Genomic DNA, 72089 nt, shown 5'->3' with positions numbered 1-72089 from the left:
ATGCATGTGTGCATGCATGCATATTGTTTTCACTTCAATAAAAAATAATAACAAAGGAAAGAAAAGACACAGAGAGGAGATTTGAGGTGGCTGGCTCCCATTTTAGCTTTGTTTGCTTTAAATTCTCTAGCCTTTTTTTTCCCCTCAGTTGTAAAAATGCCAGTGATAATAATATTTACCTTATAAGGCTGATAATAGTGCTTAACACATAGGGCAGTTCTTCAGGTTCAATGAGTTAGTACATATAAAGCATTTGTAGCAATGTCTGGCTCATAGGAAGGCTTTATGAGTATTTGTTGTTACCACTATTGATATATTTGAAGGGGTTGACACATAGTAGGTGTTCATAAATAATATTTTTCCTTCTATTAAAAGATTGGAATGAATACACAGAATTTTTATTTACCTCTGCTCCCAAGGATTGGTATAGCTATTAGTGAGCAGAGATGCATCCCCCTGCACTGCTGCAGAAGATTGGAAGCTATAGTGGGCATTTATTTGCCTTTCAGTTTGGGATGTTGCCAATGGTGATGTAAGGTGCTGTTGATATACTGGTGAGCTGATCTTGCAAGCTATGTTTGACACATGGATTGCTTTCATCTTGTTATACTGTTTCTGTACAAACAATATTTATCCCTCGGGATAAGAAATCATCCATGTGGAATAAATAACGCCTTCTCTATGTAGGTGTACAATGATCTGAAATGTAAGGATTGACAAATGTTTGCTTGATTGAAAGTTTTGCAGTAATCTGGGAGTTTGAAACATTTTTGAGATGGTTTTTTGACATTCTTTCATTTTTGGTTACCAAGATCCCCTCGTATTAATGTTGGGCATCTTTTATGGAAGAGTGATTTGAAGTCATGATTAATCATAGCATCATTACATTTTGGCTCTATGAGACACATTAGTTATCTTCTAATCCAGGGATCGGCAAACAATGACCAGCAGGCCAAAACCAGCCTGCCTGACACCTCTTTTTTTGTGTGGTCTATGAGCTAACAATAATTTTTTACATTTTTGGTGGGGGGAGCAAAGAAGAATATGTGATAAAAATCATATGTAACTTCAAAGCCTAAAATATTTACTGTATGGCTTTTTCAGAAAAAATGTTTGCTAATATCTAATCTAACCTAACTCTCTCATTAAAAAAAGAAAGAAAGAAAATTGAGGCCAAAGGAAGTTATGTAGCTTTCTTCAGTGTAATCCAGCTCACTGGAGACAGATCTGAAGCTTGAGCCAGCTCTCCTGACTCCCAGCCTCAAACTCCAGCAGTGACCCTGATCCTCAGTTAGCTCTGCTCTTCTCCAGGGTCGTTCCAAACTAATTAGAATAATTGCATTTAAATAGATAACACTAATATTTTAAACTTTTGTGACATTTCCGTGAAACGCTTAAAGCATCCTTACCTGGGTTGAACCAATTCTGCCAGTGAAGGAATTGCTTCTGGGTGATAAACTGGGTCCTTGGCAGCAACAGCAATTACATATTACATGTTATGTTATTACATATTACTGGGATTAATAAAGTCCTCAAAAGGTAAGAAATAAATGTATATAACCTGTTTATAAGAAGCAATAAGGTAGTTAATAAAAGAATCATGCTATATCTTTAAGCTCCCAATTGAATCACTGGTACCCGAGACTGAAAGATTTAGGGCTTTCGTGCTAACTGCAGGCTTGAGCTTTGTTAGCTAATGGGAAGGTGGTGGTGGTGCTCTTTCAAAGGCTTTGGGGATATACTCAAAATTTCTGGCAAGTTTTCATGAAATTATCATTTTGAATTTAGACAATGGATGTTTGGAAATCACTGGAAGCATGACGTATAGGGGTATTGCCTAGTTCTGATGGGTTGTCCATGGATTGTCTTTTTAATTTCAACTTGCTCTAATTCTGTACTGAAATATAAAAGATCAATTTAATATGTGAATCATTTCTATGAATTTACAAGAGAATTGCTAACTTATTCAGTTTATATTACCTAATGTGTTTCTTATCCAATATGTTTACTCAAAGTCCACTTTTTCTCCTAATGGCAGTTTTATTAATTTAAAAAGTAAGTCAGGAACTTTTCTTTAAATTAAAACTCCACACTAGATTTACTATCAGCATTGCAACTGCTTTGATCAGTACTTGATCTTTGGAAATGTGGGAGTAGGAATGGGGGTGTAATTGGCTGGTTTGCATTTGATTCTAAGGGAATGAAGATGCCCCTCGAACTTGAAGGTAGATGGATTTCTTGGAGTGCCTTTTAGATGCTTCTAGTGTAAACATTTTTTTCAGATCAGCTAATAGTTGATAAGGAGCTCTTTACATGGGTTATAAAATATTGCTCAAAAAGCTGAGAAACATATGCAAATTTGAGCACATAAAAAACACTTTAGATTTGATCCATTTCTCAAAAGAGTGACTTGAATTGACACTTATATATATTCTATATATGCTTATATATGAATATCCTTCTGTATTATAAAATACAGCATTAAAAATATGGTTTTTCTTGTGATTTCAGAATATCTACGGCTGAATACATTAAAGTTATATCTTATAGATATCCAATATATGGTGTGTTTTTTCCTGATTTTTAAAATGTAATGGAGAAAAAAAGCAATAGGCATGGCTTTTCAACTTATTATAAAAATTCAGTGAGATGCATTATACCCGACACAATATGCTCCAACCTCTAGTGAATAAAAATTGCAGTCAACATTTAGACATCCACGTTCTGAAACTGCAAAGGACATGATGAGTATGTGAGAAAATGACTAGATAGGTAATTGAGCAAATTTTTGAATATATCCCATGTCTTGGTCAAACCTAGGTTAGAAAGCTAGTTAGAGCCTCCTGCTTCGGCCACAAACTGTTTATCCCTCACATGATGCTAATTATAGTGATCGTGCCTGTCTTCGTTATGTCTGGCAAAGCAAGTGGTAAGAAGTCAGCTCTGGCCAGGACAGCCAGTCAAATACACACGGTAGACAAACAATCCATTTAGCTAGATGCCTAAATTAAAAGTCAATGCATGGGTATTGTTTTGATAGTTGCCAATTTTAATTTGATACTTGGAAAAATATAAAAACAAGTGATTATTGTTTAAACACATTTTATTTTTTATTGTATTTTCTCCTTGACATCACATTTTTGGTGAATTATGCTCCCAAGAGAGATGGAATACATATCAAAGAGCTGCAGGGTCCATGTTCTCGGTAGACACACTTGGCATAATAAATGTGACTCCTGCCAAGGCCCACCTCACAGGCTTTGCCCAGAGAGGAAAGTGTGGATCTTCAGGGAACCACATGTCTAACTGGTGTTCTAGTTTCCGGTACTGGTTTCAAAACACTCTCTCTTCCATCTCTCTCTCTTTGACCACTGTCCCATTTAGGAATGATCTCTTGGGAGTTCAGGACAAGTTTATACTGAGATGTAAGTTTCTTTAGATCAAAGTCCATTTTATAGCTGGGAAAGCCAAGGCAAAAACATTTCATTTCTGTGAAGTCATAAAATGAGCCATTTTGTGGAGAAAACTACTATTCAGCATCAACAACAAATGCATAGAACAAATGCCTATAATACTCCTTTAGGTGTTGCTGTTTTCTGAAGTTGTTGCACTCTGAAGATGCATCAGAGTGAGGGGCACACTCACTTAGAACCGAATGAGTGATATTGCTTATTTAAGAATGCATTTTGTAACCAGATGAGTATTTTAGAAATTAATAACAACCTACTGTGTCAAAGTTGGTCTTAACCCTTTAGGAATAATTTTCCCTTGATTGACAGGACTTGCATGTATTGCCTTAACATTCAAGATCAGTACAGTTGTGGTGTCACTTGATGCACTTACAGTCTACAGCATGCCATATTTGGAAGATTTTAAAATTACTGTCTCTAATCCCAGCCATCTGATAGGGGTTTTTTGTTTGTTTGTTTTGTTTTTGTAATGAGTGACTAAAACATTTATTTATTTATTTTTAAATATATCTTTATTGATTTCAGAGAGAGGAAAGGAGAGGGAGAGAGAGAGATAGAAACATCAATGATGAGAGAGTCATTGATCGAGCCCGCAACCCGGGCATGTGCCCTGACCGGGAATCGAACCCTGATCGCCTGGATCCAAGGTCGATGCTCAACCTCTGAGCCACGCCCGGCCGGGCTAACATTTAAATCCTAATGTCTCCATACATTTCACAGCTCCGTGCACCGCTGCCACAATGTAAACAGGCTCCTGCAGAATGGTTACCTAGTTCTCCCATTGATTTTCTATTCAGTATGATACTGTGATTATATATTACTTGGTGTTTCCCTTTATTATTCCCCCGGATATTAACCGTGTTATTTTAAAGCATTTAATTCTATGGTGTGAGCCTTAATCTCATCACAGAGCACTTGCCAATGTGTCACGTTGTCACGACTCACTTCCTAGTGTAAGTCTAGGGGAGGTAGTTGCTTTTATTTAGGAAAATAACTATGTGCTGAATTCATCGTAAGTTGGGAAAAACAGGTCCTCTTTCATTCACTGAACAGACCATGCATATTTCCATAAAACGTGGTGCCATGTTGGCCAGGGCTCCGTGTGAACAGCTATCTGCTGTAAAGTGGTAGGATAATAACCGTGAACTTCTTTTTGAACCCAATAAAATTCAGGAGTGGCACATTGTAACTTGGTTTGCAATATTTTTTCCCAATATTTTCTTAAAGCTTCATGTATGAAAAGTGTCTTTGTTTTCACTCCCTTTTGCATTTTGCCAAGAAAAAGTGACAAAACAGTACTTATCATCTTCCTTCAAAACATATGGCATGTGCCCACAGAATATTAAATGATCTTTTTTACAATGACAACAAATGTTGTGATATTTCATCTGAAACTCCGGGAATGGAAGGTTCCCTGAAGCAGGCAGGAAAAGCAAAAAGATGGTTCAGGGGGATTGGTTTGCTGGTAGAGATGGTAATGAAAACATCTGCTACTTCAGATCCGAAGGAGTTCTGTGTATTATGCATGTGTCAGTGTGGGTGGTAGAAAACATTATTTGGACTTGGAGGTCCTAAATAAGATTTTGTAGCCCATTTGGTGTTCTCTGGTTTAAAATAGATAAGAAATACAGTATACACAATTTAGCTGTCTTTATTATTATTTTTTTCTATTACCTCTCACTGTAGCAGGACAATTTTCCAGTGATTTCAGGTTACGGAGAAGAGGGCTTCCCACCTTCCTCTTTTTCTCACAAATTCCTATCCAAGGATGGAGGAGTCCTTTATTTGAGGTTGGGAGGGGGACCGGGGCATGTGTGACTTGGGCTTGCCTTCCTGTCTTTGGAATCCACTGCCCCGTGTGAGTGTGTTCTGCTCTGCTCCTGCTCCCGTGTGATAAGCACACCTTGCTCAGGCCCACACCTGCCTTCAGGGTCAGCCCTCTCTTTTTTTACTGTTGTGGCTCAACAGCGTTCTCCATTACAGTTAGCCTGGCAAAAAAATCTACTTTGCAGGCCCAAGTTCTTTGCTTAGTAAATGGTCCCAAGGTCTAGTCTTGGCTGGGTGGGGGGTACGCCAGGGGAAGGACACCTGATTTTAGCCACAGGTTAAACTATATTCTCCCTACATTTTTTTTTTTTTTTTTACCAACAATGAAACTGACATTTTGATGTCTATCTGTCCATATTCTGGGTCTGTCTCTTAGTTGTCTTAGAACTTAGAAGGAAAATGGACATTACTATTTACCACTCCTCAATAGCCCAGCATTCGCCACAGGGATGGAATGTTACTTAATACTCATAATCATATTGAGCTCCTCGAGAACAGTGACTATTAATAACAGACTCATGTTTTTGTTTTTCTAACACCACAATGCTCCTTCCGTTTTAATATTTGTTTAGATAGTAAAGAAATTCCAAGCAGTATTTTACTTTTTAGAGAATTCTACCTATAAGTATACATTAAAATTGTAAATAGATCTGCTAACTCTTACTTCCCTACTCCTACATTAAAATATATCAGTTAGGAGGTTTATAATGAAAGATAGGAGAAATAATTTTTAATGTTATATTAATAATAGTAGTAATATATTCATATTAGTTAATTTATGTGAAAATTAATATTCCACAAAGAAATCAAGCATCTGTGGTACACACATGATTACTACTCATGACTGACTATTTTTGACTTTTTGGGGTTAGCAGACTCAATATTTTCATTGCTAAGCCAATTATTTCAAACAAAAAAGACATTCTTTTGTTTGGCATATAAGGAGCATGTGCTAGGTATTGTTCTAGATTACATAAGTGAAATATAGACCAAAATCTAAGGATTTTTGTTTCCAAGTTAACTCACATTCTCGTGGTGAGGACGAGACAGTAAATAGTAAATATAATAAATAAGCATTTATAGTATTTTGGAAGGTGATAAATATTAAGAAAAATCAGCACAGCAGAGTAAGGTTAATGGGGAGGGGCAGTGAGGGGTGGGGGCAGCAGTTTAGACAGGGCAGTCAGGGTGGGCCTCATTGAGGAGGTGATATTTGAGCAAGCACATGGACACCAGTGAAGAAGAGTATTCCAGGTAGAGAGAACAGCATTGCAAGGGCTCTGAGGAGGGCCTGTGTGTGGGGAGAAGAGGGAAGAATGAAGACAGGGAGGGGGGATGGGGAGGGAAGAGTGGCAGGGAACGTGACCAGAAAGAAGTTGGGCAGCGAGATGTTGCGCTTTGTGTGCAAGGCGAGAAATTTGAATGTTTCTTTGAAAGAAGTTGAAAGCAGTTGGAAAGTGTGATAGAGGAATGACACATGACTTAAGGTTTCCTGGGATCTTTCTGGCTGCTATGTTGAGAATAAACTTTTGGGGGACAAGAGTGTGAAGAGGGAGAGTAGTTAGGAGGTTCTCGTCATTTTTAACTTGAGAAATAAGGTGGCTCGACCAGACCACACCGGTGGTGGTGGAGAAGTGGCTGGGTACTTGATTAATATTGCTAGTTGAGTCCACAGGATCTGCTGATGAGTAGGATGCAGTGTGAGAGGAAGGGTGAGTCAAGGATGACCCCAGGGAAGGACGGATTTTCCATTTACTGAGATGGGGAAGGTGGTGGGCAAAACAGATTGGGAAGGGGTAAGAGTAGGAATTTGATTTTTAGCATCTTAAATTTGGAATGTTCTTGGAAATCAAAGAAAAGATGTTGAACACTGTTGGGTATATGAAGTAGAGCTCAGGAGATAAATCTAGGCTGGAGATTGGAATTCAGAAGTCGTCAACATAGAGGCGATATTTAAAACCTGAGTGTATTCTCCGATGGAACACTAAAGGCCTATAAAAGGAGACTTTTCAAAGTCCCGTGGAAGTTAGCTCTTCTTTTAAGCTAAGTTTGAGATCCTATAAAGGTTAACATTTTAAAAAGGACCATTGAATGATGAACATTTTCCTGCTGAAAAGTGACATTAAAATGAAAAAAAAAAATTGCCCTTCAATAGCATATGCATCTCACCTCTGCAATTAAAATGGGAAGGATTCAAAGAATCCAGTTAATTTAGAGAATTAGAGTCTAGCAGGAACCAGCTTTCACCACCAGAAGCTCTCTTCAATGTTTTAACTCTTTCATACTTTTGTGTCTTTGTTGCTTGTGATATGCCCTAGACTGACTTGCAGCCAAGGTAAGAAGTCGCACAGGTCCAGTGGTCAGAGGAAAGAATGACTTTTCTGCTTGCTAGTCAAGCCTAGTCAATGTTTATAATGCATTTACATATTGTACAAAAGTAGTGTAGATAGAACACCACAGGCCTGAAAGAGTTAGTTCATTCCTCCAAGAGCCTAACGCACTCTCAAGGAGTTTCCACATTGGGAGACTCTGGCTCAAAATAACAATCTATACAAGACTTTCTGAGTCAGAAAACTATTTAAAGAAGAGAGTGCTAAACAGTAATTCCAATAAATCCTGGTAACTCTTTTGCATTTGAGCACATCACAATAGAAAGGGTGAAATAACTATCTTTAGATCGCACAGCAAGACGGGTACAGAGAGGGGTAAAACTGCCGAATTTCTACCTCTCAGCGATGTGGTCACGCCCTTGGTGACAAGCCTCAAACGTCAACTGAATGACACTGGTTCTAACACTGTCAAGCTGACGTCCCTGTGATTTACCTTTTTGGCACAGAGTCATATAATATTGTTGCTGAGAGTGGCTGCCATCAGGAGCCTTAGAAATAGTGCCTGAGTCTTCAGTGCCCATCAAAAGGGGATGCCAATTTTAAAAAATGCACAGAACAAGATTTTGCCAAGCCTAAACTTAACATAATTTTTCTTGGAGAAATTGTCCTTAATCTTTCCTGTTATAGTGACTGCCCTCTTTCATGGAGATTTGAAAATGACAGAGAGGTGAATATAAAACTTGGGTTTTAGCACCTGGCCTGGGTCGAAGGCCAAAGGTCAACAGTTGGAAAGGTGATGAGTGGCACTGCTCACTGTGAGAGGTGTAGAGAGAAACCTAGTCCAAGCTTTCAGGGATGTTCCTGGCTTTCCTCCCATTATAATGCAAAATGTAACCTACTTGTCTTCCCCTGTTCTGTTGAGCATCTCCTCCATATGGGGTTTGATCGGAACTTGGTGGGAGAAATAAGGTCTTGGGATATAGGAACCAAGAGAGCACTGGGCATGAATCCTGGCAACAGATTGCTCCTTCCTACTCCGTTTTTAGCCATGCACATGTGCACTATTTGAGTGCATATCACTGGTGAGCTGGGGATCTGTTCCTTCAGAGAGCACAATATGGGAACAACTTTTCTCATTTACATAGAGTAGAAGGAATACTAATTAAATCTATAAATCTGCTACATATCCATCTATCTTAATAGTCTATGCTTTCACCAGAAAGGGAGGTGGAGGGAGGAGGAGAGGGTGCTGAGTCAAGAGACTTCCTACCAGCTGATGTAACTGGTTTTAAGAGGATAGAGGCAGTGACTTTAGTTGGCTCACTTTATCATTGTTTAAAATGGCTCAGTCTGGAAGTGGGCACCTTTGTGTATTGGGTCCCCTGTTAAAGTTAAGGAAACTGTTTCTAACATTCATGGAACTCTGTTTTCCCAACCAACAGCCTGCTGAGGAGTCCTATTTCTTGAACACTGTGTTGGGCTGGGATTAAATGTGCCTTGATGGGCCTGCAGGTGCCCCTCAGGTTGTCTGGGGTAGCACTAGGAATAGAACAGCCTTTGGAAACTGCCTCTAAGTGAAAAGGCTTGATGTGATATCCAAAAAGCGCTCATTTGCTCTTTCCAGACCTCACATGAGTTTGTTAAATTGGGAAAGCTCAGCAGGTGGTGTGTCTGAAATCTTTTTTTTTTTTGCACTTGATTCTTGCTGCTCTTGCCAAGGCGTGATGCTTTGAAACTGACACAAAGACAACCGAAGCTGCCTGGTCAAATCTCCCGTCTCAAAACAGAGGGCTGCTGCTCTTCAAGAGAGTGAAATCTTAGCCCTGGCTGTGCAATAATTGCTTCCTAAGTAGTCCCGCCCCTTCTCCTTGGAGGGGATTTTAGTTAAAGGGCCCTGAGGTCTTTGCCTTCCAGCTACTGAAGAACTCTTACCTACTTGCAGTATAACTGTGACCCGCCCTGAAGAAAAACATGAAGTATTCTTCTAATTAAAGATTGAATGCACATTATTCCCATTCGCCTCCTTGTAGAAAGAAAATACACACTAGCCTTCCCCACAGTGAGCATTTACTCATGTCTTCCCTCTGTGGAGCCCAGCCCAAGGTCACCTGCACTGCCTACCACCTGGGTCAGCTGGCCGTTCTGTGCCATAACCAGTTTTTTAATAGCTTGGGGCTCCTACACTCCTAGTTTGGGCAATGAATGCTTGGGGCTCTTCATACTGTGGTCTTTGGTTTCGGCTTCTGTGCAACCTTTTCAGCTGTGTTCACCCGCCTCCTCTTCCCCAGGCTGTCCCCAGGCTAAGCCATCTATGGCTCCTCGTGCACTTCACCACCTTCCTCTGTGCTTTGGTCCATGTTTTTTCCAACATTCAAATGAAAATTAAGACCATCCTTTTTCACTGAGTCTTTAAAAAGAACAAAGGCTCTTCTGACTAATTAATTCTGTCACACCTGCAAGATCTTCATATCTGAAGAACATTGCAGCACAGCATGCTGTCTGTCTCTGGTTCTCTACCTGAACCCCGGAGGCTTCATCAGCATACTTCTTGAACTGCTGCTCTGGGAGACTAAGAGGGACTTAAAGCTGTTGACTTCACCCCTTGTCTTTCTCTCCAGGATGCTGGCAATAAAGTTTTCTTGACTAGATGAAAACATAGGCTATCCATATTTGTGCCTTAGGTATTTCATCAGAGGATCTGGGCAGTGGGTTTTGGGGGAGGAGATGGGATTGAGACAAGGGGTTCTTCAACAAAGCTACAAACAACTGAGCACTGACAGATGAGAGAAGTGGCCTGCCACCTTGATTTACTATTTCCCTAGTCTTCTCTTGTCCACTTTTGTTCTGTCACTACACACGCCACCATAGATGGTCACTGGAACTAGAGCTAGGAATTAGGAAGGAAGAGGGAGGAAGGCAGGGAAGTCTTGAGGGGAGATAAGAAGGGACGGGGTTTTTCTGAGGCAGCTACTCAGGGTGTATGGAAGATGTGTTTGTGTCAATCAGGAGCTACTTGCTGATACAGCATTCACAGGCGGGAGGCCCTAATTCCACGCAATGCAAGCCATAGACCATTGCTGGGGGGCCTCCCTCCTTCCCCACAAAGCTCTGCTCTCTGTGAGATTATCCCCACCTTTCTGGTCCTGTGTTCCCTTCAAACAAAGAGCCATAATTACCCTAAGCTAGGACAGCTCTGGGATATATATATAAAACCTCTGAAGATTGTCTTCTTTGGGGAGATTGCAGTATTTTCCAAGTATTAACATTCTTAGGCTTTCTGAGCCTGGGAAATGTCCTAATCCAATGCTTGCCAATGGGTGATCCTTAATAGCCCCTCCCATTGGAGGCCACTGGTTTTCAGCAAATTCTAAAGGTGGGGCTAGAAGAAAGACCAATGTGATTCCACTATTACCTCCTTTTGTTTGAATTTTTCATAGGAAAGAGGTAGAACTCACTGATTACTAAACATTGAAGTCATTTGTGCCTTGTTTTTTGAATTCTTTCAGTGGAAGTATTTACTTAAAAAATGCAAAAACAACTTACTACATGATACAGCATCACAAGAACTCATTTCATGTTTATAATTGTTAAATTTGAAAAAATTGAATGAACCTTTCAAAGTGAGTAATTTTTTATTTGAATTCTACATCCTTATGTATTATGTAACAATTAGTAATGATGTGATGGATAATTTTCTTTGGAACAGTTCCTGATTCCATTACTCAACTACTCGATCGACCAGTAATTATGAATCATATCTTTAATTAGCTGCTGCTCTTCAGAAACATATGAAAGCCAAGGGCATAAAGTAATTGGCATAAAAGTTTTCCTAATTAATTTATCTGTCCGTGTAAGTAACCAGGGCTAGAGTCTGGGGATCATTTATAACTCCGGGAAGGCCAGCCCTAAAATTCACTGTCGGAGGAGATTTATATTCGTGAGTTATAAAAAGACAACAAGCCACAAAATTGCATTATCCCCCCACCCTAACAATACAGCCCATAATGTGCCGTTCGGAGATGAGCAAAAAGTTCCTATTGATCCAATTCATTTTCATCATATCCTCCAGTGGATCTTTCAAATCTCTCTTGCCTTTTCCTCATTCAACATTGTAACAGTAATCAAGCACATTAAGCAATTCATTAAACAACAGCCCCGCTGACCACAGGGAGTACTGCAGCTAACATTCATTAGGCAGCCAATAACTTTATTTAAGTAGCAGAGGGCTTGGGAGTAAAAACCAGCTCCTTTGTCTCTCTGTTCGGAAACCCACATCTCAGCAGCGGTCAAGGCCCATGCGCTTTGGCCCACAACGTGCTTTCAAATGAGGATCTGTCTCTGCACAGAGCCATCGAGGGTAGGGTGGGGGTGTCCTGATTATGTTCCCTCCTTGCCAAGCGGCAGTCTAAGGCTCAGCTCACTGCTGAGCGCGGCTACGGAAGATTTATGTCTCGTCTGGAAACGGAATGTTCAAATATTGATATTTGGGTGCCAGATTTTCAGATGCGACTTTAAAAATGCTAAATGGAGGCTCCGTGGCTTCAGAGAACCCTGGCTGGCTTTGTGTGGTAATAAAAGTGATGGATGCATTTTCTTTCCTGACAACAGAAAGGGAATTGGAATCACAAAAGCAAATGGCACAAATTGTTTCTTCAAACCATAATTAGAGAGACATCCTGGAGAAGTCCTATCCGCCCCTTTGGGACTTGGGGGGAGTCCTGGGGACATATTAGAGGAGGAAGTGACTGAAAACGTGGAACTGAGGGTGCACTTTCCAGAGGAAGGGCACCTTGTCAGTACCCCTTGGGGCTTGAGCTTCTTGCACTGCTGTCCTTGAGCATTTTTCTTCAACTGGTGAGCTTTTTCTTTATGGAAAAACTTGAAAATGTTGTTATATAGGTTAAGTCTTCATAAATCACACCATCCATGGTTAGATGAAACTATTTTCAGAAAGGATTATTTTTTTTTCCCTTGAGAAGACCAAAAGGAATCCCTTTCACAAGGTATTATTTTATTGCCTGAAGAGTCTCCAGGGGAAACACATAAGAGAGTTGCATTTCTAAGACTTGCCTCCTACCTCTAAATAGAGGGCGCTGTGTCAGGATTAAACTCCATTTGATAAGAAAGTTCTCTTAATTCACGAAATGCAATCTCTTCTAAACCTTTATTCTCATGGGTACAGTGTGGGCATCATTTTTTCTAGCCTGTATCTATTGATTAAGCTGCTGATGTTGTACCATCAGTAAATAAAATAAAATTGTCCCAGTTTTAGACTCTACTCTGCAGTACAGCTAATAAAAGCAGGTGGTTGGCTAGCTGGATGTGCAATTCCTTCCCCTGCCTGCCCTGTTGGAGATCTGGGCTCAGAATGGAGCGCATCCACGCGCTTGGGTCATTTCTGAGGTCGTTCTCTGAGTTTCTGAGACGGGGGATGATATGTAAGACTTGAAGCAGAGCAGGACCCTGGGCTAGAGCAGAGGGAAGACCAGGATTCAGAACTGGGAGAGAATAAACCACCAGGTGCTTCCAGTAACCAGCAAGGATTTTAGGTTGTTATCTTTAGAGAAAAGTGTCTTAAAATAAAATGAACAAATGCCCATTTTATTTCCTCAAGGATTTAAAAGGAAGTCAATTTTGAATTTTTAAAACATGCACTTCATGTATATTTTGGAACCACTGGAATTGTACTTTTTGGTCGTAACAATCATATACAGAATTTTAGGTTTCAAATGGAACACAGTGTTGAGCTTCCTCATTGTATCCCCAGAGCACTGCATCAGGCCATGGCTGAGAGCAGGGGGAAGAAGTGACTGTGATGCGTCCAAAGCAGTACTGCTGAGGACATAGAAGAGTGAAACGTGGCTTTGCTCTCAGATTTAAATCCCCTTTAACCATGAAGAGCTGGGGTTGAATTCATTTTTAATGCCAATGTGCTGAATATAGTCATATTCTCTCTGGGTAATTTGATGGTGTTATGTTACTTATTGCCTTAATGTTTAGAAATATTGCAGATAACCATTCAGGAATACTACTTAATAAAAATATATAAGGATAGTCAAAAATTCTTTTAAAAGAACTATTTATTTTAAATAAATCTTTGGTGCCCAGCTGAGCGTGGCCCAGCGGTTGAGCATTGGCCTAGAATCCAGGAGATTGTGGTTCGATTCCCGGTCAGGGCACATGCCCGGGTTGCGGGCTTGATTCCCAGTCGGAGGCCTGCAGGAGGGAGCTGATCAATGACTCTCTCATCATTGATGTTTCTATCTCTCTCTCCCTCTCCTTTCGTTTCTCTGAATCAATAAAGGTATATTTTTTAAAAATTACTGTTTAAAAAATAAAAAAATAAAACTTTGGTGTCATTAGGCCTTAATGCTGCTTAATAATAGAAAAAGCTAACATTGTTTCAATGCATAATAAGCATTACAAGTTCCAGGCACTGTAATAACAGCTTTGCATACAGTATTTCATTTAATCCTTTCAATAACACAATAAAGCAAGTACTATTATTTTTCCTATTTTAAAATTTATGGATCTGGGGATTAGAGAATTTGTATGATTTACCCAAGAGCCAGTAGTGGCTGGAGCTGGCAAATATGAGCTTGGGGGAGCCAATCGTGCTTATCTTTTCCCACCTCCCATATTCAGTGACTTCATGATAGTAACTTGAAATTCAACTTGATGGGAGTATTTACACCAGGGAAATGGGCAAATACTACAAATCAGGTCCCTCACATCCTCAAATCCTGTTATTAAACATTTATAAGAACACACTTCCAAAGATCAAGCAGGGAGATAATGGTAGGACCAGAATTTGAAACCAAGTTTGTGTATATTTTTTAGTGTACTGTTAAACCACTACACTAAATTATCAGTTTATGACATTCACTAAGCATTTTTCATGTCCTACAAAGTACTGCATTTGATGCCTTGGATTAAATATTTATTTATTTTTCAAAGTCTGTATCTATTTGGGAGACCAATCCCCAAACTGGAACACATTTAAGGACATCCAGCTGGCTGTCCACTCCTGCAGCCTGGCCAGATCAGCTGGAAGAGGAGACTGTTTTAACAATCCTCAGTTCTCAGCCATAGGTTCAGAGGCACAGATGAGATGGTTATTTTCCCAGAATTCTCCATCTGAATGTTGACAGGCTAGAAACATTATAGAGTGCTAGATTTATTGCAGTGGGAAGTAATAAAATCAAAATATGGTATAGACGTAGATTGGGCATCTCCTATATGCAATGATCAGTACTAGTCTCTGCAAGGGTTAGAAAAAGGGTAAGGAGAAACAGTGAAACTTTTGTTTTGTAGGTTTGTTATAGGTATTGTAGTATGTTTAAAATATCCCCTTTCATTTGGATTCCTTGGTACTGAAATGTTTACAGATGGAAGGATATGATGTCTGCAATTTGTTCAAAATAATCTGAGGGTGGGGAAGTTGGAGATAGGTGAGAATATAGATGAAACAAAACTAGCCATAAATAAATAATTCCTGCAGCTGAGTAATGGATATATGAAAGTTCATTTTACTATTCTTTTTGTTTTTGTATTTGTTTGAAATATTTATAATAATATGTAAAACAAAGCAACAAATGATTAGACCACAGAGATTCAATTTGCTACCATGAAACCAAAATCTATGCCAAACCTATGTTTATAAATATTAAAATAAGGTAACAGAATCTTAATGGGGGCCTAAATATGAAATGGTTAATCTTGACAGACCCTATTGTGTAGCAAACAAGACTGAACAAAACAGTAATATAGGACCAAATGGGAAAATACAAGATGTTAAATAGATATTTATGTCCAATGGTTGAATTTTAAATAGAAGCAGTTTAACAGACATTCTTTTTGTTGTTGTTTCAAGCTATGAATCAGGACTGTTATATCTGCTTTTATTTTATCAATTTAACTTTTAAATTCAACTTCCTTATAAAAAAGGAAGAGAGCGAATTAGATATACTAATAACTTTTTCTAAACATTGTTTATTCAATATCTTATGTAGCTTTCTAATAGAGCACACTGCATTACAACATGATTGCATTCTCCATCATCCAAATACGGTATACATCTTTTAAAATGGTGAGATTTTTAACAGTATTAACCAGTCCCTATATTTAATACTAAAACTTCATTGTCAACTTTTCAAGTAAACTCTTAGAGAAGTTTGAAATCTTTCTCCCTAATATTATCTTTTCATTATTGATGAAGTTTAACTCTCCTCTCATGCCCAGTCCTTGATAGAATTTTTCTTTTAAACTCACCAACCTCATCTTAATTTGGAGCACTAATGTTCCTCAGACTTTGACAGCCCCATATTTGAGGTGAGCTAGGGGCTAAGGGCCCAATCATTTTTTTCTGAACTTTGACACAGACTTGTCTTGGTTTCAGCCATACAATCACCTCACTTAGATTACTAAAATTAATTAAAAGAAGGTCTTAATTTTCAGCCCAACACCGTCAATTAGCTGAAGAGGTTTGTGCTGCTTCTCCAGTTCCTTTGCTTTGTGCTTCTCCAATGAGGTGGACAATGTTGTTCCCCTTCAGAGTGTGGAACTGGCAACAGCATTGCCACAATTTCAAATAAATATTTCCTTTCTCTTTCCCTTCCCCCTCTCCTTCCTCTCCCCTCCCCCTCCCCCTTCCCCAACTTATCTCACTCACAAACTCTCAGAGAAATAAAAAAGGCGTTTATCTTTAATTTGCAAACATTGTTTTCCTTTAAGAGCCATCAATAATTTCCAATTATTTGGTGTCTTCTCTGGGTCAGCTTTCTGCTGGTTGCTTTAAATACATTAGCATTTAGCGTTCAGGTATTACTTACCTTCTTAATATAAAGAACTGGGGATTAGGGAGACAAAGATGAAGCAACTTGTCCAGCCAAGATTACAGAATACTGGGGGCAGAATTCAAACTCAGTTTCCCCTGACTAGCCTGGGCTGGCTCCTGTTGTCACTTAGATTAATTAAATGTTTCTCAGTTGGTTCCCTTTAGCAACAGCTTTCCGCTCCGTCTTTGCTTAGTCAATATGAATTACATCAGAATAGCAAAGTTTATTTGCAATGAATCAGAAAAAACTGCTTTCTGGATGGGGATCATTATTTCGTAGTAGTCTTCAAACAGCAACTTTCACTGTAGCACTCAGCTAATTATCAGCATGGTAGTTTACTATCTGTTGATCTGTCATGTTCCAACCGAAGTAATAAAACAGGAACCGGCAGCACAGTTTCTTTCTCCCGGCTGTGCCGAGGAGCAAGCATGGTACACACCTTCTCCTGCTCCCACAATGTTAGCTTCCTGAGATTAGCGCTCAGTTTTCGTTTCTGCTTTGTATTTTAAAAAGGATCATTTAAAGACAAAGTGAAGGTCACTGGAGAATAATAACTGTTCAATGAAGACGTATCAGGCAAATGACAACCTTCATTCCTGCTACCTGGGCGGCTGAGGCTGCTGCACTGAGAAGAGGAGGAGCATTGGCCTCTGTCTTTGGTGGGGGTTGAACGAAGGGGCAGAGAACAAATGTGTTTCTATACGGCTGTGGCCTGGGGAGTGGGGGGAGCAGACGAACTGGTGGGAGAGCTTTGGAAACGAAACTGAACAAGTCAGATGGCTCTGGAGTAGAATCAAGCAGTCAAAAAAAAAAAAAAAAAATTTTAAACCAGGAGCTTGTCACAGATAGTAAATTTTTATAGTCATTTAAAACTGTTCTAGGTAAAAGAATAAGTTTCAAAGTCACTAAGAATAGAGATAGAGGGATAGATAGAAACCCAGCTATGGGGAGACACTCATTTGGGAGTAAAATCTTAGTAGACATTGTGACTTTTGGAGATACTTGTAGAAGAAATAGCAGAATTTGGGGATCGCATGCTGCTGTAAAAGAGGGTCATGTGTGTGCAGTCACTGGGTATGTGTGATGGTGATGATTCTAAGAACAAGTGGAAAGAAACAGTAGAAAAGAGTTAAGAGAAGGACCAGAATTCAGTCCGCGTGCTTCTAAATTGGACAGGACAAGGAGACTTTCAGCCTTTATATATGAAAAATAAGCGAGATATAGCATTGAAAAGCTAGGCAGAGGTGAGTATTGGGAAGTAAATCTAAAAGATAGGACTACAAATCACCAAAAATAAAGCCTCTCAAATTGGTTTATAGCTCGCTTTGAGTTCAGGTGGACTTTCTTTCTACAATGCCTCGCAAGTGGCTGATAAGCCAACATTTTTGTCACATCCTAGAGAACATAAAATGCTTTGTGTCCCTTCTTTCAATGACATGTGGGACTAAAGACCAGTGAAACTGTCCAAGTAGAACACGTATGGTAATTTTTTATTAGTGATAATGAAAAAATATGATGAAAAAACATCTGGAATAAAACAAGTTCTACTGATTAGATATATTCCCCTGGCTGCCATATGCGCAGAAGTACATGAATTACATGTGTATATAAAGCTGTGAATATATCTTGGCATATCTCCTGGAAGAGATGCCAAGTTTTATGTATCTATCTATACATACACACATATAGACACACATATGTACATACTGCATAGAGTTGTGTGATATGGTGCTGAGATGTTTGTTTAGTCCATTAGATACCAACAAGCTATTGAGTAAAGAAAATCAGAAGACAGTGCCAATCGAACCTTATGTGCCTGCCATGGTGGATGTGCAGAGCCTCCTCAAGGCAGGGAGAGAGGCTCCTGCTTAGCGCCAAGCTGTGGACCCTGTGGCACTCGATATATATTTGTTAACTGGCTGTCTGGCTGACTAACTGTCTAGATGACATCTCGCCATTCCTTCCAGCCCATCTGATACCTGGCCAGGGTGGATTTTAATGTTAGACAATGCCCAAAGAGAGAGCAGAGCAGGACTATAGACATCTATGTTTCTAACTGGAGATACAAAGGGGCAAATGTTATCTGCATATCTTCTCCCTCACATTGCTAATACTGAATTAGGTAAGGCCCAGGGCCCTGTCAGTTTAATTACTGCAAATACCTAAAACATTTTGTTGTAAAACAGTGGTCCCCGTAATAGCTTTGTGGCTGAGGAACTGAGAATGATATTAGCACACTCAAGTACACAGTTTCTGTTTATCCGATGAGCCTAAGAGCCAGGTCTGAGGCAAAGGCAAAGAGCATTCAAAACAAGAGGAGATAGGAATTCAGTCTTATGTGGTTATTTCAAAATGAAATAAGACTTTTTGTTGAAATCCAAGATAATATATTGAGGTATTTTTTTCTTTTTTTTCTTTTTTGAGGCTCTTTATTGGTTCTAAGATTATTCAGGGATATCTAATATTTTCCACATCCAGTCTTTTTATTTCCTTTTGCTACCATATTTGCCCATTTTTAATTAGTCCATTGATTTTTAAGAGCTGCAAATGTCTTATAGGAAAACTTTCAATAACATCCTTCTTAGAAGCAATTCATTTTTGTGTCATTTATGGTCTACATTTCCATGTATTTTACTTCTAAAATAATTTACATAAGGTAAAATAATTTACATATAAAGTAAAGCTAACAGCATGTAGATTTCTGATTGCTTATTTCATCTTTGATAAGGGTTACTCCCAGCCAAAGTTCTGTGTTTCTTTTCCAGATATAATAAGTAAATTCTCTACTTTTAACTAGGGTTTATTTTGGTCTTTACTGTTTTAAAATATTGAATAATTATATTTAGTATGAGATTGAGGAGCAAAAACCTAGAAAATATTATTGAACATTTCTTTGTAGATGCTTTCAAAAACTCTCATGTGAGTAAGAGAGGCACCGAGGGTCAAGGTTTTCAACTTGTCAGTCTCCATTCCAAAGAATCAGGTGATACATGTATTTTAATTGTTTAAAATTGAGTCAGGAGAGCAATCTTCTGCATAAATTTTCCAATATTTTTCTCAGTGCAAAATTGCTTTATAATTGAACTTTTTCATGTCTTTATTTCAAAATCATGTCAAGTTTAGCCCTAGTTGGCTACCTGAGCTTAGAGCTGTTTGAAGTTTGAATCCTGCCACCCTAAACTGAGGATGAAATTAGCTTGGGCTCCATGACTTTTTCATGATCCAGAGACTGGTTTAAAGCATGAAAGGCACAAGAAAACTTGATAATTGACCCCTATAGGAGTTATCATGTCTCTATGGAGAAATGTTTAGGGAAGAGATATTTCATACCTATTTATGGGAACATTCCATGCATTTCTGAGTTATGCTTGTCTGAAACTTACGTGAAGGGATTTTGATGGTGGCTATAAAACTAGTTGGACAGTCTGGTCATAGTTGTATAGACTGAAGGAAAAAGTCAGTAATTAAATTTTAGCACTGCCTTCAAAATGATAGTTTAAGCTATCAGATAAGTAGCAATCTTTTTATATGCTGATCAGTAAAAACAGGAAGGAATGTTTTGTCAATAAGATCAGAAGGAAAAAAATCATGAAGAAATGCTTGGATGTTGATATTATAATTCAGTGACCTTTCTGGATTTAAATTCCCTTTTCTTCACTTTCTGACAGCATGGTAGATTCATAGAAAAGGTATGCTTATTTATACAAAGATTTTTGTTTCTTTCAGTCGGTTCTAGGTAAACAAACCCCCAGTTCTTTTTCCCCCAAACTTTATACATACTCCAGTTCCTACATCAAAACACCGCTGGCTGAAACTATGTAGAATCCTTGGCCTCCAACCAGGGAAGGCCTAAACACAGGAAAGTAAGGATAAATTACAGTGACAGGGTCTCAGCAGTGGAAATTAGTGCAACTCTTCTAATTGCATGTCTAGCCTGAATGATGGGATACTTAATTCTTACACATCCCAGACAATTGCTTTATACTAACATGAGCTCTGGGAAAAAGGCAGATTCCACAGACATATGGAGCAGTAGATGGAGTGGAAAAATAAATCAGAGGCCCTAGCCACTTCAGAAAAAAAAAATGTTTTATCTACATTGTTAATAAAGGTGTTGCCACAGTCAAGCAGCGTCGGTGCTGTCCTCTCGGTCTATTCTTTCCATAAAACTGAACATTAAATAATTAAATGGCAGGGCTCCAACCTGCCTGCATTAACTCTTGCGCCACAAAACAACAACAAAATCACGAAGGGAAAGGCATCGCTCCTTCAGTAAAAAGCAAGCCCACAGCCTAAATGTGAATCCCAAGGGACAAGGGGATCAGGAACAACAGCATCCCCTTCTCCCACTACTGTAAGGACTGCTAATAAAAGCCTTCAAAACTAGCATGGCTTCTTATATCTATTTAACCTTTTGCCCCAAGAAGCAAAGAGCATCTGGTTAAGTGGAGAGTAAAAGCGCAGCAACTTTTCATTATCAGAGCTCCCAGGCAGAGTGTGGGGAAGCTGGAGCTGCCAAGCCTGGGTTAAATGCTTGTTGCCTTCACTGCCTGAGGCCATCTAGCGTGTTTAGAAATGATTAAGTACTGCAGCCTAGAAAGGACCTGTCCTGAGCGTTCATCTCTGACTTCCAGCAGAAAGGAGAGGCTGGCAATGACAGAGGCAGATGGATGAGTCTCATTAGTATGGCGAGGCAGCGAACCAGACTGCCTTCACAGAGCTGTCCAAAAAGAGGGAGCAAATTAAAATGGGATCTGGGAAAACCAATGAGCGAGTGTTTTAACTCTCTGCTACCTGGTTTCCTCAGCTGGGTGGTTATCCAGCTAGCGTGGCTTCCTCGGAAACGCCGCTGCACCATGAAATGAGGGAACGGCTTTGCAGACTCACACAGTTCCAGTCCGCTGTCTTTTTGCGTCCTTTAGAAAATGACTCTTGCATTTCCTACAGCAGAACAACACGGATGATTTTATTCTTAAGCATGTGTTACAGCTGCAGAGCAGAGCAGGATGGAAGGGATGAGGGGGAGGAACCTCCCTTTACAGAGGAGGGAAGAGGCCTTGCGCTTGGACAACTTGGAGGTGCTAAGGAAGGATCAAAGACCTGCTCCGGGAGCCAGAGTTCATGTGCACCTGCTGAAGCCCCTGCTGGAGAAGTGGCAGCTCTATCTCAAGTTCTCAAGTGCATTCCTTTCAAAAGGAAGGAACTTCTGTTGGGTAGAGGGCGGCCTGTGCATGGAATTTCAGGACAGAAAGCAGACACAGACCCAAGAGGACTGTTCTAGGGAGGGAGTGGGTCATAAGATTCTGTGATACTGTCTTGGTGTGGGTCTTACATCAAGGTGTTTTAGGGACCTACAGCACCCCTAAAGATTTTGGGAACATTAGCAGAAATCGTATAGCTGTTCACTCATTCATTCAGCAAACAGTTACTCTGTCCTTGGGGTGATATAAAAAGGTGAGTCAGGTAAGCTATATTCTCTGCCTTTCCTCAAAGATCTAAATCTAATAGGAGAAGGCAGAGAAACAATAACCATGTGCGAAGTCTCTAGAAGAGGATAGTGTTGCTCCAGGAGCTGAGTGGAGGGTAAACACTAACACACAGACACCTAGAATTGGCCACCAAGGAGCTTGTGGTTCAGGGTAGGAGCCAGACATGTGAACAAGCAATTCTAGGTGAAGGAGGAATGAGGAAAGTGGCAACCAGAGGCACAAGGACTCCGTGGTGAGAATCCTGATGCATAAGCAATTGATTCTGCTGGGTTGGAGAGCAAAAGGCTCTCCAGTGTGGTTGGCATTGATGTTGTGCTTTGCAGGGTACACCAAAGGCATGCCCTTTAAAGAAAAGAAATTTAGAAATAGAGAAGGGTTTTGTTCAGAAAAGAGACATATATTCCTTTCCAGATATATTTTTGCTTGGTCAAGTTTGTGTCCACGTCAGGCCTTACCTCATCCCGACTTGTTCCAGTTGACTGTGAGCCAGAAAAGGAAACAGTCTGAAGCTCTGGGAGGTGTCGTGAAGAGTGAACATGGCCAAGGAGCAGAGACTGGAATTGGCGGAACATCTCCCTGATGCTGTTTGGGTTGTGCGCGTCCCTCATAATAGCACACAGAAGCTTCATTTGGAAAAAGCTGCTACTTTCCTTCAAATGAATACCGCTAATTCATTTTCTAATTACAGAAAGCAAGAAAACAAACAAAAATAAATAAATTATAAATGACAACAAAACAAGACTGATGGGATTTTATTCAACCTTGGGTAAAAAAAATAAAATTCCTCTACAAGTAATAAACTTCAGATCACAGAATCTAAAAAATTTCCAGGTTAGGCACTTTTCCTGGGGAATCATCATTTTTACAAATTTAAATTCAAACTAGGTAGCTTTTCAGTTAGTGACCTATAAGAGGAAGCCCAAAAGAGCTTGCTCCACATTTATAAAAATATAAATATAAATATGGACAGAAAAATTGTTTTTGGACAACAAGCGCTCTTCTGTAACTTACCAACCAAACTCTATATCCCAGTTGTAAATTCCACAGCTGGGCAGTAACCTTTACCTGGAGTTGACACTTACGAAGAGGGAAAGAGTAAGCATCCACCTGATGGTATACATAGCATCGAAAGCCCGCTTACTGCTAAGTAAGAAGGCGGTGTGGGGGAGAGGGCTCTTTTACTTCCTATGAAGAAATACATAGATACATATTATCCTCAAGTCACTACTACTGTTCAGTGGGACTTTCTTTGTACACACAAGTAACTCCTGTTGACATTGGGGCCTGAGTGGCTGAGCCAATTGACTTTGTATTTTAGAGATGCTTCCTTATCCCACTCAATACGAGCAGGAACCATTACTCATATTTATCCTCATGTAAAATGTACATGGATAAATCATTTAACTAAATGTAAGGTGTCAGAAAATGGTTCATACAAAGAAAATAATATTATGCAGTATAAACTCCCATTAAGTAGTAATGTGGCTGACATTGATTGAGGGAGATTAAGTCTAAGACTCTTTTTCTCGTGACATTTGTTCAAATAAATAAAGGTAACAGCAGGGAAAAGTTGATGCTTTCTTCTCACTTTGCATATAAATTTTACCCGTGTGATTTTTTTTTTTTTTAGTTGCATTTATTCACAGTGCAGTATTATGAGATATATTACATGAATCCTGGGTAGCAGTGATAACTGTCAGTAAAGCGAGGTCATCATTGACCTTTATCATTAAAAAAAGGTTGGCTACCTAAAGATAAACTTTCATGTTGAATTTGGAATGTAAAGAGGAGGGTTGAGGCCATGGGAGGAGCACATCTGAATAGAAATCTATGAATATTTCATGTCTGTTAAGAGGTTGGAAACTTGGTATGACCTTATCCTGACCCCTGTCCTGAAATATTTTCAAAAGAATATTCTGATCGGCAGCAGACTTCAGCAGAAATAGGTTTTTCTTACTTAGTAGAGAAATTAAATTGTGGCATAAAAATGTCTGTTCTTAAAGCTGTTCTCCTCAATGAACAGAAGCCATATGCTTATGTTCGGGAAGCACAAGGCTAATCAACTTGCTCGCTGGAGGAACCTTACCCATATGTCAGGTGTGGCTCTGGCTGCCACCATAGCTGCTTCGTTGCCCCTGATCAAGACAAATGACTGAGAAGAGGCACTTCTACTCCAAACTTCAACACGGAGTATTAAATACTCAGTGAACACTCCTCTGATTAATTGGATGTGTTGTCCTTTCTACCCCAAATACCTAGGTTCTGTCAAGCTGGAAATTAGTTAATAAAAAGTGATTTATTGAGAAATGAACAGGTGTCAAATGCTATGCTAGGCCCCTTGGACATTTCAAATAATAATGTCAATAGCTAACGTTAATAAAGTACTAAATAATCTGCTAGGCGTTCCATAAATTTCTTAAATACATCACTTCAGTTAGGGACCACTTTCATCCTCATTGTACAGATGAAGAAACTGAGGGCCAGAGAAGTACAGACGTTTTTCTAAGTTCACAGAGTTAGTAGGTGGTTGAAACTACAGGTGACAAATTTCTTGCCCCATGGCTGCAGAGAAGAACATCTTAGCAAGCAAAAAAGCAATTTGGAACAATAGAGAAGTTGTGTGGTACAGATCACTTGTGATAGGAAATCAGAAAAGCAAGAAAAGAGTAGCTTTGAAAAAGAAAAGTAGGAGTAACAAATGCATTCGGATGTAGAGTGCAGCAATGAGCAACTGGGTCTTGGTGGGAAGCATATAAAAATAAAGAATTTGTTCATTTAATTGTGCTAAACAGCTGCTTGGTATATATAGGAAGGGGCAAAAGTAGTTTTACAGTTGTTTGTATGGAAAATAATACAATAATTAATAAATAACAACACAAAAATAAACCCTGTATTTCGCATACTCACAACTGTAAACGTACTTTTGCCACACTCTATATTTTGTATGATGTGGGTTTTCTCTGATCCATAGCACCCTTAAGAGATTGTATGTGCCTGGGGGTATCTTGGCAGTCTTAAACTAAACTCTACCCTGAGACCATATAAGACTGAACCTGGAATATTTATTTCAACCTGGAACATGCTCAGCCTCCTGGATGCCCTGGTCTGGCATCAAAGTCAGGACTTGACATGCTCTAGGGATCGGAGGCAGGCCCATGTTATTCTCTGTGCATTGATGTCTGCAGGAAGCCCCAGCATTATTAGAAGCCTAGAAAGACAAAGGATCAAATGTGGGAGCAGGAAGCTGAGGGATGAGAGTATTGGCATCACGTTGTAGAAAATATTTGGACTAAATTAATAAATAAAACAAGCATAATGTGCTTCTAATCAATAACCTCATTTCAAAGGTAGACATTTATACTTGGTGCACGGTCTAGATGAAGCTGCTTCTTTTAGGTTAAAAAATCTAACTGGGGAATCCATAGGATGAGAGCTGCAAAGGCACAGCATTGAAAGGAGCAGATGCACCAGAGGATTAAGAGCCTTTGGTGTCCACTGGCGGTATAAAATGCCTTTAGGGTTATAAGTGTAAAATTGGACCCTTTCAGGAAACCCATAAACCTGCTCTAGGCTGAAATTCTCCAGTTGGGCGTAAGAAAACAGCAGTTTGTGTATATTTCTGGTTATGAGCTAACAGGTGTCTGGAAATGAAGAAACAAGTCACATTTCTGTGACAGAGTGCCATGGAACTTTAGAGCTGATACATTGTCTTTGAGGAAAAAAAAATTACGCTGTTCTATCTATAAACTATTGGTTTATAATAAAACAGTTTGACCTGCAAGTTAATAAAGAAAGCATGTTTACTAATTAGGCTTTATTCTTGTCCCATGTTAATTGCAAAATACCCATCCATCTCATTTATGAATATGTTAATTTATGTCAGAGAGACACAAGTTTTGAGTATGCAAACTCTTCCTTTAATTAGATCAAAGGAAGGTCCATCTGAGTTTTATAAGATGGATTCCAATTTTTAATCAGCCAAATAAGTTTGACTCCTAAAAGGCATTTTCTTTGACAGTTGGAAAGCACTAATTAACAGACATAACTGTATTAATTGCATTATATCACTGAATCCTTATCAGTTAGCTTATGTTGCCCGCTTGCTAATGCAAACAGTTTTGGCTTTGGTGAAGTCAACTCATAGCCGTCTTTCTAATGTTAACTAGCAATCAATGCATGTAAATTTTCTAATGTTTCTTTAGGGAATTCTACATAATAGATGTAGTCTCTCTTTTGAGTTATGCCCTGCTATTTAGTATAATTAGTCCTTAAAGCTGCACCTATCATATTATCAGTTTCCTGAGAGATGAAGAACACATTTTATTTGTTTAAGAACAAAGAATTATAATCGTTTCCTTTAGGAATCCTGCAACAGGCTAAATGGAAATCTGTAACCTATCAAATAATTTCAAATTCATAACAATTAACAATTTGTACCTTTAAAAGAATTTGTGAAAAGGCTTTAACAGAGAGAGCGCTGTTGGTCTCAGAGTTTTACCACAAAACCAATCATAAGGAGAGTAGCAACTGTTTCTCTGCTCAGGCCCAGCTTCAACTGGACTGTGCACCAAGTACAGTAGGCCTACCTCAGGCCCGCAGATCAAGGCTCATTTGCTACATGGTCTCCTTCTTGAGCTACAAGGTAGGGTATCACTGTGTGTTGCTTATGAAAGTATTTTTGTGAATAGGGCCATCTTTGTTTCTTCTCTCTAGGTGTGTTGCTGAAATCGTTCAGTCTTCTCACAGAGGTGACTACATATGTTTTCAGGTGACCTTACGGAAATTCTTCCATGTCTTGTGGAACATGTCCACCTTGGAACCTTTGGTTAAGCCTTGATGATTGGCTCTTAATGTTTCTTCCTACTATACAAAGTATTTCCTAATGAAAATATGCAGGTAGGGTTAGTCATAACAAGTAGTCTGTGACCATGAGGCTGGTATCAGGAAAACAGAACTCATGCAGAGGCTGAGAAGACATTGGGAATGGCTGCACTGCAGATAAGTCACACCCAGGGGAAGCTATTAGGACCTAATTTTGAATCCTCTAAATCCACATACAAGCAAAATCCTCCAGTGCTTGCAGAGACTCGTTCTGCAGATTTGCCAGGCATTAAGGAGCCTCACTTGTGTATGTCCAGTTTACTTTTCTGCACATTTGCACCAGATCCTGAAAACTATATAAGTCCACAACAGAGAGAGAAGTAAAACTGACATTTATAAAAATACTATCCCTGCACTTCAGAGGTACCCAGGCCCGCGTGCATCCACACTCCACAAACTAATTGTGCAATGCAAAATGTCACTATTTCTAGAGTAGGCATCTTTTTACATAAACTCATTTATCATCTAGTATTATGGTAATTTAAAGGTAAATTTTCCACTTAGTCTTTCCCCTTGTGTTTCTACTGTTTCTACCTCCCCCCTCCAACTCAACTAGGAAACAGAAAAATAACAAAACTTGGTGGATGGAGCGGGGAAGACAATTAAACTGAGTGGAGAAGGCCAAGGCCAGGCGGGAAGGACAGCTGAAGGCTTTCTGACAAGGAGGTTTCATTATCACCAGTTGTTTCCTCGTAGGCATTCATTAAAACGTCAGCTGTTTGAAGGTAAACCAATACGTTCCTTCCCTGATTCCACACAGGAATTTCTCCACAGTCCACTGAGTGAAAGAAGCCTGCGTTTAGGTATTTGGGCTCTGCAGGTCCTTCTTTATATCCAACTGCTCGCCCACAGACCATGCACAGTGCGCTTCATGGCAAAGCATGACTAGCTCATGGTTTTACGTTCCAAGACGTCCCTGCTCCAGGAAGCCCTGGGTATGAACAAGCCATTGCCATAAACTTGAACATAAACCTCTAGGTTCTGGCACTGTGCCAAATCGCCAGAATTTCCCTGCAGCCGTAATATTTGCGAGTGAAAAGTTATATTCACTCTCTTTATATAGACTTCTCCAAGGGGAAAGCGTACCCACTGCCAAGTCACTTAACCAAAATGGAAGCAAGTTCTTATTCGAATTTCAGCATCAAATTTAACTCTAAATGAGGCCCTCTTTGAAAAAGAATCTTTCCTTTGCAGATTTGCTGGTTTGATTTCTCAGCCAGTTGCCCACATTATTGTATGCTCTCCACGCAGTAGACACTTGTCCTCAGCCAATACAATTGATACTGGTAGTGGTTCCAAATCAAACCTGCATTGCTGTTCATTCTTTTAGATTCTTGCATAAAGTTTGCTAAGTGAACATAAACTTTCGTTTACAGTTTTCCTTGAAATGAATAAATATTTATAGAGATTAATTATGTGCCAGAAACTTCTCAAATGCAAAGATAAACACTGCCTTTATGTATGAGGAACAGCTGTAAAAGTTAGTAAGGTGGAGGAAAAAGCCTTGCAAAAGGTACAGCACCAGGGGGTTGTGAAGGATGGTCGGCCTAGCACTGATTAATCAGCTGCTCAGACATCTCCCGAGTTACACTCAGGCTAAGCAGCGTATCGCTGGTCCTAACAAACAGCACATACCTACCTAGTCATCTGTCATCCCAAGGCCGAGTGATGCGATATGCTGGTTCTGGTGTGTCTGTCTTCTTTCTCTCTCAGCTTCCTTTATTGAAACGGCCAGGTGATTGAGTGAGATCCAGCCAGGTGGCTTTTGGGATAGGCTGAACTTTCTTTCAGCAGTGGAGGAGCTTGGGAAGTGATGATAGCAGCACACACTACCAGTTCCTCAGAGACCTGTTCTCACCAGCCCATCCAAGACTAGCTCTCAGTCTCCCTCAGGATCTGTGCAGTCCTCACAGCCCCCCGCACCCCCTAGAGTGCACGCCTACTGATTTCTGCCTACCTCATGTGACTGGGAGCTCCTTTCAGGCTGGGGACTAGTCTTATGGCTTAGGGGCCCAACTCTTTTTCAGTTTCAATTTCTTCTTTCTCTCTAGCATTTTCTGTAATAGTCTCTTTTATAGAATTTACTGCTGTATCCCATAGGATTTTATTTATGCCTTTCACCTGTTTGTATTTTGCTCCTCACACCAAGAGCTACGTGGGGACTGCCTATCACCATCTCACTTTAAGAAAGCTCTCATTATCTACTCATTTCTCTTCATTCCCCAAAATAATCTGTAACAATTAGGCCATCTGTCTTCTTATTTAGTGGTTATTAATTTTAAAAATTTTAAGATAAAAGGAAAGGTTTTTTTTCAACAGGTAAAAATATCTCTTTACAGCATCTTAACATGAATCTGTTAATGAGACCAACTAATTTAAGGTATTACTGTCAGCATTTGACTTCTTATAACCAAGTACAATAAGATTCTTCTCTTTTAGATTTAGGAGCCAGGATGAAACCATTGTTGTGAGATGGAGAGAGCATGGGATTTAGAGCCATTCAAATCTCAGTTTGAATCCTGATGTACCCACTGCTGTCTCCTAGGCACACTACTTAGGTTTCTCATCTGAAAGGTGGAGATGTTATTAGCTACTTCAGGGAGACGTAAATATTGATTTTTAAAAATTATAAAAAAACATACTTCAATGGGTGAGCACTCAAATTTAATGCCTACCTTCACTGTTTCTCCATTTCTGGATTTTTCAGTCTAGTAAGGTGAGAAGTCAGCAAATGCTGTGCAGCTTCAGGGGACCAACAGCAGAACCACATTCCATGCCCAGATAGGCATGCGGAGGGGTAGGACACCATGAATAACACAGGTTTGCCTGATGTGGGGGAGGGGAGAGGACACCATGGATGACAGGTTTGCCCGACATGGGGAGCGGTGAGGACACCATGAACAACGCAGGTTAGCCCTGGCTTCTTCCCCACTCTGAGCCTTGGAGAGGCGCCCAGTGGGCCTTCCCAAGTCAGGCACTGCTGGAGTGTGAGATTGCTTCATAGAAGACTTACAAAGGGACCCAGGGCGAGAAAACACACTCCTTCTCTAGCAAACCCTACAGGGACTGTAAGGATTACAATTCCTGAGCAGGGAAACGGCATCCATCCACAAAAGCCGTTTGCTTCTAAGTTTCTGCTAAAGAGGTCAGCCTGGCTGTGGGCTGGCTGAGATGGAAATGGCTGCGCATTATTTGTTTATCCCTCAACTGTAGCATTTATGGAGGACCTGTTTCAGTGCCAGACTCTGCCAAAGTGTAACAATAAGTAAAAATAAACACAGTCCCTGCTGTCACTGAGCTCATGGTTTACGGAGGGGGAAAAACAGCTCCAATATTGCGCAAATAAAGGCAAACCTAGAATCCCGATAAAAGCATCAGTGAGGGTACATGGCACACTATAAAGCTTGTAAAAAGGAGATTTGAATTAGCTGGAAAATAGTAGGAGGGAGGCTGGTGGTCTGAAAAGGCTTCCCTGGGAGTTTAAGGCTGAATAAGAGCTCCCTTGGCAAAGAGGAGAGGAAATAGCAGGGGCGTGACCCGGTGGCAGAGGAACGGGGCGAGGCGGGCATCCAGCCAGCAGGCCCAGGTGGCGCGCGTGCAGGGTGGAGAGGGCGCGGTGCGGGGTGAGCCTGGGAAGGCGGCGGCGGCAGGCGACGCGGGCCTTCGCAGGCTGTTGACGCGTCCGAGTTGCAGCAGTGCAGGGAGGTGAGTGAACACCGGGTTTAAAAGCCAGGGGGCCTGGGTTGCGTCCTGCTCCGCTTCCTCCTGGCTGTGTGACACTGGGCGCATCTCTTGACCTTTCTGAATCCTAGTATCTTCAGCTTTACAATGAGGATGGTAATGGGACGTTTATGCAAATTTAATGAATCATCACTGTAAAGCCCGTAGGGTGATGTCTGGCGCGTAGCGAGCACTGTGTGAGTGTTAGCCAGTGTTATTATTTTGTCGTTTATCTTAAGAGCAATGGGAAGCTGCTTGTTTTGATCGCTCCTTGGACAGCATAATCCACCCCTCCCCCAATTTGGTTTGGAATTCGAGACTGACGTTGCTACATATGCACCAACCAGGAGAATAGAAAAAAGTTTATTGCATTCATGGTGAGGCTTACCCGGGAGAGCAGGGCAGCCACCCAAGTCACTCCAAAACGGCTTGAGTGAAAGAAGTGGTTGGCATTGGTTTTAACTATGGTTACGGAGGGCAGGTCTGGGCTGGAGATTCCACCTGCAGGCCAGGCTCCTGTGGGTGGAACTTTTCACCCAGCACCAAAGGAGAGAGGGCTCGGGTTTTGCTATCCATTTACCCAAGTCTGGTGCTAAAGAGGAGAAAAAAAAAGAGAGGTGGGACTTAAGAGCTCTCCGTGGTCCAACGTAAAAAATGCAGTCAGACCCTATTCTACCACCTGTCAACATAAGGAATGTCCAAACCTGTAAAGAATTCTTATAAGAGTTTATTTGAGCCACAACTGGCAACAATTGTTGGTAAGCAAGATCTCAGATGGCTCTGAGAGTAACAGTTTTGCAGTTTCTTTTATGTACTGGAAATTAAGGAAGGAACAAAGGGAAGAGTACATGGAGGTGGGAGAAAGCAGGCTGGGATTAGATTATGAGCTAGTTAAGATTATGTGCTCTCTTGAGGGTGATTATATCTTCCAGGGGTACTACCTCTGGTATTTCAAAGGTGTGTTAACCTAGATACAGAACAACCCACAGGGATTCCTTAAAAACTTTCACTAAAAGTGGGATTTGACTACCCACCATGACCCATCCAGAAAGCAATTGATGAGTTATTACAACACCCCTTTTTCATCCACACACCAACTGCTTTAAAACGGAGGTTTCTTGGTCAGGAAGATCAGTCTGGCTGCAAGGATTTATCTCCCCTTGTGTACCTCTCTTTCTTACACTCTTCAAAAATAAAGGACTTTTTACTTTCAGAACAACAGAGGGATTCTGTTGACTTGTCGAAACAATTTGTTGGCTGGATGGTGGCTGTGTCCATATGCATGTAGTTCTTGGTCATGTGAACTGATTAATAAAAGTTATGTGGACACTATCTACCCCATTCAAGGTACAGTTTCAAGGAGAATTTTACAATATGACAAATATTGACTGAGATTATTGTAATGTTTTTTAATTCATTGATAGTTTTCACGTTTGTGTTTAATATCATTTCAAAATGACTGAAAATAAAGGTGCTGCTTTGCAGGAAATGCTATATTTTTTTTATCTTTAGCTAAAATGTACAATCCATTTTATCTCTTCTTCCTATCGTTGCTCTTTTGTCCTCTATTAGCTTAAATTAAGCTGAACTATTTGGATTCAGCGGAAGCAAGAACATTTCTCTTTAGTTGAACCATGATGGGATCATTCGGTGTCTTTTTTTCTTTGGCAGGTTGGGTTGTGCTGGACCGAAAAACAAAGCAAGCTGGTGTTTCCCCCACTGTACTTTCGATTAAGGACTGAATTAACTCACTCCAAGCAATCAATCTATTCTCTGACCCAGCCCAAATGTTTGACTGCAATCCCGTGTAACATCCACTATGACTGCATTAAGACTCATTTTAACTTTTAAATTTATGTGTGGAACCAAACTCCATATCTCACCTTGCTCTAAATCTTCCCTCCTCCTGACTTCCTCAGTAAACGTTAATGTTTCACCCACCAAACTCTCAGTCAATTAGACGTGGAAAATCAGCCAGCCTCTCACTCTTTTTCTGTTGAAACTGTTGCCAAATCTCGTCAATTAGGTTTTGATTTTTAATTTACATTTTTAATCAAAGTAATGCATGCACATGGTTAAAAATTAAATGGTTACAGGAGGATTTGTGACAAAAAGCAACAGTCCCTTGTTCCACCCTGGGCTTGCTTTATCACTTCTCCTTTAATTTTTCACGTTTTCTGTTGTAACGTTCATAGTGCGTACTATATCTTTATGCTATTATTTCTTGATTTACCAACTTTAGATGTTGTCTGTTGACCTCCTTGATCATAAGTGAGGATTTATATCACTTACTCCACAACCTAGCTGCAATACTAGCCTTAGTTTCTTTACTGGTTGATTCTAGAACCTCAGTGACTCTGCTTAGACCTCCACCTTTTGTTTCATAAAAGAGGGACAGTATTTCTTGACCTCAGTATTGAGAGATAAGGTCTTTAATGCTCACAGCTTTCCTATCACCTCTAACCTATCACTTCTACTTTCACATTTTGCCAAGAATGTCATTATTTTGATATAGTGAAAGTCAATATGACATTCTCTTCTCTTATAACAAGTAATCTTCCATAATTTGCTCAACAGGTAATTATAAGGTGAAAACAAATAAACGACATTTTGCATTATTATGACTTATAGATATATACACGCAGAGCAAAAATCTCTTTGTTCTTTCCTAGTCCCCTTTCTTATTCCTATAACTCTGCCCCGATTTGCAGTACCTCTTGTTCATACCAGTGCTGCAGTCTTTAACTGGTCATGATCTCCAGTGTTCCCTATGTGACGTGAACCCACGGTGATGCAAGATGAATCTTCCTAAAGCATAGCCCTGTTTATACTATAGCTATTTTCAAAGTCCTTCAGCAGTTTGGTTAAAATATTTTGTCAAAATTGTTAGCTCAGCTTTCAAAATCTTTTTTACTAACTTTGTCTCTTTGATCATGTTCCCACTCCTGCCTCCATCCATTTTATGCTCTACATTTTCCCCTGTAAAAACTCTACCTCATTCCATTTTCAATTTTTGCTCTCAATATACCGTTGTCCTGGAAGCCTGCCCCGCATCCAGCCTACACCTGATAAAAGTCTACCTTAAGGCTCAGGTCAAAGTCTTCTTCATCTATAAGGCCACCTTACATGATAATTTTCTTGTAGCAGAATTATTGTCTTGTACCATTTTTACTCTATCTGTTTTAGTTCTATCTCACTTAGATTGTGCCTTTGTAGACTTTTTAAAAATTTCTTCATAATATCCATCATACTGGGCACTAATTATACTGACTTATCTCAAAAACATTTGTTAAATTGAATGTACTTTTAAATTTTTTTCCTGCACTCACAGAAACATCGCATTGCTAGGGGTTCTGTATGTCTTTGCATGTTTAACAGGCTGGAAACACAGGGAAAATGAGAAAATATGTTTTGTGATCTATAAATAACTTTGATTCCCACAGGAAAGAGGCAATATCTATACATGTAAAAAGTAATGAGGTTGATGGAAAATTTTTATCTTTAAAATATGATTAATTTGAGTATGCCTGTTTTCCCTGCTGTTGGCTCTAAAAGGATGTAGCAATTCAGAATACATGCACAGTGGAACTTTGAACAACATGGGTTTGAATTGCATGGGTCCACCTATACACAAATTTCCCCCCACAAATTCAGTAAATGTATTTTCTCTTCCTCATGATTTTCTTAATAAAATTTTCTTTTTTCTAGCTTACTTTATTATAAGAATACAGTATATAATATATAAAACATACAAAATATGTATTAATATACTGTTTATGTTATTGGTAAGGTGTCTGGTCAACAGTAGACTATTAATACAGTCAGGCCTCCACATCTGTGGATCCCGAGCCACAGATAAAAAATACTGTTGGTTGGTCCAGCTTGTGTGGCTCAGCAGTTGATCATCACGGTTAGATTCCCAGGCAGGGCACATGCTTGGGTTGTGAACTCGATCCCCAGCAGCCAGCTGATCAATGACTCTCATCACTGATGTTTATATCTCTCTCTTCCTCTCCCTTCCTCTCTCTGAAATCAATAAAATATATATTTTTTTAAAAATACTGTTGGTTGAATCTACAGATGTGAAACCTAAGGAAACAAAGGGCCAGCTGTAGTTAAGTTTGGAGAGAGTCAAAAGTTATATGCAGATTTTGAACTGTGTGGGGAGTTGGCACCCCTAATTCCTACTCCTACATTGTTCAAGGGTCAATTGCACTACAATGTTCTCTTCCCTGTTCAATGTCTTTATATATGGATGGCTAGTAAATGGCTTCAACAGCCAGTATTTTCTTTTCCTTTCAATTTCTTGATGTTTCAGATGAAGTCTGTCTGGGGTTTCATTTTGTTTATGGACATAGCATAATGACTCTCTCTGCCATCAGTAATATGCTCTCTACCTGTGACAGTTCACCTGTGAATGGATATTACTAGTGTGAACCAGTTGGATTTCCATGACCCCAGCTCTCTTGATGTAGGAAAATGGGGTTCTGGACCATTTCTACCATGAACTTTCCTCTATTTTTCTTATATAAATGAAGGTAACTTTGCAAACCCTTATGCATCCTTGGAAACTTCTTTTCATAAACTATTTTTTTCAGAGAATTTTATTCTTTTTGAAACACATACACACCTCTCTTTTATTTCACCTTCCTAAGAATCTACTAACATAAACTAAGTGAGGCATTATTGGCATCCATTGTATAGACATAGAAACTGGTCTCAAAATTGTAACTAAGTAATTAGCCTTCTCATAGACACAGGAGAGAACTAGAACCCAGAATCCTGGCCACTAGTAGTGCTTATCTCACAAAGCTGTGGAGCTTCCTGTTTTGTCAGATTCATATCTAGCTACCACGGAAAGGATAATTTTTCATCATTTTTAATTTAATGATGAAAAGTAATCTCTACCATGCTAAAGAGGAAGACATTCAGTTTAACATCTGTGTGTATCATTTATTTGCCATGGAGGAGACCTGTTCCATTTATCCTACCCCACTTCTACATCTGTGGCATTCTCCTCTCTGCTTTATTTTAGAGCAAGATGTTGAGCTGTGGAGATTAGCATGGTGTCCACAGCAGTACATTCTCTTCTCATTCATAATTAGCTCTACTCCACAAATTACTGGTTGTACCATGTACTAGCTAGACGTCCTTTAGCATGTCATCTTGGACTCAGTTCCCTCCTCTATAAAATAGGGATAGTAATTTTGCTTACATTATGTGGTTGTGCAGATTAAATGAATTAATATAAAGCACTTTAGGACAGTGTTTAGTATAGATAAGTATAGCATAAGCATTTGCTACTATTTTAATTTTCATTATTATTTATTTTTTTGAAAGTTCAGAAGAAAGTAAGGATGGATAACTGTCATGGAAAAGAGAGTCACATAGCCGAAATGGTTGTGCTCTCTTGTGGTAATTCATTCATTGGATACCACCAGTGTCACTGTAGTTTTCCTGCTCATATTAATTGTGTCCTGTTAAGTGTTGTGTGACCGCTCTGGTCTGTTGTCGTGGAGAGAACACATGTAGGTCCATGGCCAGGGCCTTGGGCTACTAGGTCCCATCTCTTTCCCTTTTCCGACTCCTGTCACTCATGTGCCTTCTTATCCCCATTTTTGACTTTTGCCTCTCAGCTTCCCCAGTTAGGGAACTGTTCTCTGGTCACAAACTGAGTTTTCTGGAACAGAGTTAAGGTATGCTCCCTTTAATCAGTGGCAGGGGGTGGAAGATAAGGCAGGGCTGTGGGTGAGCAGGAGACCAAGAGTTAGTGGCTCGAGGGCTGGGGTGTTATTCCTCACATAGGTTTTTACATATTAATGACCGTCTTCCTGGAAAGAAGTGCTAACCTGTTAAAATTTCCATTTTAAAATTCATGATCAAGAAAAACTATCTATTCCAGAGAGAGTGTTTAGAGCTTACCAGGCTGAAGCTATTATTGGGACTTATAAGGGCTTAAAAAACTCTGAGCTGTCCAAGGTCTATTTAGCCTCTTTTACTTTAAAGGAGTAACAAAACAAAAGTCTATCATAATAAAGAGGAAGACATTAAACTTTACTTTTGCTCCTTGAAGTCACTTCTGAATCATGAAAGAAGTATCTATCATCTATCATCTATCTCTATATCTATCTCTATATCTATCTATCATCTATCTATCATATATCTATCAATTATCTATCTATCTATCTATCTATCTATCTATCTATCTATCTATCTATCTATCATCTATCATCTATCTATCTATCATCTATCTATCTATCTATCATCTATCATCTATCTATCTATCTATCTATCTATCTATCTATCTATCTATCTATCTATCTATCATCTATCTATCATCTATCATATCTATCTATCTATCTATCATCTATCTATCTATCTATCTATCTATCTATCTATCATCTATCTATCATCTATCATATCTATCTATCTATCTATCATCTATCTATCTATCATCTATCTATCTATCATCTATCTATCTATCTATCTATCTATCTATCTATCTATCTATCTATCTATCTATCTATATCTATCATCTATCTATCTATCATCTATCTATCTATCTATCTATTTATCTATCTATCTATCTATCTATCTATCTATCTATCTATCTATCTATCTATCTATCTATCATCTATTTATACATACTTGTTCCTTCTTAGTCTGCACCTAAGAACTAACCCAGTGCAGTCACCTTTCTAAAGTACCATTCCACGGCATTGAGAATGAGTTATCTTTTCAGTCATTCCCACACATAACTCAGCTACTCTTCAGTGGTAGCAGGTCTCTGAGTCTGCCTGCCTTCCATGTGTGGTCAGCTCTGGGGCAAGCTTCCAGAGAAGACCCAGACTGGCTGAGTTTGTGCCTAGGGTGAGAGGAGTCTGGCTCCTTCTTACAAAGAGTTAAAAAAAGGGGTTGAAACAACTCCTTTTGTTGCTTGGTTTTTAAACTTCTCTTTCCTCTGGAAGGAGGGACTAGACTTTGTGTGACACATTCATGCTCACCAGAGAGACATTTGTCCTCATCATAGAAAATGACTGGAACTCTGCAGTCCCAGTCACTGCCATCATCCATCTCTAACCCCAAAGGGGAACTTCTATCTCCTGACCTGGTGCAGAGCAGATTCCTGAAGATTCAGCCGACAGTGACAGGTTTCATCCCAAGGCTTTCCCTCTTTCCTTCAGTGATGGTAGGCAGAATTCTCCAATGGCCCCTACCATTCCCTGCCCTATGTTGCATATACATCTTCTCCCAGTTATTCAATCAAACACTGTTCTAGGGGTGAAGGAATTTAGCAGATGCCATTAAGATCCCAAATTGGATAACCTTAAGAAAGGAAGACTATCCCAGATGGGCCTTACCTAATTAGGTAAGTCTAAAAAAGGGTCAGAGTTTGTTCTGAAAAAAGAGATCCAGAATGTAAGAAGGAGTCCAATACAAGGAGGAGAGTTTCTGTTGTTGGCTTTGAAGGTGAAGGAGGCCAAGTAACAAGAAATGGGAGTTGCCTCTAGGAGCTGAGACAGGCCCCTGGCTGACAGCCAGCAAGAAAACAAGGACATCAGTCCTATAACCACAAGGAACTAAATTCTGCCACAACCACCTGAACATGCCTGGAAGACTGTAAACACCAGGTGATTATGGCTGTCACCTAATTTTAGCCTTGTGAGACCCTGAGCAGAGAACGCAGGGAAACCATGTCCAGATGTTCACACACAGAAACAGTGAGTAAATAAATTGAGGTTATTTTAAGCTGCTAAGTGTTGGCAATTTGTTATGTGGCATTAGACAACTAACACAGTGGTTGCAGAGTAGTATGGGATGTTGTCATAAAGTCACATGCTGGTGCAATCTGGGAAGTGTGCAAGCATTTTGTTCTGTCAGAAACTAAAAGGTAAAGCTCTCTGTCTCTCCTACTGAAATAACCCCACGGGGTAAGCGACTAGTCCAAACCCAAGAGCTGGTGAGAGAAAGTTAACTCGATCTCTGTCATTCTATCTGGCCTTATAGTTTCAGATTAAAATGAATAACAGAAGAGCACACTGTAACCTCAGAGTGTTTTAAAATGAGCATGACAATTTATTTTAGGCATTTCAGGGAACTTTCTGTATCTTTGTGTGTGCTTCAGCCCTTACAGGCACATCTGCACACTCCCTAAGTGTTCACAGTTAAGGGCGTTCCTGCATGAGGATGCTCTAGGAAAGAGAAAGGTCACCCTGCATTTGCCCTGGTTTTATGGGGAAGCAGCCTATTTTCACTTTTGACAACTTCCCAGATATTTTTCACAGTCCACATGCTTAAATCTTCCCTCCTCTCTAAATAATCCTTGTCAATAGAGTGTATTTTTATAGGTAGCTGAATCACTACCGCTAAACTTGTGGTATTAATGAAGAAGTCAGAGCTGTCCCTGTAGGGCTGTAAGGAAGAGCTTAGAGTGTCTGGTGAGAGCCCAGCCACTTTGCTGAAGAAATCATTGAACACAGTTTATTGGATCGAGGCCCATTATCCAGGTTGAATCCTGACACTTGTCAGGCTTCCCTTTTTACTTAGTGTGAACACAGGGCAGTCATGAGGCTGAATTTTGAAAGTGGCTGCTGGAAATACTGTTCACTACCCTTTAGTTACACTATTACTACTTCACTGTCGGTTAAGGGGAGAGCAGTGGGATATTCTCCATATTACTGGAGACAAATATGTTGCCTATTTGTATTCAAAAATGATTATTTTTTACTGAAGTGCTAAAAGTTAAGAAGAGCTAAAATCTTGTATAGGATGCTAAGCTACTTTGTTGCTTGAATGACTCTCATCAAAGGCAAGTAGTGATTATTTAAAACCTTTAACCATTTGGCTCTGTATGAGTAGGCTTCCTAGATGTAAGTAACCACATGAACTATTTAGTTCTGAGGTGCATCATATGAAGAAAAAGGGAGTCTTGTAAGTTTATCTATGATTACACACAAACAACAGAGCAAAAGCAAGGCTCCTCCTCCCACCACTGAGCCAAATAAGCACCGGGGCCAAGCAATTAGTGCCACACAAAGGCAACCATTACAGTATCAGAGCCAAGCTCCATTGTCTCATTGCACCCTGCAGGCTTGACAAGTTTTCTCATGGGCAGCAGCAACTGTGATTTGGAAAGTAAACAATTTATATGTCACATGACTGCATTGGCCCTCTAGGCATCCACATGCTTGCTATGATCTCTGGACCCCAACCTCAGCCACCAGGCTGGTGGAGTCCCTGGGAATGGTTCACACACAGGGAATTGAAATGAGAAGGAATGGGAATATGTATCTTTGTGTCTTATCAAAGTGCTCTGCTATCAAAGAACTAAGGCCTAAAGTGGGTGGGAAAGAAAGTGATGGAAGCTCTTGGAGGTGGTGATGGGCTTTAGATTTGAACAAATCCAGGAGAATTTGATCTGGCTTCTCTCAGCTTAGAGATATTAGAAGGAAACTGAGAACCCAGTCTCCCTGTGTCCTGCAGTTTCCTGTCTCTGGATAAGATAGTGGGGTATAATTCTCCAACTTGGAGAGGTCTCAGAAAGCCAGCCCTCGTCAGTCCTGACACCTGTAACTGGGCCTCCAATGCCAAGAGGCACTTTTTCTTTGGCTCCCAAAGCTGAAACCCAGACATTTTTGTCTTTCCTTAGATATGATATGTATAAATACATATAGCAACAAAACCTTCGAGGATAAAACAATATAGTGAACTCAGATTTATTTTCTTACTATTATTAAGGAGAATTCCTTTAAGTGAATGAACACCTTAGGCAGAAAGACACACCCAAAGAGTGAAAATGCAATTCTGAATCTCCTTTTGCTCAACCACAAATTTATCATAAATTATTTAAGTTGGAACAAACATGTCCACTTCACTCTCTTATATTTCTGGGTATCCAGTTTTATGTTTGGCTAATGAAGATTAGCAGCAAAAAAGCTTCCTGGAGAAATGATTTTCCCTCTGGAAGGGAGACCTCAGGAATGGATGAGCGCCATGGAGCAATCTGATTGATGCCATGAGACTCGTCCGTAATGACCTATGTAATGATGGACAATCATTCCCTCGATTGGCGCTGGTCCTGGAATAAGGTGCTGCGCAGTGTTTCAGGCCACCACACAATGCAAGAGGACTCGGGACTACTGGTGACATTTCATGCAAATTTGCCTAAACATGGAAGTAAGAGACTTCAGAGGTTTTCTGTTTAGTTGGGGCTATCTCTGGTGGAGGCATGTTGTATTGTAGCGACACTATATATTTCGCTTGACGTTACATTCTAAATAACAATCGTGATAACTTAGGAACTGATTGCATTTAAAATGACTTCCTACAATAGCCATTATTAACTTATATTTATATTCAATCTTTCGGCCACTGCACATTTCATATTTCTCCATCTTTTCTTCCTCCCCTGATAAACTTGTTACAAAAGGCTATAATTTATTTAAAAGTAAAGGTGCTCCAAGATTGCTTTATCCTAATTAATTACATTCAAAATATACATGAGTTTATTCTATCCAGCGGGATTTCTTCTGGTTAATTCCTTACAGGTGACTGCTTGGGATATGACAAGAATTTTTTTTTAGGTGCCTCCTTTGTGCTGCATTGTAGCTGAGTCAGATGTAAGATGCTGAGCCAGGCTGTAGAGCAAAGTAGTTAATTCTGCATACTTTGGGGTCATACAAATCTCTGTCAGATGCTGATTCCACTATTCACTGGCTTGGTGACTTCTGTGATCTTTAAGCCTCAGTTTCCTCATCTATACTATGGGGATTTTATTTCTCAAGGTTGTGAGGCTTAAATGAGACCGTGTATGTGAAGACCTTAGCAGGGTGCCCAGCCGCATTATGCATCTTCTTTATCCAGCTTCTGCCCGAGGAATGCAGTCATTGCTCTCGAAGGCTGCAGAAAGAACCATCTTTTGCCCCGTGCATTACACCTGTACCTGCTGTAGTCTGCATGATGGTGACAACTAGGGCATCACTTCTCTACTTCACCACCAGCCCTTAAAATGTCCTCTAAGCACCCTTAGCCCAAGAGATGAGAAAACATGCGCTGAGTTGAGCGTCTTCCCAGCGATTGGGTGTTCTCGAGCAGCACCGCAGGTGAAGCAAAGAGGGCCAAAGGCTGGAGGACCATCCAGACGCCCATTTCTAGTGCCTGATTTCCTTCTTCTTCTTTGGAAATTGCACCATTCCTTTCCAATCCTAGCTTCACAGGGACCTGGGCACAGCCCTCCAGCAGACGGTAACACTTGCAGGGCCACTGCGTGACCAGGCTGCCTTGCAAGCGCAGCCACCAACCTCCCGTTGGAGCTCTCTGACTAGCGTACAGCAGCCCCGGGGCCACAGAGCAAAGCAGCCATTGTCATGCCACCTGCTGCAGAAGACGGCTCTGTGGTCTAATCGGTGCGGGTAATGCTGTGTGTGCTACCACTCTCTGGAAAATTCAAAAGATACATTCGCATATTAAAGGCTCTAGACCCGTGCTAAGGAAACCTGATTTATTTTTGTTTAGTCAAACACTTCATCAAAGGCATTTGACCAAGCCATCACCTACTCCTGCCATGAACACCTGCACAGAACATCTCACTCTTTGGGAGATTCTGGAATAGTGGTTTGTCTGCTTTCTTGAGAAACATGATTGACCATTTTCCTTTCCTGCCTGGAAGAGATGCCTTGGTGAGCCAAAGAATAGACATGTTAAATAAAACAACCTATTAATCAGAATTTCTCTTCTAAGTTATATGGCTTCTTTTTGTGAGAAGATTGTGCACATATATTATGGCTATAACCCCATTTTTGAACGGCTTGGGCTGTGGCTGGAGCCCCCATTTCTGCTAGGACTCACTTATTACTGGGAACAGGAAAACAACAGCCACCGCAGACACTGTAGCCATGAGCAATTTCCAACAAGCTGATGGGTGTTTACATTTGTTCCATGCGGTCATGAACACTGTAATTAAACAAACAAATAATTCTGATTTTAGTTCTAAGTACAATTTGCATTTAAAAATGAGAAAGTAAGGTGTAGTGATATATCTTTACCAAAACAAAAACCAGAAACAAACAAACAAAAAACTACCCTGTCTCTTCAAATACATATGTTGGCCTTCCTCTTTGAAAAAAAATCTGATCAAACGAAATTGCCATCTTTCCTCTGTGGCATTGCTTAGCATGTAGGACTCAGCTAACTGTCATGAAAGGATATTATTGCAGAAACAGAGAATTAAGTTGCTTCATGGATATTTAGTTTCACTCTTCTGAGACTTTACAAATATGATGAATACCCATAATGTGATAATTTTAGCTTTGTAAATGTTATAATTGGACAACTATAATCTTTTTTTCTTTCCTTATCTTTCTCTCTGTACACATATATGCTATGTATCATCTTTGCATCAGATCTCTCTTCTACATTAGAAATGCTTCTGAAATGTTTCAAAAGTTTCTTTTAATTTTAATCAGAATCAGGTCCTTTAGTAAAATGAAATATTTGTCTTTGTGTGTAAAAACATTGGTATGTTTTTATGCCAGTGATGTTAACCGATTCTTTTATAAGGTTCAGGATAAATTTTGCCAAATTATTTTTTAAAGCTCTTCCAAGTGTCAAGGAAATCACTTATTAGTATATTAGCATCTGGAGAGCAGGACCATAGCTTTATAATTAATTTCCAGGGCATTTCAAAGTTAAAATATGGAATCAGTTCGGAGCTGAACTCAGGTAGAATTCTTAGGTAAGATGTTATTTTACTGGCTCTTGTTAAGTCACTTTAGATCTTGTCATCAGTTTTCTGGGTCTGCAGAATAGCAGGTCATGATTCCTTCATGCATAGTTGCATAATGGGAACATGTAAGCAATTAGTCAAGTAGTATTTAAATGCAGTTAGGATTTATACATAAAATGCCAGGTTACTGGATTAAGTAATAGATTTTTTCTTTCTTAGTGGGTTGTGAACAATGAGAAATGTTGTTAGGATTTGGTCTTAAATAGTAAAAAATCAGTGATCGTGATAACTACACTGGATCTAGGTTTGGGAAATTTTTTGGGGGGAGAACTAGGAATGGAATAATTTTAGAGCCCCAGATGATATACATCCAGAACATTTAGTGGCTGTCAGCTCTCTTGTGGGTTTGTCCTTAGAGGGTACTGGGGTCACCTCAGCTCTGACCAGTGGTCAAAGCATTGTGGCCAAGAGACCTTTGGGCATTACTTATTAACAATCATGTGGCTCTTATAACATCTGTGCTTGCATGTACCTAAATATCACCACTCTAAATTGCTTCGTTCATGAACAGGAGACTTGGATAACTTACTACCTTCCATATAATGAGGAAATAGCCACAATTATAACAAATGCTTAATTTTATAGCACCTACAGATGTGAATATTATGGGAAGAATATATTATGTGCTTAGAAAGGAATAATAATAATAATTATAACAATTCCTCAGATCTTTGGGCTGAAGAATCATTGTTATAACAACACTACAAAAAATACATTTTGAAAAATAGTCTTTGGAAATAAAAATAAACAAAGAGTAAAATTATTCTGTAAAAGAACACTGTTTGAAATAATATGTTCATTTCATCTCTATAGTTCTATTTGAAAAATGTGAGACTCTCTGAAGCAGAATAGCAGCAAATAATAGAGTAGAATGATTTGGCTGAGCTACATATTTGGGTGTGAAAGTGAATGTCTTTGAAGTAGTAAATACACTCTGGATTTTTAGTTAAAGTTGAGATTTCCTAAAAGTTCTGCTACATTTAGACTTTTAAAGCCATCCAAAACCAAATCTGTAATTTATCTTCCTATTACCTTTTTATGAGGTCTTATAGCTACCACTTCTTTTGTGCTTCGAGATTTACAGGTTAGGTCCTGTAAAAGGGCACTCGTGTGACCCTCTAGGCCAGGGTTGTATATCTTGCCTTTCCATCTCTGGTCCACCAAAATTAATGAGGGCATTTTTACGTGACAGTCTCCCTATAATGTCCAAATGATCAGAGTACAAGAGGTTAAATAATTTCACCACCGCCGTTCCCAAATCTGGCCACTATAACCAAGCGAATTGACAGAGAAGATAGGGTCCACAGGGCTCACAGTCCCTTGTGTCAGGTTTCAAATGGGAACTAAAACATTGATAGAATTTCACTGGGGACATTATCAGGAGTGTGGTACCTTTACTTTGAATTTATTCTTGTTTGCAGTATTGTTCAAAACCAAACGAGCCGCCCCCGCCTTCGCTGAGAGTGCCCTTGCTGTTTGACTGGGGAGCATTCAGCTCCAGGGCGCGGAGCTGTTCAGCGGGACGCGGTGCCAGGAAGGGCAGGGCTCTGCCTGCCTGGGAGAAATAGCCCCTTTTATAAATAGCCCTACGTCGCCGGTGCCTTTTAGATTCCTTAAAGCATTTTTAGCTAAAAATACACAGCCATTCACAACAGAAATTTTGTTCTATCCCCATCTTTTATTTTTTACCTTCTAACTTACTACATAATAGAAACAGCACTTCACGCTCCAGCATTCTTTTCTTTTAATATCTCATATTGTACAGCTCCCTTTTTCCCTTAAGGACTCCCTTAAACTACAGTAACAATATTTGGACTTCAACATAAAATATTACCCTTTTATTCCAAGATAATAATGACTCTAGAATAAAAAATAAAATAAAAAATAAAGGAAAGAAAGGAACCCCCAAACAAGCCACACCATCATCCAGTTTCGGCCAAGCTGCCAAATCCTATTACAGATTCAATCCTATTAAAACGTTCCCAGGTTTAAGCCTGCTTTGGAGTTTTTCATAGGAGTGCATGACCCTTACCCAAACCCCTACATGTGTGGTCAGGGACCTCAGGATAATCGTAAACTGCCTGGACTCCCATTAATCTCGCACAGTCAGATATTAGTGCTTGTAAATCAGCACCTAAACAAGGACAATAGTTAAAGCCATCAATAGTCTTTTAATGAGGCAGATCAAAAACAAATGAAAGCAGCAGGACACTCAGATTTACCAAGGAGGGGACCGGGAAGGCCATAAGCTTTGTCTGAAAAAAGTGGATGGATTTAGTCCAGGTCCTGTCTTTCTAACTATTGCATCCACTGTTTAAAAAACACACACACAAACAACAACAACACACACACAAAAAGATTATTTCCAGGAATTTTGTTCATTTTCTTTGTTTGGGACATAGCAGCTGTCACTTTCTTCCCTTTCTCTCTCTTTCTTTTTATAGTTCCACAAAACATATACCGGCATATGTGCATTAATGTACACATATTTAAAAGAAGAAGCCATTGCAAATAATAACTGCATGTAGACACATTAGGCAATGATCAGTTACACTTTGTCAAGAATTGTAATTACTTATCTGCCTCCTTGCAGGCATTTTATGTGCTTTTGAAATCCCCACAGATGTTTTTTGTCCATTAGAAAAGGGGGAAAATATCTTGTTTGGTAATTCCTTGTTTTAAAGAAGGAGAAAAATAAAGCAAGATAGGATTTATTATCTAGCACGCATGTGCAGCAGCATTATAATGGTTGCCAAGCAACCTAAAGGAACCATATCATAGTAAAGAGGGGGGCAAATGAATGAACAGATGCGTGGGATTAGATATAGGAAGGGGAGAGAGGAGGCTGCCCTGAAATGAGCTCGCCTTGGCACGTGGCTTTCTGATTGGAATGTGCTCTTATTAGCTGTATTTGTCTTAAATATCTCCTTTTGATTTTGCGTGGGATTTTAATTTTTGCTATGTGTTTGGTTTACCATTTGACTGAAAGTCTCGGAAAGGAGAGGTGCGAAATGCTTGTAAAATTCTTGTTCTCTCATTGTTGCCAAGAACATTCTTTCAGGACAATATTTTAAGAGGCAGAAAGGTACAGAAACAAGAATTCTCACAAGTTTGCTCTAACATCATCCAAGACAAACGCACGCATTCGAAGACAGAATTTCTTTGGTGGTGTTATCAAAACATATGTTCACTTCAAATTGACAGCTTACTTACTAAGCCGCTCTCATTGCCATCATTTAAAAACCTCACTCTATATAAGTGAATGTATATATATATAGTGTATGCACACACACATACATGCATACATATTACAAATAGTCTATAGATCAAAAATAAACACCATCTCTTCCTGCTGCCAGATGACAGGTGTTCAGGATGAACACTACACTTCTCTTTTCAGAGGGATGACGCAGATGCATAGGGTGAAGCTAAAATAGTCCAAACGATTGTTTTAAAGACATCTCTTCTTACCGAACACTGTGCAACCTGATCTGTACATCTGAAGTATGAAAAGCTATAATTCTATGAATTTAACAATAAATACCTCTAAATAATGAAATCATGCAGTAAAGGCAGACTTCAGTGTTAAATTCTAGAAGGCATCCTGGTCTCAGCACATCCTGGCAGCCCAGTGCAGTTTCACCCAAGAAATGGGGAAAAGTACAAACTATGTTCAAGCTCTTCTGAATTCTTTAGGAAATGAAACAGACCATAAATTCGTAAATGTTTTAAGAGTGACTACCATAGAGAACATTCCATTGGGAAATGCTGCCATGACAGTTTCTGAAAATGCGAGTTGTGAATTGTTGGCTCCTCAGAAGCAGCCCCTGAAGGAGAACCAAAGGTCTGATGGACTCAGCAGGTGCGTGAGAGCAGAATGCGCTCCACCCGAGGGGGCTTCTGTCACTCCCTACCTCACAGCAGCTGCTTCTGTGAGCACCGCTGGCCTCGTAGGAAGATGCCAACTGGACCAGAACAGTTCTTGGGGATCATTTTTCCATTTGGACTATGTGAGGAAATTGTAGCTCCATAGTTGCCCCAAGAAATGGCATGTGTAAGTTGCATTTTAAGCATAGATTGACATTAAGCTGTTGGGGAATTCTACTGTGTCTACTAATATAAATTCCACCTCTCTTGCCCTAATGAGATCACCTTACACTCGCTGGCACTGATGCAAACATTTAGAGCTGAGTGCTCAGAAGAGGCTGGAGTACAAATGGTACATAATTCATTACCCTGGGAAACGCGATTTCAATGCAACATAATGCAAGGTGCTCTCAAGTATTTCAGAGGCAGGAAGAGTGAACCCCAGTCATGGTGAAGTGACTGTTTACATCAACCTGATTCCACTTGTGCTTTCCCAGAGCTAACAAGCCCTCTGCTGTATTATTGCATCCAATTCTACTTACTGGGCTCCATAGAGAAGTCCTTGCAGCTAGAGGAACAAATCCTTTGTTGCATAATCTATGAAGCAATGGAAACTGGTGTAAAGAAAAAAAAAAAGAAGATCCTGCAAATTCTAAAGAACTTTCAGCTATTTTATAAGGTCTCACCAACCTGGAGAATTTGCATTTAAAATAGCAAACTCTATCTTCCACTCCTACTTCTCCACCCCCATTCACTCTTGTTAATAACCAAAAGATGGCAGCACTTCGCCCATCATTCATTCGTGACACCTTCCGTGGAGCTAGGTCTGCTTTTCCACTTTCATATGCATTGTGAATTCCTCTTGGTACTAAATGTGGATTGATAGCACTGTGGCATTTATTAACAACAGCTACGACAACAAAATGCAATTTAAAAAAGCTCAGAAGATTAATTATACAAATTATGGTGTAAAGCATCAGAATTCCTCTTTGATGAGGAAATGCATACCGGCCTGACTGCAGTGACACTGCAGAGCAATCAAGCTCGGCAAGTGGTATCAGAACCCAAACACCTTGTCCCTCCAGCCATTAGGCTTTCCTGGAGATTGGCCAGAGAAAGGAGTGGGGAATCTTGGGCCTGCAGACTGAACCTAATGTCGGGGAAATGAAAAAGGGCACTAATGAGCATATCTGACAAGGTTCCTACAGCCCAGGCGTGCTTTCAATCTCGTCCTCAAAGCTTGCCCTAATAAAGAGGGCAAGGTTGGCTAAGTATCTGCAAGATTGCCTTTGCTCCTGGGATTGGAAATGGAACAGATCCTTATCCATGAGGGTTCAAGGACACTCTTTCCCAAGGTGCTTTTCAAAGCTCAGTACAGACATTTGTCTCAATTCTTTAATTCCCCAAACAGTATTTCATTTAAATCCTCATGTTGAAAAATAAGAGGGTGCGGCTTGGCCACTGCTGCTTGCAAGTGAGATTTGGCCCTATTTTTTTGGAATGTTTATTATAAACAGGATCGATATTTAAGGCCCACCAGCTCCCTGTTCCCTCTGTGCATTCTGCAACTGGGCTATCATTTCCCTCTGCTACATTGTTGATTAGCATTATCAAGATACAGTAATAGCCTCATTCCCTCCTAAGTACCAAGATTCATTTTCTTGAAACAAGGGCAAAGTCCCTTTATTAAAAAATGGAGGTCCATTTTAAAATTTGATTAAAATGACCCAGGAAAATATAGGCAAAAAATGTTTAGGAGCCCCTAGCATTTGTTTAAAGTAAATAAATTATATTGGGGTAACTTTTGTTTTTGGACACAATAGCTGTGCATCTGAGAGATTTTCATTGCTTTGGTGTTGCTAACAGTACTTACTTTCCTCTCCCATCTTTTTTTTAGGACTCTGGGCCACAATATTAGTGTGTGACAGGAGAAATGTGAATTCCATTATAATATAATGGGTGCCACTAACCAGAGTGATACATGTTGATCTCTCATAAAATTGAAACTTGTAGAGTGAGTTTATAGATATAATCAACATATGTACATTGCTTATGTAGTTCAAATACAAAGAATTAAAAATGAGATTGAGGTGAGCTTAAATTTAAGAAACTCCTTGATTCAGTAGGGAATTGCAATTCAGTTTCACAAGTGCCTATCTTAAAAAACAATTAATTTTCCTATAAATAACCTTGTATTAGAAATATATAAAATTACAAGGAGAGCACAGTGTGCTATTACAAGTTGGTAAAATCAACAACTGTTTAAAAATTAGTTTGAATCCAAGTTCAAACTCATTTTAATTCAAGTTCTTCAATTTCAAGCTGTGTGGCCTCAGGAAGATACTTAACCTTTTTGTGGTTCAGGTCCCTCCTCTGTGAAAGGTTGATATGAATAGTTACCTCACAGAATTGTGTTCACATTAAATGAGATGCCCATAAAAAGTCCATTCACCATGCTTAGTATAGTAATAATAATTATTAATATTATTTGTATTCATTTTTCATAATATGTGACTGACTATTCTAATAAGACATAACTTTACCAAAAATTGTCAAGTTGTAAGCCTGAAATAGATAGTAGTAAATTTCTACCCTTCCCTATTAACCTGGAATATAATTTCATATAATCATTGATCATTTCTTCTTAAACATGTCTACTTTTAAACCAACATCTTTCTATGCTTCCCTTTTCCCAAACCAGTTTGCTCTCTTCACTCCTTTGTTTTTTTCAGCAATACCACCTTCACACTTTTAAGGTTAAAATTATGTTTTGGCTCATTTATTTATTTGTCCAAAAGTTATATGGCTTGCCATTATGAATTAAACACTATTCTGGGTATTGTGTAGGTCTGTGTGTGTGTATGTGTACACGCGTGTATGTGTGGGTGTGTGTGTGTGTGGGGGTGGAGTACAAAAATATTTGTTAGATTTTCTGCCTGTAAGACTGTATTTTATTAAGAGAGGTGGCACAAGCTTAGATACTGATGATTCAAAGTATTTTGAGTATGTTGTTTTCAGAGGAGCTTTTCTACAACTCTTCCCCTAGCCCCCCATGGGTTAATCCCTCCCTGCTAAGTATTTGCATGCACCCTCGGATTTGTTTCTATTACATGATACTTTCATCAAAGTGCATTATATTCTCTCTGTCACCACGTATCCAACTCATCAGAAAGTCTCATAGACCACCTTCAAACTTAGCTTAAATGTATCCACTTCTCGGCATCTCTATGTCCACCATCGTTTTTAAGTCCCTATCAGCTGTGTGTCTGGATTACTGCTACAACCTCCTAATTAAGATCTATGATTCCATTCTTGTTTCCCACAATCCATGCTTCCCATAGCAATCCCTTGCATCTCCAACTGCAATGTTTTTGTTTCTTCAAATGGGCAGAGCAAATTTTGGCTTTGTGGTTTTTAAAATAACTGTTCCCTCTGTCTTGAATGCTTTCCCTCTAAGCTTAATGTGGCTGCCTTGTCATCCATGTATCAGGTAACTATCCTTCCAATTCAAATTAGTCATGCGTCACTCTGTCACATCACCCTATTATAATTACCGGCATAAAACATCGTTATCTCTTATGTGCTTGTTGATTCATTTTGAGTGTTTATTGTCCCCCAACTAGAATGTGAGCTCTTTAAGAGTTAGGCACCTTATCTGTCTTGTTTATTGCTATATCCTCAGAGCTTAGCTCAGAGTCCAGCTATAATTGGTGCTCAATAAATATTTGTTGAAGTAACAAATGGTTGATGATGATTATGCATTTATTTCTACTAATAAATTTTGAGGTTCTTGAGTCAGGAACCATGGTTCATTTATCTTCAACTCACTGGTTTCTAGAGGTTCAAAACAGGCTCACTGTGTTGTGTTGAATAAATTTAGAAATAAATTTTTTTGCTGATTGATTCTGAAACTCATCATGAAAACTTGAGTAGATGACAAAGATGGTGTAATTCATTTCAGGAAGTGACTACTATGTGGAGAAAGTTTGAAACTGGGAAAATTTAGTGAATTTTTAAGGATGATAGTGAGCACTAATTCAGATAAGCTGTCATTTGCATAAGAGGATTATATGGGGTAAGGATGGCAGGGAGGTTGGGAGATGGGTTAGGCCTGACCTCAAAAGCCAAACAAGGAATATGAAGTATTAAGTAGGCAGAAGAGAGCCATGAACAATTACTGGAGTCAGTGGATTCATAGCTCTGATTTAGAAAGGTTAAATGGCAGCTTTATGCATCATACATTCGGTGGCGGGGGCAACTAATTTACATATATACAGACAAGAAAATTAATTTGCATATATACAAACAAAGAAAATTGATAGGCTAGCTATAGTACATTGGTCATAAATAGCACCTTGCAATAGGCCTAGTTGCCTTGGGTGACAGCCATGAACATAGTTTTGTAAAAAATTCTGTTTTATCACTTTGGTCAATAGCTCTGTGATCTCCCCAAGAGTCACAATTTTATGTACACCACTTAACAATATTCTATTCATATATATTGTTGGGTTACCTTGTCGCAAAGGGCCATAGCTGTGTTGAGAACAGCAGGAGATACTGTGGGCTGGAGTTAGGATGAGCATAAAGAATTGATAGGTGTACTGGAAATATTTCCTCCTTACTCTTGATATTTTATTGTAACTAAAGACATTTTACCTGGGCCAAAGATCCGAAGCCTGAGCAAACGGGGATGAGCTTCAGGAGGCTCTGGAACCGCACAAATGGGGAGCTGGGACAAAACTCTAGATGGCATCCCCAGTGCAAGCATCTAAATAACCTATTTGAATTTTCCTCATACAGCTTCTAGGGCCTCTAGCTGGGCTCTTTTCAGGAATGTAATTTTCCTCTTCATGTCACAGTCATGAATGTTGTATTTAAGTGTCTTCTTTAAGGACATTATACAGATTCTGCTCTCTGCCTCCATGTCCGGTTCTCTCTTCTTTTCACTCTTTTTCGTGAGAGAAAGCTGGGCAGACTTTTAAGGAATAGTCTAAAGAGTTAATGTGTGTGAAGAGTATGTGTGAGCAAAGGCGGCTTTGGGGTACCCCAACTGGGTTATAAGGGTTTGATTCTAGCTATTAAGTAATTGTTGAGTAAAAATTAGCAAGAAGCAAAGAAGATACTCTGCATTCCAAATTTCCTCTAATTAAAGAGTGTAATGAAAATTCCAAAACAAAATTCACAACATAAGAGTACCTTAAAAATAAGAATAAAAATCCAGGAATCATGTAATCAGGGTTATGCACAGTCCAAAACTCTAGCTAATGAGTTTATCTATAAGCTCCAAACAATTAGCTTCCTGAAGGCTGAGGCATAAAGAGTAAAAGGAATGAAATATAAAACATCATTTCCTTAAAAATGATAAGGATGACTCTTTACTTAAAAATAAATTATAGCTCAGATGCTAAGAGGACTTGATCATAGATGTGTACTGTACATCACGTCTTTCACATATAAGTGCACAATACATTTTCGCTGAATTTAGAACAGAGTGCCACTTGGCATTTGGCTATCTGGCCTTGCACCTGATATTTTTAGCTCTGTAGCTACAAGTAACAATATCTGCTTATAAATTGCTCTGATTTCTCCTTCTTGTAAGAAAATATAATTGACACACCTGCTCAAATCAACAAATATTTCCATCTTGGCTGATATATTTGGTCAATAAAAAATGGTTACAAGATATGGGTAGATTCCCTTACTTCTTCCACTAGCTACCATTTAGCATCATGTACTTACATTAAAAATATTGAAAAGTATACATTTTTATTTGTTTTGATGCCAATCCCTATTGATTTGCCTGTGATATTTAAGGTAACAATTGTGTGACAGGGGTAGCAATTCAGTAGAGAAGTGCAAGAAAGATGGGTAAGGCATTTCTTGTTTATCAAGATATGAAAAAATACCTTATTGTTAAAATTCAAAGTATAATGATCTGCTTCAACTGTATATGGTTTTAAGCCCAGCTAAGAGTTGTCAAAACCTGTCCTTCTATTTAACAATTCTATAAATCTCATTCTCAAAAATGATAAATAACCACACATGAAATTTTTTAGGAGTGGCTAATTTAGGTGTGTACATTTACTTTTAATCAGTTCATTTATTCTGCCTGTAAAATAATCTATAACTATTTGATTTTTTTTTATCCCATTGTATTTTTGACCAGACTCTTATGCAATTTTCAAGGGTTTGGTACAATGTGGACCTTGTGATTCTATGTTTTCATTCTTCTGCTTGTCTCTAAAATTAGATGTAACAGATGCAAAATGTCCCCTTCCATGTACTTCCCAAGTCATTTTCTTGTGTGCGCACATACAGGCACAAACATACACACACAGATGTTTTTCTAGGATCTATCACCTATCACACTTGGGCTTCCATGTGCCAAGTCAAAAGGCACTGAGTGAGCTTACTAAGTGGAATGTAAATTGAAAAAGGAAGTGAACTAGGAAAGATATGGACACAGACTATATATGTTGGCTATTTTGCACTGTGATGATTTCAGAAAATAGGTGAACGCTTTAGATAACCGAGTTTCTGATATGTGGTAGAGATATATGTGCCTGATTTTTACAGCATCAGAATTAATTAGAAACTGTTCAGAGTTTTGTAGGTAGGTCACAGATTTATTACTAAAGCCCAGCATTAGGAATCTCTTGAAAGCTAATGTTAAAAATAAGCCATGTGTCAATTGTATTTACAAATCAAGTTCTTTCATACTTCATCCCCCAAGTGTTGTCTTTTTCTTTACTTTGTGGTAGGGGAAGGAAAAGCACATGTATTATGACTGCCAAAATATTTTCATGCCCCTTCAAATCTCCTGGCCTCCTTGTCTTTTCCAACTTGATTCTTTTAAGTCATATTCAACCCTGAAACTGCTTTTGAACAGTTCATTTTATTGCCTTAAAAATATGATGTTTAGAGCAAAATAATTAGCACATAACCTCACAATCCAAATCAAACTTTTCTTGGGTTTCCAGAAAAGTTTAGTCAATATTATACTGACTTTCTTAAGCATTCTTTCATTCACATCACTTTCTCTCTTAAATTAAAACATCAGGGGTTCCTGGCCAGTGTGGCTCAGTTGGTTGGAACATCATTCCATACACCCTGTACACCAAAAGGTCCTGGGTTTGATTCCAGGTTCAGTCCCTAGTTGGGGCGCATACCAGAGGTAACCCATTGATGCCTCTCTCTCTCTCTCCTTCTCTTTCTCCCCCTCCCTCCCTCCTTTCCTCTCCCTAAAAAAAACCCAAAACCAAACAAAACCCAAAACATCAGGGGGAAGTTTCTTCTGTCTCATTCTTTTGACATTTGCCCCCAGAAAGTTGTGGTAAAGTGACAGGGCTGATATGGACACGGTTTTTACCAGTTGACTTGCAGACATATTCTTTGAAACAGGCAGTCAGTCCTAATACTGGGACTCAAGCAGGCTTGTTTATGGAAGACCACAAACACCATTACATCATGGGAAGGGGCTTCCACTTGAAGCTCTCGAAGAGTCATTTTCTTAAACGCATGATACATATCCCAGGTAGCTTCTTCAGTTCAACTGACTGTCTTGTTTTGGTTTCTTACATTGGAGCAATAAATGGTGTTAAATTTCCTCCAAGTTTAATAGAAAAGATGACTGAAAGCCATCCATTCCTGATCTTCAGAGTTCTTGTTAGGAGTAAGCTCAACAGAATACCAAACAGTATAGTTATAGGAAGTGGAATGTTATTTTTACCTGGAGTTTGAACCAAACTGCCTTTACAATTTCAAAATCCCATTGAAACAGTGAACACTATAGGTTAGTTAGAGCTTTTTTTACTTTGAGGTAATAGAGAATGTGGTTTTTATTTCCATTTTTATACTTTTTTTGGGGGAAAAAAGGTCATATTGCCATCTTGTAGGAGTGAACCACAAAGATCTGTCTCTCCTATTGTCTTGGTGGAGAGGGACGGTCAGTTAAAATGTATCTTTTGTGTATTTTTTTAATCCACGAATTCTCTGGGTTTTCAATCTGTGTAAGAATTAAGAGTAATGGACACATTTGTATCCTGGGGGTGGGGGCAGCCTCATCGAATTTGTTTTTGAATCATTTCTGATTAACTAAAAAACTAATAAAAATGTGCTTAATTTACTCCCTTTCTGACAATCTACAGCAAAATTAAGGCAAATGTTATTTTGGGGAGTCTGCTTACTGGCCACATAACCAACATTTTTTAGTTAAATTTCTGTCAGCTGAACTGTAAAAAATTAAAGATCCAAGATAAAATGTGCTTCCATGCTTCAAATCTGACCAATTCTATTACGTGCACTATTGGAGTATGAAACCTTTCTCCTTGATCAAAATGCTGGTGAGGATCTATACTCCCCCCACCCCTTTTTTTACACAAGTATTCCCGCTACGAAAGAAAGAGTAGAAAGGCCAAATGAATGACTGAAGCAAACAGACATAAAGTGACTTTTTTTTACATTTTTTAAGTAGGTCAGAGTAAGGTATATTATTCTTACTGCAAAAGTCAGGTTAAGCCTCTCAATTAGGAAAAGATGCATTTATAGAGTTCTTCCATTTTTATTGATTTTTGATGTCATTTTAAAAATGATGAATAACCATATTGTAGGAAACTGGACCCAAGGAGCATTTCTTTCCTATCTTTAGTTACTGCCAAAGAGCATGGTTCTGTCTTTCACAGGTCTCAGGAATATTACCTTCTAGAGCAGCTGGAATGATAGGCCCATGAGAAAGGGTCATCGTCTTTGACATTTATGAATATATGAGTGTCCTTGTCTTGGGGCTCTGTTGTGCACCTGAACATAGCCCATGCTTCAGACAGAAGCAAGGTCTCTCATTTGGAACAAGGATAATCTGTTTAAAAATCTAAATCTCTTATAAATGGCTGACGTGTGCAAGAATATCATAGTACATAGCTCTTTGTAAGGTAATTTTAAAAGAAAATGATACACATTTTGCTCAGCCAAGCAATCTGAAAGTTCAAAAGGTAAGAAGCACTTCTCAGCATGAAACTGTCAAACATATTTGAAAAGAAAGTTAATTACAATTGGCATTTCCAGGCCTTCTGCTGGCCATGGCTATCTTACTGAAAGGTGACATTAGTGACATCCATTGTATAGGGGCTGAAAAATGAAGAGTATAAAAAATCTGAAGCTCCGCATTTCTGTAGTATAGGGCGAACTACCCTAGGGCATTTGTTATTTTTGTGTAGATACTTTATAGCTTTGTGCATGGGAAGTGACTGAGACATGGCATGAACTGGATATACAGAAAATAGTGGTGCTCAGAACGTGGTCTGGATTCTTCCTTTCCATGGGAAAAAGATTGGAGAGAATTGATGGTCAGGCAAATAAACATTTCCCTCTGAGTTTTCCTTACTGGGCCCAGATTTCCCTCTGATGGCTTCCAGCTAACTTTTTAGCTGTTTTATTTTCTCCAAAAAACAAAAACAAAAAAGAAAGAAAGAAAAAAGAAAGAAAGGAAGAAAGAAAATGAGAGAGAGAAAAATATTGAAAGAAAGGAGACACATCTAATCATTCATTGAGCTGGGCTTTGGCTAACTCCCAAAGAAGTCTGATAATAGAATATGGCTGATCTTTTATTATTGCTGAGCTGATGGGGATACGCAATGTCAGTTGGGCTCTGAGAGGCTGCACCACGAGACCCTGAGCAAAGCCAGCAAACCTTAGTTGTTATTAGCATCGTGTTTACCACTAAACAGTCATCGCAAACTGGAGTATGTCTATGCTGGAAACAGGAAAAGTTAAGGGAGAAAGGGACTTTCTCCCAGGAGCATAAATTTTATGTGAAGTATTGGTAGAACATATTTAACATTAAAATAAGTATATATGTTATGAGTGTAGGATGCAAACATTCACATCTACACCTCAGACAAAATGAAATATTCTAAAGAATTGTTATGATCGTACACTGCTTTGACTAGTTCCTAGATCCTGGAAGGAGACATTTAGTTTCTTCAGCCACTAAGAAAGTTTGGGGGAAATTTTGAGAGTCATTGAACCCTCTGACTGCAATTATTAGCTAAAACTTCATGTTTAAACATTGCTGCAATGTGGAATTTAGCTATTGGTCTGAATATTCCCTCAACAAAACCCACATTATGGTTTTTATACACAACTCTAACCCTTGGTAACTGTGAGGAGCAAGGGGATACACACTGGGAGCCTTCCATCTGTCAGAAAGTTCTAAGTAGATAAACACTGAAACACGAGGTCACTCTGAGCCAGCTTGATGGTCAAAACCAAGCCTGAGAGGCAGAGGCATGAGTAAGACACACAATTATTAATGTATTTAGGATAAGTAACATTTTCAGCAATGAAGTTGTTCACCAACTGATCCAAAATGATATTTTCAGTTTTCTGAAAATATAACCTAAGTTAATAGAACCTAAGTTAGTGACAACTTAAATTAATGTGACCATCTTTATTTGGGTGAGAAGTTTATGATACTGTGACATCACTGTCAATATATGTGGAACAATATTTAGCATTATATATTTTTTTGTTAGCTAACCCAGGAAATATGAAAGTGATATATTGAATTACCATGGGGTTCTAATCATGCAAATGCCATAAACTTCCAATACTTTTTGATGAAACGGGCAGTTTGAGGAAGATGCTCTGAAGTGACAAATAAAATATTCCTTAATTTTAAATTGTAATTTGTAGTCTGGTTAGCACTAATATTAGGCACTCATATTTAAATTTTCATATGGAAATGCAATAATTGTTGGAATTATAACTTTAAAAGTGCCATGTTCACATGTTCTCGAACAGCTTTTATTAGTTTGGCATGTATGAAAACCCACTTTAATGCACAACCTTAAGGTTTCTGCTGTGAGTAGTTATATAACCGCGGGGTTTTCTAATGGTATAATATTTTGTTCAAATGTAAATTCTGCAGAACAACAATGACAACAAAATCTGTGAGCCAAGTGATTTTTGAAAACTATTTTCAGGGTTGGTTTAAATAGTTACATAAATACATCCTGGTAAATAACAAAAAACACACTGACAAAAATCACACACTGTTTACAAATAACCACATAGAAGCATTATTATAATACCCAAACTCAAAGAGAATGTGTTCATTCAAGTTAAGGAGGAATTCATTATTTTGGATCCTCTATAGAAAAGGTTAAAAACTATCCACTGCTATGAGGAAAGAGTACTGATTGTCCTAGGAATCACAACTTTAAAACAACTATATTTGTTGTCATGCCAAAACAGGTACTAAAAAAAATGCTCTGAGACAGAACATCAACAAAGCTAATTTGATCATTTCAACTTGGCAGAAATGTGATGGTCCAAGAAAGAAGTAGCTGGTGACATCTTGAGAACGTAGGATTAGAACCTGTTGGCTCTAGGACCGATTTATAGAAGCTTAGTGTTCCGATTTATGCTTTAGGAAGTCATAGCCATGTTAATACATTTAATAACTGTTTATTGAGCACCTATTATGAGCCAGTCACTGTTCTAGGCCCTGGGAATATAGCAGGGTGTGTGTGTGTGGTAGGGGGAGCAGACAAAATCCCTTTCTCTCATCGAGTGTACATTATCGTGAGGAGATAGTCAACAACAAAACAAAGCATTATTTTATCAGATGCTATGTGTGTCCTCCTATCTTAGTTTTACCACTCATTTGAAAATTCTAGCTATGTTGGTGCATGAACCCAGTTATTTTGGTCTTCAGGAAAGGTAAAACCAGAAAGCTACCAGTAACTTCCTGAATAGGAAAGGGGAGAAAATTAAATTCCAATAACAACTAGAAAAACATTTCAATCTTATTTAAATATTACCTAAGCCATTTGTTTGAGGCTGAACTAACATACAAAATATACTAATTCATGTCTAATGTATTTGGGATGTTTACATACAAATTACAACTTCCATTCTATGCCTTATGTATTAGGCAAAACTTTTATATTACCTTTAATTCTTATACCTGGTATTTAATGCTTTCGTTTGGATTTTTTTCCCCAGTTTGGAACATTTTATAAAATGATTTAAAAACAAAACTTCATTCTCTGTTATGGCTAGTAATTATTATTATTATCACTTTTGGTAACGGGTGAAAATGTAGTGATTGTCACTGCAGTCAAGTAGCAGTTGCCGGGGAAGGCACAGATGAGCAGCTTTAGACTGTGTGCTGCTGAATTCAGCCAGCAACTCGCTCATCATGACTCAAACAGATTTTTCTGCTATTCGGGCCACTGGGAACCTTATGAACCAGTTAGTTCAGCCCTCCTTCTTATGACAAAGTGCCAATACTGTCAACACCCAGGAAAGCAAGCACCAGAATCATTTGCTACTTCAAAGAGATTGCTTCTAGAGTATAAAACAAAGAAAAATAAAATTTCCCTTAATAAATGATAATTTTTAATTGTCCTTAGGCTTTAAAAGCTCTGAAATTTTCTGACAAAAATTTCCAATCCAGAGGGAGGTTATCCTGGATCTTGATATACTAAATAATTCTCCATCCCCCCCTCCCCCGCCCCAGTGCTCCTGCCTTTCTTTCTCTCTCTCTCTCTCTCTCTCTCTCTCTCTCTCTCTGAGTGCTCCTGCCTTCCTTACTCCCTCTCTCACTCATCCACTTTCATTGGGGAGCAAGGGATTATGTCTCCCTTGTATAAAGAATCCTATAATTTTAGAATTGGAAAACACCAACTCATGTTGCTATTAAAGCGATCCAATGATTTGGTCAAGATCCCAAAGCTGGGGAAAGGTAGAACTGGTTTCTAGTTCCAAGTTCCTAACTTGTAGTCCAGTGATTTTATTAATGCACCTCCAACTGTTTCTGTCTGTGCTATATTATCTTTTTGCTTATATGTTTAGGTATCATGGTTTGACTGGAATGGTCAAATAGAATATCACCTTCATGAAGGACAGAAATGTTTACTATTTTGTTTATGATTCTATCCTCAGTAACTAAAACAGTGTTGGCATATAATAAGTGCTCCAAAAATATATGCAGAAGAGCTTAGTGATGGCTAACTTTATGCCTTAGTGAATGATGCCACAATTAAGCTATTGTCTATTTTGCTAAAGCTAAGCCAAAGAGGAATGGGAATTCTACTTGGGAAAAGATGGTAACTTGCTACAAATAAACTTAAGAAATCATGAATGGAGTAGTTAATGTTGGGAATATCATTTGGCTAGTCAAAATTTGACCAACCTTGGCAAAATGATGAAAAGATACTGTCAGATATAATAAAAACAAGCAAACAGTGCTTAAAGTGAGACTGAGAATCATAACAATAGCCAAAATTACTTTATATGTTTATCCTGAGAAAGAAGGCTGTAACATATATAGAATCTTCCCTCACCTGTGTAATGTTTTTATATGTATTGAAAAAATATATCTTTTTGTTCTAGAAACAGTCTAATCCAGGGAAGTCAAACCACTTGTATGAAATTAAAGGAAATCAGAAGAAGGACTGAGAAAAAAAGGAAAGGCGTGGTCTCACTATAAGTCCAACTCTGTTTACATTTAGACCATGCTGCTTCTGGTTTGGTTTAATCAAAATAGCAAAATCAGTCAATAGGCCACCAGCTGGGCTTTCAAAACTATTTTAGGGAGAATAAAGAAAGCACATAATCATCTGTGTTTTGACAGTCTTCACAAATGAGAAAATAAATTCAAAGCTTTAGTTCCATTGATATTTGCAACCTGACTGTTTAGGGTCATACCTTAGTTGCTGAACAATAGAGGGAGTACAATCGAAAGCAATGACTGACTCGGCAAAACCCACAGAAAAGATCCAGGGGCCTTGGGGTCAGGTGGCAGCCGGAGAGGTTGCCGTGAGCTGCTATCAAGGTGATGACAGAGGGTGGCTCGAAGCTAAAGGCTGGCTTCTGCCCTTAGAGTCCCGTGCTCAGTCTGTTTGAAAACAACCTGGACTTTGACGGCACTTCTGAAACCAGACTTTTTTTTTCTCCACAGAATTAATTTATCCTCAACACCATGAATCACAAAACACATTTTTCCTTGGACACAGGCATGAAATATAATTCACTTTCTTTGTTGCTGTCCAGAAATTCCCTTCAAAGCACTTTGGACACAATTGTCAAACAAGCACGATTTGCTCTATGTGTGATGTTTTTTTCTCAAAAGTTGGAATTTTCTTTGTGTTTTCCTTAGAAAGGGTGACGACATTTCTTTACCCCTCTTCTGCAACCCGAGTGCCCTCCTCACTCCCACACCCCCACACAAAGACACTCCTTAATTGTATTACTGTTAGGCTGACCTCCAACCCCAACTAAAATGAGGACAAGGCTAGTTTTGTGTTTCGTGGGATAACAATTTATGAGCAATTAAAAATGAAGGGACACAAAGCATTCATCACAGTCTCAGCTAGACAGGCAGCTGAGGTCAAAGGCTCCGGCAATGAAGTGTGCACAATATATTTTTATTTCTGTTTTCACTAAGAAGGAAACGGGTTAGCTAAAAATTATGGCATGCAGCCTCCAGTTCAAAATAGGTGCACTTAATCTTTAGAGACAGTCCACGCTTGGCCAGATAGGTTATGACAGCACATGCAAAGACATACACAAATACACACACACACACACACATACACACGCACTCTGAGTACCAAACAATATGATGTGGGAAAATGAAACATTTTCTATTCCAATTCATGTACAATTTCTAAAAGAAAAATGTGCTAAATAAATATTCATTATGATTTTATAGCCAAGTAAACAATATTTCTCTCCTCTTGCCCCTATTACAAAAAACAAAGTAGAAGATTTTAAGGTATAATTCCTCTTGGCACCTTGCTCAATGTGTTTGGAATAACATGAGAGTCTTATAATTTTATTTTCCTGGAGCATCAGTGGTACATTACATGAAAGTCGAGATTAGTGTCGTACATGCTGAGCTTCAGTCAAAGTTACCTATCAGAGCGCTACAGAAAACGCCTTTCAATGCAATGCAGTTGGTTTTTAAAATTTGTTTTGTTCCTGAAACACTACAGTATTCCAATCTGATATTCATTTTCTGATTTAAGGTCTAGGCCTGGCATGAGTAAAAATACTGGTGACTTGACTGCAGGGTATGCTATTAATTGACTTCACTGTTGTTTTTGAATGTCCTCCAATTTTCAACAACAAAAAAGGCTTATAAGAAGTACATCCTCGGTTTTTATTCTGCTTGTAGGTTTGCCCACTTAACCAATGTGCTGCAATGTCAAAATAAGGAAGAACCAAGTGATAATCATTATTATTAAATGCTACCAAGGTGATACCAGGTATATGTATAAAATTCTTCCATTGAGAGGAGTAGAAAATTCACTATCAAAACTTGAAAGGCCCTGGGTGATTTTCTATTAGAAAAGCAGAGTAAATTTTAGAAAGGAACTCAATTTGCACCTAAACAATGTCACTTTGCTAGAATTATAAAACTTCAATAGGTAATTCAGATTAACACAACCTTTCTCTAGTCATAAAATATCAAGGTCCTTCATCAGTTCTAAAATCACCAGTCTATGTTGCCTGTTCTGTCTGCATTAGCTTTAACATCTATGAAGGCATATTCAAATACCTTATTTATCACATTCTCTCTCTCTCTCTCTCTCTCTCTCTCTCTCTCCTTCTCTTATGTAATTTTGAAATATAACACATACTTCTGTAATAAACTTGAAAAATTCAGAAACTACAGATAAAAATCATTTCTCATAATCATACCGAACCCATGATCCATTGATTATTACTGATAACATTGTAGTAAAGTGCTTCTGATATTTTTTTCTATTTTAATTTTATTTTTAAGTAGTACTATATGCTATCTTTTTTCTCTTTTATTCTGTGACTATTGGGAATTACTTTGACTTTCTAATGTTAAACCAACCTTGAATTCTTGGGCTAAACTGCAATTTGTGGGGAGATACTATTTTTTACATATATTGTTGGATTTTATTAAATCATATTTTTGAGTCTATATTCAGGTTAGTTGTTAATTGCTAAAATCTTTTATATTCTTTGTGATTTTATTTTTACTTGCCCTGTCAGTTACTGAGAGAGGGCTATTAAAATATATTTCTTTTTATGAAAACCTGCCAAGGAATTTTCCAAAGTAGTTGTACCATTCTGAGTTCCTACTAGAAATGTATGGGTTCCAGTTGCTCTAAATCTTTACCAATACTTGATATTTAAATATTTAAAATATTTTATCTATTTGAGTGAAGTGGTACCATTGTGGTTTTAAATATATATATGGATAGATAGATATGAAGTATGTGTTCAAATATTTTGACTATGTTTTTATTAGGTGTAATTAGTGAGTGATAAGAGTTCTTTATATATTTGGGTACAAGTCAGAGTATCTTTATTCTGCTTTCAATCCTGGGGGAATATTTTCTTTCACAATTAAGTATAATGTTAGCCGATACATTTTTTAGATGTCTTTTAATAATTTAAAGAAATTTTCCTCTTTTCTTAGTCTGTTAAGATTTTTTTATTATTATAAATGGATTTGCATTGTGTGGAATTCTTTTGCTACACTTTTTTGAGATAGTTATATGGTCTTCCTCCTTTGGTCTGCTGATATGGTAAAGACTAAAAGAGGAAGTCTTCTAGTGCAGTTTTCCAGGCCTGGGATTATCTTTATGGGAAATATTTTTATTTTTCATTGATTTCCTTAATAGATAATGGACCTGTCAGATTATGTATTTCCCCAGAATCATATGACTTTCTATTTGTGTCAGAGAAGTGTCACACCTACAGTGGTAGATTGCTTTTGGTCTTGTATAAGAGGAAGGTCCATAGCTCAGGTGAATTTGTGCCCAGTGGCAGCTAATTACTGCCTTATACTCATGCAGGGCCCAGGGTATGGATGGTTTCATCAGGTATTTCTGCTCCATTCGTAAACCTAGACAGGCCCTTCATAACTGAACACTGAGGAGGCCTCTTGTCTTTCTCCTCAGTATCTTATGGAACCTAATAGAACATTATTGGCAAACAAATGTGAACTTCCCTTCTGCCTGGAGCTCCCAGCTCTTTAAACAGTCACATTAGTATACACTTGGCCTTTCAGGTTTCATGCCTTCTCTCCCTACTAACTTTTATTGAGGCTTTCTCTTCCTTCCATGCTCTGCAAAATTTTGTGTCCCGTCTCTTCTTGGATGAGCTTGTCAACCTTTGGAATTCAGGTCACCTATTGGCTTGTGACCTCAGCTCTTTGATGGGTTAAAACAATGAATTTTGAGGATTATCTAGCTTTGTGTCATATTTACAATGAGAACATCTTTTTCTTGTGACTTTATCCCTCTTAAGCAGGAGCAAAATTCCAGTGCAATCCTTTTTGTGGAATGCTTTGTTCACTTAAAATATGTCATGAATATTTTCTCATGATTCTAAACCATGATTCTTAAATCCAAAATGTGATTCTTACTACTGCATAGTATTCAATTGTGTCCTTATTTGTTTTGTATTCTCAGTTTTTAATACAAAGTCTTGGATACAGTATACAATTTTTACATCTTTGTAGAACTGAACTAAACTTTGGTAGAATTGATAATTATATTTAGTTAAAAAAATAAATCTCAGTTGTAAGAAATGTACTAGACAAGACTGACAAAGAATGATTCTGTTCCGGGGCTAAATATGCAGGTATATGAAGCACGTGGTTTGTGCCTTAGCTTGGCTTCCCGCAAGAGCAGAGCTTGAGGCAGCCAACTTTTGTGGTACTGTTTCCTGATAGAGCTCAGGCCCATTGGGGAAATGACACAGGGATGAAGGAAAACCAAGGATATGAAGCATTCCAAATTAACTAAATTCAGAGGGTACAAGCTATTTTTAAATTTGTTAAGCAATGTATGTGCTTTTATTTCCTATGAAATATTTGTCAATGTGAAGAGTAAGATTTGAGCAAGAATCGTTCTAAACTAAAAAAAACTCTTAGAGCTGGAAGGGATTTTCAAACTCATCCTCCTTCCTCACACCACTGCCAATTTTATGGATGAGCAAATTGAAAGCTGGAAGGTTAAAGGCCTTGCTCAAAGTCATACAGCTAATTTATTTTATAAGCACCATGAGTCTATAAGGGATATAAGATACAGGCAATGTGGGTCCTTTATTTGTCCATTCATTCATACTGCCTGCAAACATGAATTGATCACCAGTTTTATGCCAGACACTGCATTCAGTGCTGTACTGTGCTCTTTAATATTTCTGGCACCAAATGCATTCTTCCACCCTCATTAATATTGGCTTGTTCTATTGCTGCTTCAGGTATAGACATGAGAAAATCCAGACTTATAAGCATGATTTTCAGTTTCACATCACTCCTGTTTTTGTGTTTATTACCACAGTATGAGTATCTAATGCTACTCTGGATGTAGGACCAACTTTGAATAATATCCAATGTAGAAGAATATACTGAAAATATTTAGAAGTACCTACACTACTTTAATTAAGATAAAACTACTCTTTAATGGTCTTAGCTATCTAAAAATTATAATGAAACTTATGGCTGAAGTAATATTTAGAGGAGAGATTTATTCAGATATTACCTCCACCAAAACTCAAGCCAATCTGTATCAGTAAGTTGGAATATTAAAATAAAAACAGTGCCTATGAGATGTGGGAAAGGACAGTGATAAGTAGTCCAGTCTTGCTGTCACATCAGACTTGAATTTGGTAGGTCCCAACTCTGGCTGCACATTAGAACCATCTGAGAGCTTTAAAAAATATATAGATGTTAGGGTTCTACCCTCAGAAATTCTGATTTAATTGGTTTGGAGTGAGGTTTGGGTATCAGAATTTTTTTTAAAGGTAAATCTAATGTATAGCCATATTAAAACACACATGTGGAAGATACCTTAGAAGCAAGTTTAGAAAGAAGAAAAAAAACCTTTTATGCTCTCATGGAAGGCCTTGACTATGTAGCCAAAGAGTGTATAATATAAAACTAGGGCTTAATTAAGAGTAAGCTGATGACTGGGTGGAGAGCGGATGGGGTGTGTATGTGGGCATGTATGTAGATATGAACTCAAGGCAGAACACCAGTTAACAGGGTGTTACAATAGGACAACATGTCCCTTCTCCCTCCTCTAAACTTCCAGTTGCCCTCTAAGCTCCATTAAACAAATTGAGATACACACACACACACACACACACACGCACACACACACACATACATATACATATATATTTTTTCAATGCAAATGGGATATTTTCATTATTCATATAAAGTGACTATTTCTTCTCTAAAAATAATCTCTAAGAATGTATTTTGAAAATATTCTAATGAATAAATTAAAAAAAAAAGCTAATATATCTAAATCTTAATGAAATCAACATATATATTCATATATTAAAGCCCCTTTTGGAAAAGATTACAGAACGTATACCTGCACAATTAAAGATCTTTAAGGGGCTTTATATAAGGACAAAATCCTGAAAAAAAATTAATGAAAACATGCATTTCTGGTACGTAGCTTTTACACACCAAGCTCAGGCAGCCCAGAGACAAAAGATTATTTCACCAAATTAAAACGTTTACTATAGCATGTTCTTGTGAAGCCTAAGTCTAAATTTCTCTCTCTTAAGGTAAATAAAAGGAAATCAAACAGCTCTCTGACTTTAGCCCCACCAGCTGTATTTCAGCTGTTCCAATGTGTCATGGTTCCTCCTTTCTTTCTTCCACTGAGTATTGACCTGAGCAGCTCCAGGGGCAAGTCTATTCTGGGTGCAGCCTCTTCTGGGAATCTCTCTCTGACCACACAACTCATGCTCTGAACATTTACTTCCAGATGCATTTTTCCTCAGTGTCACTATCACCGTCTGTAATCAGTTAATTAGTGTCTGTGTCTTAGACTAGACCATAAGCTTTGAGATGGTAGGAAATGAGCCTGCTTTGCTTACTTCTGTATTTTAGCACCCAGAAAAGATGCACTAGGGCTGCCAGTCAAGAACACAGACACCATATCAGTTTCTGTTTCACAACAGATAAATTAACATAAAAGAACATCACGGCACACAACAGAGTGTAGAAGTGTGAATTTGGAGCTGAGAGTCAACAGCATAATAGCTGGCATACCTAGAGCAGTGCCTGATACATAGAAGTTATAGAATATATATTTGGAATAAATGAATAAAAAGTCAGGATAAGCCAAATTAAAGAATAAATTTAAAGGAAAAAGGTAACGAACAAAAAATGGAATGTACTTGACGCATCCCATGAGATAACATAAGAATATAACACTTAGCATCTGAAATCCAAGTCCTTACTCTAAGACCATACCCTTCAGCTGTGTGTCCTTGAGGAAGTCACTTAACATCTCTGTGTCTTAGATGCCTCTTATATGCAATGTGGTGTTAAACAAGATATTCTCCAATATCTTTCCCAGCTTTGAAGTGATAGTCTCTTTTAGATGATTTCTTATGCCGCCGTGCAGTTTTGGGTTTCTCACATGTTCTGCTGTGATATGCTGAGCTGTAGCAAGTATCTGCAACAGCTTTCAGGGAAAGGTGTGTTATCAGGAAATGTGGATGGTGAGTGAAACAAACTGGAAAACACTATTTTATCCCTAGCCTAGGAAAAGTCTGAATGTTCCCTCTTCTGTATTTGCTCGGACAATTTATACATTCTCATATTATTACACAACTTATCATTTTGCGTTTGAGAAATCTATTTAATTACCGTTTGTTTTCCCTGTTAGTTCTTGAAGTCTGAGATCCTGGTATTTCCATTCTTGAATTCCTAGCATCTGGAAGCATCTGATACATGATAGGTGCTAAATGGGAAAATAGAATTTAGTGAAGAGTATTAGCTAGACAGGGAATTCTATGCAGCATTAAGTGAATTTTCAGGCTTCTTAATGGATCTACTTGGGTAATGTTTTCTACATGTTCCTGCCAAAAGTAATGGTTTTGGCCTTTATACTAAAGCATTAACAGTGTCTTCTTTAAAATCAAAGAGCATCATGTAGATGGAAGAGGAGGGAATTTGGGAGGAAAAAATCATGAAAGAATTACTCAATCCATCCTTCAATGGGTACCTCAGACCATGTCCAACACAGAATTTATGAAGTAGCCTGGAGGAAGAGTAAGGCATGTCATTCCTACTTTAAAGACTTATAGTCTAGCTGGGGAGGTAGCCATGAACAGTATACGACAGAATCTATGAAAGTCAGTGTGCCAGAAAATTTTGTTTTTTCTATCTTCAAAATGTATTTGGAATCTAACCACCAATCACCACCTCCAGTCTGGCTCAAGCTGCCATTATCTCTTGGCTTCCCACTTACATTCATGGCAATATCCTCCTCACTAACCCACCTGCCACTGTCCTTGCCTCACTGCAGGCTGTGCTCAACTCAGTGGCAGAGTTGATCAAAGTCTATATCACACCAGGACACTTCTCTGTTCAAATCCACCTAAGCCTCCATCTCTTTAAGAGCAAAACAACCACCTTTCCAATGCTCATTCAGTGACTTCTGAAAGCTACTTCTGATTGGTTACTTACTGCTCTTCCTCCCTTTGCTGTTGAGAGCCAAAAGTCTCTCTCAGAAATGTACAACCTCTCTGGCAAAATTTAGGGATATTGAAGATGATAGACAAATAATCCAAGGTTCAAGAATGCTTGGAATTTGTTGTGTGTGTTGGTATTTCAGCCTCTAACTGTTTAAGGGGATCTGTGTGCATGGTATTGGAGTCTGACATATATGTGGGAATCCTGTTTTACTACTTACTGGATGTGTGACAAGTTATCCAATATCTCTGAGCCTCAGTTTCCTTTTCTATGTAATGGGTTTGATCACACCTCCTCTTTGGTGGTTGTGTCTTAAATGATATCATGACAATTTAAAGGATTTAGCTCAGCATTTACCACATAGTAGATGCACCATTACTAACTCCTTTCAGTTCTGTTTACATTGGGATTGGGCACTTAAGGTATAAAAGAGCAGGGCAAGGGTAAATGCTCAATGTAGGCTCACTAAAATGGCAGCTCTGATCAAAAAGAGAGCCAAGCCTAAAAGAGGTGCAGGACAGGAATGGGTTAAAGGAGCTAGCAGGCTGCCCAGCTGGACCATTCTCAATCAAGGGCTTGCATAAAAAGCCAGCAGGGACAGAGTGGGGGCTGGCCATGCTGAGAGTGCCTTCGGTGGCCAGCAGCTGAGAAGTTGCTCATCTCTTGGTTCAGCCTGTTGTCAGACCCTGGAGTGGGGGGTTGGGGGCAGAGAAGGGAGAGTGGATGGCCTTTGTTAAAACCCTGAGACAGAGCACAGTGTTTTATATTGAGCCTGACAAATAAAAGACCAACCTGAACCATCTGGTTCTGCAACATATGGGAAACACAGATTTCTATTGTAGATGACCAAAATATTAGTCTATTGAATCTTAAGGCATTTCACTATCAAGAAGAATTTGAATAATGGAATAAATAACTCTTAGAATTGTCACTCTGATGAGGGGAAGGATAGAAGAAAAGGTTTAGATGTTGCAAACAAAGTGATTATTGATTTTGGTACAGTGCATCTCATTGCAGGGCTCCCAATTGTTTAGAAATATTAACTCACTGATCCTTAGAGTATCGGTGTGGGGGAGGGAGGATTGCTCCTGAGGAAGGAGGAATGGGGGGAATGAGCCCACATGAGCTGAGAAGTCAGAAGACTGCTATTGGTGAACAGGATGGATCAGAAGTGACAGTGAGACTAAAGTGCTGCCTCCTGTTCTTATTTTTATACTATGTCTTTGACTCATTGTGAAACAAAGATTAAACACAATAACCAGAGCCTGTTTTTAATTGCGCCCAAACAAGAGCCCTTGAAAAGCCTGCTGGTATGTAGGCAATTAGTTAAAAAATGTATCAAATCATTTGACAATCATTCAAGGGTTTTTATTTTTAAAAAGCTATTTGTTTTTCTGTTGCTTTGGAGGTCAGGCTCTTCAACCCTCAGTAACAGAAGGGGACAAAATTAATGCAGAATTCTACTATAAAAGTAGTCTGCAAGAAAAATAGCATAGGTTGATTTCCATTCTCAGCATAAAACAGTGTGCAAAGTTTGTAGCTGAGGAGCAGATGCAAGAATAACTGATGACAAGCCCAGTGAATATACTACAGCTTAATTTTAGCAAAACATTTGGAAATTCTTAAAATTCAGCCTTCAGTCTAACCCAAATTGACTTCAATAGAGTTGAAAGCGGTATAATGCTTTATTAAGTTGATTTTTAAGTGGTGGGGCTAAATTCTAACATATCCAAAAGTGAGGTGGCACACAGAAGGTATTCAGTGTTGCTTGACTGTGTTGCTGATTTATAAAGAGTGCTAAGTGACATCTGCCAAGACAGAAGGGTGACAAGCGCCAATACTAACCAAGTGTTTAAATAAAGAGGCACAGAGTAATCAGAAATATTAGCAAAAAGTTAATGGGCAACAGCTTGAAAAAGTAAAAAATACATTCGTGAGGGGACACTGAAGCTGCAGATGTTCAACCTGGACTGGCTTCGTCACGACAGGCAGCCGCAGAACAGATAATAATAATGCCTGGGATTCATAAAGCATCTGTCTTTGGGGATTTCAAAGCGCGTTGGGTGTGTTTTATCTCATTCAGCACTGCCCCCTTTTGTCTGGAGTAGCCCAAATGGTGGCCATGGGGGATACAGCCAGCACGCCGGCTGGAGACGAGGCTGGAGACTTTATCATGTGTTTAATGACATTGAGGCGAAGTGTCTGGGGCAAAGGGCACGTCAGGGAGCTAAGAGGCCCAGCAGTTTTGTACTCAGAAATTTCAGAAACTGGACTGTGACCATTCTCAGCTTAGTTCTTTGCTTCTGATTTTGATAGGGGATGAAGAGTGAAGGGAGTTGAAAAGTTTAGGAATATGTATTATCTGGATGAAATTGAGGAGCATAAAAATGGAATGTCCTTCAATGTCACACCGAATATTGGTGAGGGGGAGTTAGTTTCCTACAAGAGTCAATCCTGGGCTTTCTCATTGGGTGTCTGCACAATGATGCCCTTTATCATTGAGGTGGCACTCAAAGGGAGTCATGGAATAGGGGCCGTGGGACAGAGGAAGCAGTGCCTCCACTTGGCTCTGGTAGTCCATCTCGGAAAGTGGCTATGTAATTTGTGTTCCTCATTATCAGGAAGATGGAGACAAATTGGAGTCAGAACAGGGTTGGGCATTGACTTGAGGCTAAAGGAGCTGGTGATGGTGAGGACACATTAAGTCTACAGGTAAGAGGAGGAATTACCGGGAGTAATGGGCTGAAATGAAAAACCTTTCCCAACAAAAGAAATCTTTTGGATGGCATGACAATAAAAGTACACATCATATCTTTTATTCAAAATAACATGTATAATAAGTTCCATCCTTGCTTTCTGACTGGTGAAATTTATCTTGCAATCTATGATCACGATGCAATCAATAAACACCTTGCAAAGTTTGTGTTGATCCTTACAATAAAGCATCCAACAATAACTAGGAAAGATTAAACTCTACATGATCCTTGTGTTCCTAGGCTTACGTTCATGCATTTCATCAAAAGAGTGAGAACAACTTCACAAAAGCTGTAATCATTTCCTGTCCAGCATAGAGTCAAACCTTAGCAACCTGGTTTTGTATTTTCCTAGAAGCCCCCAGGATGAAGGATAACTGCTACAGAGAAAAGTAGAAAGTGTGGTGATGCTATAAAAAGTTGAGCAGTTTAGTTCTAAAATCATATAAAGTTTCTTGATACATGCATTCAGGCAAGGCTGGTGAAAAAAATTTCAGGAAGTGGTAGCTATAACCAATATAAGCCACTTCCTATATGATTCTGCAGTGGTCTTGAATACATCCTTCCTCTTTGTGCTTATAGTAAAACAACTGATTAGAGTAGGGGAAACACCAAACAGCCACATTATACAGAGAATG

The sequence above is a fragment of the Miniopterus natalensis genome, chromosome 5 (assembly GCF_054644295.1).
Source record: "Miniopterus natalensis isolate mMinNat1 chromosome 5, mMinNat1.hap1, whole genome shotgun sequence".
Classification (NCBI taxonomy): Eukaryota; Metazoa; Chordata; class Mammalia; order Chiroptera; family Miniopteridae; genus Miniopterus; species Miniopterus natalensis.
This window is presented reverse-complemented; position numbering follows the sequence as displayed.